The following is a 72089-nucleotide window of genomic DNA, read 5'->3' as shown; positions in this document are numbered from 1 at the left end:
CCTTTGTTGCTCCTCCCTCATTGCTCTTTGATCTTCTCTTATTTCTTGGAGAATGATGGAGTGCTCATGGTGTTCCACCCTTAATTGCTCCACATTGTGGCTTAAATCTTCTAAGGAGGTGTTGAGTTGCTCCCAATAGTTGTTTGGAGGAAAGTGCATCCCTTGAGGCATCTCAGGGATTTCTTGATGGTGAGCTTCCTCATGCACTTCTTGAGGGCCGTGAGAGGCTTCTCTTGCTTGCTCCATCCTTTTCTTGGTGATGGGCTTGTCTTCTTCAATAGAGACATCTCCTTCTATGATAACCCCAGCTGAGTAACATAGATGGCAGATAAGGTGAGGGAAGGCTAGCCGTGCCATGGGTGAAGGCTTGTCGGCTATTTTGTAGAGTTCATTGGAGATGACCTCATGAACTTCTACTTCCTCTCCAATCATGATGCTATGAATCATGATGGCCCGATCCACAGTAACTTCAGATCGGTTGCTTGTAGGGATGATGGATCTTTGGATGAACTCCAACCATCCTCTAGCCACAGGCTTGAGGTCCAGTCTTCTTAATTGGACTGGCTTGCCTTTGGAGTCTATTCTCCATTGGGCGCCTTCCACACAAATGTCCATAAGGACTTGGTCCAACCTTTGATCAAAGTTGACCCTTCTAGTGTAGGGGTGTTCATCACCTTGCATCATGGGCAAGTGAAACGCCAACCTTACATTCTCCGGGCTAAAATCCAAGTATTTCCCCCTAACCATTGTGAGATAATTCTTTGGACTTGGGTTCATACCTTGGTCATGGTTCCTAGTGATCCATGCATTGGCATAGAACTCTTGAACCATTAAGATTCCAACATGTTGCATGGGGTTGGCTAGGACTTCCCAGCCTCTTCTTTGAACTTCATGTCGGATCTCCGGATACTCATTTTTCTTGAGCTTGAAAGGGACCTCAGGGATCACTTTCTTCTTTGCCACAACATCATAGAAGTGGTCTTGATGGCTCTTGGAGATGAATCTTTCCATCTCCCATGACTCGGAGGTGGAAGCTTTTGCCTTCCCTTTTCCTTTTCTAGAGGATACTCCGGCCTTAGGTGCCATTGGTAATGGAAAAACAAAAAAAGCTTATGCTTTTACCACACCAAACTGAAAATATTGCTCGCCCTCGAGCAAGAAAAGAAAAGAATAGTAGAAGAAGAAGAAGAAAGTATGGTAGAGAGGGAGAGAGGTAGTTTCAGCTATAGGTGAAGAAGGAGGGGTTGTGTTGTGTGAAAATGAAGTAGAAGGGAAGGGTATTTATAGGGAGAGGGGAGGGTGGGTTTTCGGCCATTTTGGGTGGGAATGGGTGGGAAATTGAATTTGAATTTTATGAAGGTAGGTGGGATTTATGGGGAAGAGTGGGTTGATGTGAATGGTGAATGGGGTACTTGGGAAGAGGAATTGAGGTGATTGGTGATGGGTGTTGGGAAGTGTGACATGGGGAGTAGGAAGAATGAGATTTAGGATTAGGAGAGTGTGATTAGGATTAAAAGGTAAGGTGGGACTATGGTAGGTGGGGATCCTGTGGGGTCCACAGATCCTTAGGTGAAAACAAATACCATTTCTTCACCATATAGGCATGTAAAATGCCTTCATGCATCATTCTGGCGTTCAAACGCCCATTGGTGCATGTTCTGGGCGTTCAACGCCCATGTAATGCATGTTTCTGGCGTTGAACGCCAGTTTCATGCTTGTTCCTAGCGTTCAGCGCCAGTTTGTCCTCTCTGTGCACATTCCTAGCGTTTAACGCCAGGTTGTTGCTTGTTTCTGGCGTTCAGCGCCAGAATGGTGCTCTGTTCTGGCGTTGAACGCCAGCCAGATGCATCTTACTGGCGTTGAACGCCAGTCTGCGCTACCTCCAGGGTGAACAATTTTTTTCTTCTGTTTTTGACTCTGTTTTTAATTTTTTTTTTATTTTTTTCGTGACTCCTCATGATCATGTACCTAATAAAACACAAAAATAACAATGAAACAAAATAAAATAAAATTAGATAAATAAAATTGGGTTGCCTCCCAACAAGCGCTTCTTTAATGTCAATAGCTTGACAGTGGCTCTCATGGAGCCACAAGGTGATCAGGTCAATTTTTGTGTGGTCCCAACACCAAACTTAGAGTTTGGTTGTGGCCTCACAACACCAAACTTAGAGTTTGACTGTGTGGGCTTTTCTTGACTCTGAACTGAGAGAAGTTCCTCATGCTTACTCTCTTTTGTCACAGAGGGATGGCCATGTGCCTTAAACACAAGGTAGTCCCCATTCAATTGAAGGACTAACTCACCTCTGTTGACATCTATCACAGCTCCTGCTGTGGCTAGGAAAGGTCTTCCTAGGATGATGCATTCATCATCTTCCTTCCTAGTGTCTAGGATTATGAAATCAGTAGGGATGTAAAGGCCTTCAACCTTTACTAGCACGTCCTCTACTATTCCATAAGCTTGTCTCATGGACTTATCTGCCAATTGTAATGAGAACAAGGCAGGTTGTATCTCAATGATCCCCAGCTTCTCCATTACAGAGAGTGGCATAAGATTTATCCCTGACCCCAGGTCACATAGAGCTTTTTCAAAGCTCATGGTGCCAATGGTACAAGGTATTGAGAACTTGCCAGGATCTTGCTTCTTTTGAGGTAGAGTTCTCTGAATCCAAGTATCTAGTTCACTAATGAGCAAGGGGGGTTCACTTTCCCAAGTCTCATTACCAAACAGCTTGGCATTCAGCTTCATGATGGCTCCTAAATATTGAGCAACTTGCTCTCCAGTCACATCTTCATCCTCTTCAGAGGAAGAATAGTCTTCAGAGCTCATGAATGGCAGAAGGAGATTAAATGGAATCTCTATGGTCTCTAGATGAGCCTCAGATTCCTCAGGATCCTTAATAGGAAACTTCTTCTTGCTTGAGGGACGTCCCAGGAGGTCTTCCTCACTAGGATTTTCGTCCTTCTCCTCCCTTGTGCATTCGGCCATATTGACTATGTCAATGGCCTTACACTCTCCTTTTGGGTTCTCTTCTGTATTGCTTGGGAGAATACTGGGAGGAGTTTCAATGACTTTCTTACTTAGCTGGCCTACTTGTGCCTCCAGATTTCTGATGGAAGATCTGGTTTCATTCATGAAACTGAAAGTGGCCTTTGACAGATCAGAGACTATATTGGCTAAATTAGAATTGTTTTGTTCAGAGTTCTCTGTCTGTTGCTGAGAAGATGATGGATATGGCTTGCTATTGCCCAGCCTATTGCGTCCACCATTGTTAAAACCTTGTTGAGGTTTTTGTTGATCCTTCCATGAGAAATTTGGATGATTTCTCCATGATGAGTTATAGGTGTTTCCATAAGGTTCACCCATGTAATTAACCTCTGCCATGGCAGGGTTCTCAGGATCATAAGCTTCTTCAGAAGCTGCCTCTCTAGTACTGTTGGATGCATGTTGCAATCCATTCAGATTTTGAGAGATCATGTTGACCTGTTAAGTCAACACTTTGTTCTGAGCCAATATGGCATTCAGAGTATCAATTTCAAGAACTCCTTTCTTTTGAGGTATCCCATTGTTCACGGAATTCCTCTCAGAAGTGTACATGAACTGGTTGTTTGCAACCATGTCAATGAGTTCTTGAGCCTCTTCAGGCGTTTTCTTCAGGTGAATAGATCCACCTACAGAATGGTCCAATGACATTTTCGAAAATCCAGAGAGACCATAATAGAATATATCTAATATGGTCCATTCTGAAAACATGTCAGATGGACATCTCTTGGTCAGCTGCTTGTATCTTTCCCAAGCTTCATAGAGGGATTCACCATCTTTTTGTTTGAAGGTTTGAACATCCACTCTCAGCTTGCTCAGCTTTTGAGGAGGAAAGAATTTATCTAAGAATGCAGTGACAAGCTTATCCCATGAGTCCAGGCTATCCTTGGGTTGTGAATCCAACCATACTCTAGCTCTGTCTCTTACAGCAAAAGGGAAAAGCATGAGTCTGTAGACTTCAGGATCAACTCCATTCGTCTTTACAGTCTCACAGATCTGCAAGAACTCAGTTAAAAACTGATAAGGATCTTCAGATGGAAGTCCATAAAACTTGCAGTTTTGTTGCATTAAAGCAACTAGCTGAGGTTTCAGCTCAAAGTTGTTAGCTCCAATGGCAGGAATGGAGATGCTTCTTCCATCAAACTTGGACGTTGGCTTTGTGAAGTCACCAAGCATTCTCCTTGCATTATTATTATTTTCGGCTGCCATCTCCTTCTCTTGTTCGAAAATTTCTGAAAGGTTGTTTCTGGATTGTTGTAATTTAGCTTCTCTTAATTTTCTCTTCAGAGTCCTTTCAGGTTCTGGATCAATTTCAACAAGAGTGCCTTTATCCTTGTTCCTGTTCATATGAAAGAGAAGAAAACAAGAAAAGAAGAGGAATCCTCTATGTCACAGTATAGAGATTCCTTTATGTTAGTAGAAAAAGAAAGGGGTAGAAGAATGAGGAGGGGAATTCGGATTTTGGATGAAGAGAGGTGAAGAGAAGAGTTAATAATTAAATAATTGAATAGAAGAAGAAAAGAGAAGAGAGAATTCGAAAATAAGTTTGAAAAGGAGTTAGTGATTTTCGAAAATTAGAGATAAATTGTAATTAAAATTAAAACATGAAATAATTAGTTAATTAAAAATAGTTTTTGAAAAAGAGAGAGATATTTTCGAAAATAGAAGAGGGAGAATTAGTTAGGTGGTTTTGAAAAAGATAAGAAACAAACAAAAGGTTAGTTAGTTGATTGAAAAAGATTTGAAATCAAAATTGAAAAAGATAAGAAGATAGTAAATTAGATAAGATATTTTTGAAATCAAATTTTGAAAAAGATAAAAATTTTCGAAAAAGATCAAATAAAAGATAAAAAGATTTAATTCAAAAATTTTTGAAATTATTTACTTTACTAACAAGAAACTACAAGATAAGATTCTAGAACTTAAAGATTGAACCTTTCTTAACAAGAAAGTAACAAACTTCAAATTTTTGAACCAATCACATTAATTATTAGTGAATTTTCGAAAATATGATGTAAAGATAAGGAAAAGATTTTGAAAATAATTTGAAAAATGTTTTTGAAATTTTCGAAAAATAGAAAAAAATGAAAAAGATATGATTTTTGAAAAAGATTTTGAAAAGATAAGATTTTTAAAATTGAAATTTTGACTTGACTTGTAAGAAACAACTAATTTTTGAAAATTTTTGACCAAGTCAACCCAAAATTTCGAAAATTTGGAGGGAAATAAGGAAAAGATATTTTTTTGCTTTTTGAATTTTTAATTATGAAAGAGAAAAACAACAAAAATACTTTATGCATGAAATTTTTGGATCAAAACAATGAATGCATGCAAGAATGCCATGAATGTCAAGATGAACACCAAGAACAAATTTTTGAAAAATTTTTGATGGAAGGAAAACATGCAAGACACCAAACTTAGAAATCTTTAATGCATGGAAAATATGAATGCAAAAATGCACATGAAAAACAACAAACAATACAAAACAAGAAATTATCAAGATCAAACAAGAAGACTTGTCAAGAACAACTTGAAGATCATGAAGAACACTATGAATGCATGAAATTTTCGAAAAATGCAAGAAAAATTTTTAAAACATGCAAGTGACACCAAACTTAAAAATTGACTCAAGACTCAAACAAGAAACACAAAATATTTTTAGTTTTTATGATTTTCTAATTTTTTTGTATTTTTATTAAATTTTTTCGAAAATAAAATTTATAAAAACGAAAAATAAAAGAAAAATTTTTGAAAAAGATTTTAAAAAGAAAATTACCTAATCTGAGCAACAAGATGAACCGTCAGTTGTCCATACTCGAACAATCCCCGGCAACGGCGCCAAAAACTTGGTGGACGAAATTGTGATCAACAATATTGGCTCTTTGGTATGTACACAAAAACTATTGTGAGATGAAGGTTTCATTATGGCACTGGTTGAATTCACAACTCCGTTCAACTAACCAGCAAGTGTACTGGGTCGTCCAAGTAATAAACCTTACGTGAGTAAGGGTCGATCCCACAGAGATTGTTGGTATAAAGCAAGCTATGGTCACCTTGTAAATCTCAGTCAGGCAGATAAAATTATGGGTTTCGAAAATTATATAAAAAGAAGAAATAATAAAAGGGATAGAATACTTATGCAGATTCATTGGTGGGAATTTCAGATAAGCGAATGGAGATACTGTATGCTCAAGGACGCCTGCTATTCTCCTGCTTCAACTCAATCCTTCTTAATCCTTTCCATGGCAAGCTGTGTATAGGGGTTCACCATCAGCGGTGGCTACTTTCAATCCTCTCGGGAAAATGGTCCTCTGCGGCTGTCACTCGCATGGCTAATCGTTTGGAGGCATCACCCATGGTTGATGGCTACATCCCATCCTCGCAGTGAAAACTACGCTCACGCACTCTGTCACAGCACGGCTAATCACTGGTTGGTTCCCGCTCCTGCTGGAATAGAATCCCTTGATTCTTTTGCGTCTGTCACTAACGCCCAGCACTTGCAAGTCTGAAGCACGTCACAGTCATTCATTACCGGAATCCTACTCGGAATACCACAGACAAGGTTAGACTTTCCGGATTCCCAGGATCCTACTCGGAATACCACAGACAAGGTGAGACTTTCCGGATCCTCATAAATGCCGCCATCTATCTAGCTTATACCACAAAGATTCTGTTGGGGAATCTAAGAGATACACATTCAAGCTCTGTTGCATGTAGAACGGAAGTGGTTGTCAATCACGTGCGTTCATAAGTGAGAATGATAATGAGGGTTATCTAATCATCACATTCATCATGTTCTTGGGTGCGAATGAATATCTTGGAATAAGAATAAGAGAGATTTGAATAAAAGAAAATAGAACTTCATTAATACTTGAGGTACAGCAGAGCTCCACACCCTTAATCTATGGTGTGCAGAAACTCCACCGTGAAAATACATAAGTAAAAGGTTCAGGCATGGCCGAATGGCCAGCCCCCTAAAACGTGATCAATAGCCTCTTAGGATGAAGAATAAAACAAAACTGAGACCAAAGATGTAACGTGGTCAAAAGACGTCTAATACAATAGTTAAATGTTCTATTTATAATAAACTAGCTCCTAGGGTTTACATGAGTAAGTAATTGATGCATAAATCCACTTCCGGGGCCCACTTGGTGTATGCTTGGGCTGAGCTTGATCAATCCACGAGCTGAGGCTTCTCTTGGAGTTGAACTCCGAGTTATGACGTGTTTTGGGCGTTCAACTCCGGATCATGACGTTTTTCTGGCGTTTAACTCCAGACAGCAGCATGAACTTGGCGTTCAACGCCAAGTTACGTCGTCAATTTCCGAATAAAGTATAGACTATTATATATTGCTGGAAAGCCCTGGATGTCTACTTTCCGACGCCGTTGAGAGCGCGCCAATTGGAGTTCTGTAGCTCCAGAAAATCCATTTCGAGAGCAGGGAGGTCAGATTCCAACAACATCAGCAGTCCTTTTGTCAGCCTTTTTCAGAGTTTTGCTCAAATCTCTCAATTTCAGTCAGAATTTACCTGAAATCACAGAAAAACACACAAACTCATAGTAAAATCCAGAAATGTGAATTTAACATAAAAACTAATGAAAACATCCCTAAAAGTATCTTGAACTTACTAAAAACTACCTAAAAACAATGCCAAAAAGCGTATAAATTATCTGCTCATCAATCGCTCCGGAGAGAAAATAAAAAATATCATAACTATACTCCTCTTAGGGTATCCTTGGTAGATATTTACAAAGAAGTCTGCCATACGGAGAAAATCCCTCCAGCTCGGCCACTTAAAGGCAAAAGAGGAGGAGGAAGTCGGAATGAATACTGTGAGTATCACCGACTTCGAGGGCATTTGGTGGACGAAATTGTGATCACATGTTATTTGTTTATAAAGGATGTTTACTCTTAGGGCACTATTTATTTTCTTCACAACTCCGTTCAACTAACCAGCAAGTGTACTGGGTCGTCCAAGTAATAACCTTACGTGAGTAAGGGTCGAATCCACAGAGATTGTTGGTATGAAGCAAGCTATGGTCACCTTGCAAATCTCAGTTAGGCAGATAAAAAAGGGTAATAGTGATAATTGGATTGTTAAATAAAAAGGAATAATAAAAGGGATAGAAATACTTATGCAGATTCATTGGTGGGAATTTCAGATAAGCGGAATGGAGATGCTGTAGAGCTCTCGGACGCCTGCCTTCCTACTGCTTCCACTCAATCCTTTTTACTCCTTTCCATGGCAAGCTTTGTATAGGGCATCACCGTTGTCAGTGGCTACATCCCATCCTCGCAGTGAAAGCTAATGCTCACGCACTCTGTCACAGTACGGCCAATCACCGGTCGGTTCCCTCCCCTACTGGAATAGAATCCCTCTTTTGCGTCTGTCACTAACGCCCAGCAGGTTACAGGTTTGAAGCTCGTCACAGTCATTCAATCCTAGAATCCTACTCGGAATACCATAGACAAGGTTTAGACTTTCCGGATCCTCATGAATGCCGCCATCTATCTAACTTATACCACGAAGATTCTGTTGGGGAATCTAAGAGATACACATTCAAGCTTTGTTGCATGTAGAACGGAAGTGGTTGTCAATCACGTGTGTTCATAGGTGAGAATAATAATGAGGGTTATCTAACTCATCATCATTCATAATGTTCTTGAGTACGAATGAATATCTTGGAATAAGAATAAGATAGAGAATTGAATAAGAGAAAATAGAACTTCATTAATCCTTGAGGTACAGCAGAGCTCCACACCCTTAATCTATGGTGTGCAGAAACTCCACCGTTGAAAATACATAAGTGAAAGAGGTCCAGGCATGGCCGAATGGCCAGCCCCCTAAAACGTGATCAATAGCCTCTTAGGATGAAGAATAAAACAAAACTGAGACCAAAGATGTCTAATACAATAGATAAATGTCCTATATATACTAGACTAGCTACTAGGGTTTACATGAGTAAGTAATTGATGCATAAATCCACTTTCGGGGCCCACTTGGTGTGTGCTTGGGCTAAGCTTGATCTATCCACGAGCTGAGGCTTCTCTTGGAGTTGAATTCGAGTTATGATGTCTTTGGGCGTTCAACTCCGATCATGACGTTTTTCTGGCGTTTAACTCCAGAAAGGAGCGTGTACTTGGCGTTCAACGCCAAGTTGCGTCGTCATTCTTCGAATAAAGTGTGGACTATTATATATTGCTGGAAAGCCCTGGATGTCTACTTTCCAATGCCGTTGAGAGCGCGCCAATTGGAGTTCTGTAGCTCCAGAAAATCCATTTCGAGTGCAGAGAGGTCAGAATCCAACAGCATCAGCAGTCCTTTTGTCAGCCTTTTTCAGAGTTTTGCTCAAATCCCTCAATTTCAGTCAGAATTTACCTGAAATCACAGAAAAACACACAAACTCATAGTAAAGTCCAGAAATGTGAATTTAACATAAAAACTAATGAAAACATCCCTAAAAGTAGCTTACTCATCCTAAAAACTATCTAAAAATAATGCCAAAAAGCGTATAAATTATCCGCTCATCACAACACCAAACTTAAATTGTTGCTTGTCCCCAAGCAACTGAAAATTAAATAGGATAAAAAGAAGAGAATATACTATAAATTCAGAAATATCAATGAATATTAATTTAATTACATGAGCGGGACTTGTAGCTTTTTGCTTCTGAACAGTTTTGGCATCTCACTTTTTCCTTTGTAGTTTAGAGGGATTGGCGTCTCTGGAGAACTTAGAATTTGGGATAGTGTTATTGATTCTCCTAGTTAAGTATGTTGATTCTTGAACACAGCTACTTATGAGTCTTGGCTGTGGCCCTAAGCACTTTGTTTTCCAGTATTACCACCGGATACATAAATGCCACAGACACATAACTGGGTGAACCTTTTCAGATTGTGACTCAGCTTTGCTAGAGTCCCCAGTTAGTGGTGTCCAGAGCTCTTAAGCACACTCTTTGCTTGGATCACGACTTAACCATTCAGTCTCAAGCTTTTCACTTGGACCTTCATGACACAAGCATATGGTTAGGGACAGCTTGATTTAGCCGCTTAGGCCTGGATTTACTTTCCTTGGGCCCTCCTATCCATTAATGCTCAAAGCCTTGGATCTTTTTTTTACCCTTGCCTTTTGGTTTTAAGGGCTATTGGCTTTTTCTATTGCTCCTTCTTTTTCTATATACTCTTTTTAGATCTTTTTTTTTCACTGCTTTTCTTGCTTCAAGAATCAATTACATGATTTTTCAGATCATCAATAACATTTCTCTTTGTTTCATCATTCTTTCAGAGCCAACAATTTTAACACTCATAAACAACAATATCCAAAGACATTTCAGAGCCAACAATTTTAACACTCTAAAAACAATATCCAAAGACATATGCACTGTTCAATCATTCATTCAGAAAACAAAAAGTATTGTCACCACATCAATATAATTAAATTAATTCACTAATAAATTCGAAATTCATGTACTTCTTGTTCTTTGAATTAAAACATTTTTCTTTAAGAGAGGTGAAGGATTAATGGATTTTATTCATAGCTTTAAAGCATGGTTACATACTAATGATCATGAAATAAAGACACAAAACATAGATAAACACAATAATTAAAAACCGAAAAATAGAAAGAAATAAGAACAAGGAATGAATCCACCTGAGTGAAGGTGGCGCCTTCTTGAAGGTCCAATGGTGCTTTTTGAGCTCCTTTATGTCTTCCTGCCTTGTTGCTCCTCCCTCATTGCTCTTTGATCTTCTCTCATTTCTTGGAGAATGATGGAGTGCTCATGATGTTCCACCCTTAGTTGCTTCCAATATTTGTGTGGAGGACAACTTATCCCCTGAGATATCTCAGGGATCTCTTGATTTGCAGCCACATGTTCTACCCAACTGAGCTATGACGGCTTATATTTTTAGTCTTTCCATCTCCCATGACTCAGAAGTGGAAGCTTTTGTCTTCCCTTTGGGGTTTCTCTGGCCTTAGGTGCCATTAATGGTAATGGAAAAGCAAAAAAGCTATGCTTTTACCACACCAAACTTAAAATTTTGCTCGCCCTCGAGCAAAGAAGAAAAGAAGAGTAGAAGAAGAAGAAGAGAATATGGTAGAGAGGGAGAGTGGAAGTTCGGCCATTTTGGGTGGGAATGGGTGGGAAAGAGAAGTTGAATTGTAAAGGTAGGTGGGGTGTATGGGGAAGAGTGGGGTGATGTGAATGGTGATTAGGGGACTTAGGAAGAGGAATTGAGGTGATTGGTGATGGGTGTTGGTTAAGTGTGACATGGGGAGTAGGAAGAATGAGATTTAGATTAGGAGAGTGTGATTAGGATTAAAAGAAAAGGTAGGTGGGGATCCTGTGGGGTCCACAGATCCTGAGGGTGGGGATCCTGTGGGGCGTTGAACCAGTTTCATGCTTGTTTCTGGCGTCAGCGCCAGTTTTGTCCTCTGTGTGCGCCTATCCTGGCGTTTAACGCCAGGTTGTTGCTTGTTTTGGGCGTTCAGCGCCAGAATGGTGCTCTGTTCTGGCGTTGAACGCCAGATAGATGCACCTTACTGGCGTTGAACGCCAGTCTGCGCTGCCTCCAGGGTAAAAAAATTTTTTCTTCTTTTTTTGACTCTGTTTTAATTTTTTTGTTTTTTTTCGTGACTCCTCATGATCATGTACCTAAAAAACATAAAAATAACAAAGAAACAAAAATAAAATTAGATAAATAAAATTGGGTTGCCTCCCAACAAGCGCTTCTTTAATGTCAATAGTTTGACAGTGGCTCTCATGGAGCCGCATGGTGATCAGGTCAATTTAAGTGTGGTATTTCCAACACCAAACTTAGAGTTTGGATATGGGGTTTGAACACCAAACTTAGAGTTTGGTTGTGGCCTCACAACACCAAACTTAGAGTTTGACTGTGTGGGCTCTTCTTGACTCTGAACTGAGAGAAGCTCTTCATACTTACTCTCTCTTGTCACAGAGGAATGGCCATGTGCCTTAAACACAAGGTAGTCCCCATTCAATTGAAGGACTAACTCACCTCTGTTGACATCTATTACAGCTCCTGCTGTGGCTAGGAAAGGTCTTCCTAGGATGCTGCATTCATCATCTTCCTTCCTAGTGTCTAGGATTATGAAATCAGTAGGGATGTAAAGGCCTTCAACCCTTACTAGCACGTCCTCTACTATTCCATAAGCTTGTCTCACTGACTTGTCTGCCAGTTGTAATGAGAACAAGGCAGGTTGTACCTCAATGATCCCCAGCTTCTCCATTACAGAGAGTGGCATAAGGTTTATCCCTGACCCCAGATCACATAGAGCTGTTTCAAAGCTCATGGTGCCTATGGTACAAGGGTATTAGAAACTTGCCAGGATCTTGTCTCTTTTGAGGTAGAGTTCTCTGAATCCAAGTATCTAGTTCACTAATGAGCAAGGGAGGTTCACTTTCCCAAGTCTCATTACCAAACAGCTTGGCATTCAGCTTCATGATAGCTCCTAAATATAGAGCAGCTTGCTCTCCAGTCACATCTTCATCCTCTTCAGAGGAAGAATAGTCTTCAGAGCACATGAACGGCAGAAGGAGATTTAATGGAATCTCTATGGTCTCTAGATGAGCCTCAGATTCCTCAGGATCCTTAATAGGAAACTCCTTCTTGCTTGAAGGACGTCCCAGGAGGTCTTTCTCCTTAGGATTTTCGTCCTCCTCCTCCCTTGTGCATTCGGCCACTTTGATTAAATCAATGGCCTTGCACTCTCCTTTTGGATTCTCTTCTGTATTGCTTGGGAGAATACTGGGAGGAGTTTCAATAACTTTCTTACTCAGCTGGCCTACTTGTGCCTCCAAATTTCTAATGGAGGATCTTGTTTCATTCATGAAACTGAAAGTGGCCTTTGACAGATCAGAGACTATGTTGGCTAAATTAGAATTATTTTGTTCAGAGTTCTCTGTCTGTTGCTGAGAAGATGATGGATATGGCTTACTATTATTCAGCCTATTGCGTCCACCATTACTAAAACCTTGTTGAGGTTTTTGTTGATCCTTCCAGGAAAAATTTGGATGATTTCTCCATGATGAGTTATAGGTGTTTCCATAAGGTTCACCTAAGTAATTAACCTCTGCCATGGCAGGGTTCTCAGGATCATAAGCTTCTTCAGAAGCTGCCTCTCTAGTACTGTTGGATGCATGTTGCAATCCATTCAGATTTTGAAAGATTATGTTGACCTGTTGAGTCAACATCTTGTTCTGAGCCAATATGGCATTCAGAGCATCAATTTCAAGAACTCCTTTCTTCTGAGGTACCCCATTATTCACGGAATTCCTCTCAGAGGTGTACATGAACTGGTTGTTTGCAACCATGTCAATGAGTTCTTGAGCCTCTTCAGGCGTTTTCTTCCGGTGAATAGATCCACCTGCAGAATGGTCCAATGACATTTTCGAAAATTCAGAGAGACCATAGTAGAATATATCTAATATGGTCCATTCTGAAAACATGTCAGATGGACATCTCTTGGTCAGCTGCTTGTATCTTTCCCAAGCTTCATAGAGGATTCACCATCTTTTGTTTGAAGGTTTGAACATCCACTCTCAGCTTGCTCAGCTTTTGAGGAGGAAAGAATTTATCTAAGAATGCAGTGACAAGCTTATCCCATGAGTCCAGGCTATCCTTGGGTTGTGAATCCAACCATACTCTAGCTCTGTCTCTTACAGCAAAAGGGAAAAGCATGAGTCTGTAGACTTCAGGATCAACCCCATTTGTCTTTACAGTCTCACAGATCTGCAAGAACTCAGTTAAAAACTGGTAAGGATCTTCAGATGGAAGTCCATAAAACTTGCAGTTTTGTTGCATTAAAGCAACTAGTTGAGGCTTAAGCTCAAAGTTATTGGCTCCAATGGCAGGAATGGAGATGCTTCTTCCATCAAACTTGGATGTTGGTTTTGTGAAGTCACCAAGCATTCTCCTTGCATTATTATTATTATTTTCGGCCATCTCCTTCTCTTGTTCGAAAATTTCTGAAAGGTTGCTTCTGGATTGTTGTAATTTAGCTTCTCTTAATTTTCTCTTCAGAGTCCTTTCAGGTTCTGGATCAATTTCAACAAGAGTGCCTTTGTCCTTGTTCCTGCTCATATGAAAGAGAAGAAAACAAGAAAAGAAGAGGAATCCTCTATGTCACAGTATAGAGATTCCTTTATGTTAGTAGAAAAAGAAAGGGGTAGAAGAATGAAGAGGGGGATTCGGATTCTTGGTTGAAGAGAGGTGAAGAGAAGTGTTAGTAATTATATAATTAAATAGAAGAAGAAAAGAGGAGGGAGATTTCGAAAATAATTTTGAAAAGGGGTTAGTGATTTTCGAAAATTAGAGATAAAATGTAATTAAAATTAAAACATGAAACAATTAATTAATTAGAAAGAACTTTTGAAAAAGAGAGAGATATTTTCGAAAAATTAGAGAGGGAAAAGTAGTTAGGTGGTTTTGAAAAGGATAAGAAACAAACAAAAAGTTAGTTAGTTGATTGAAAAAGATTTGAAATCAAAATTGAAAAAGACAAGAAGATAGCAAATTAGATAAGATATTTTGAAATCAAATTTTGAAAAATATAAATTTTTGAAAAAGATAAAATAAAAGATAAAAAGATTTAATTCAAAACTTTTGAAATTATTTACTTCACACTACAAGAAACTACAAGATAAGATTCTAGAATTTAAAGATTGAACCTTTCTAACAAGAATAACAAACTTCAAATTTTTGAACCAATCACATTAACTATTAGTGAATTTTCGAAAATTACATATAAAGATAAGAAAAAGATTTTGAAAATAATTTGAAAAAGATTTTTGAATTTTCGAAAAATAGAAAAATTTGAAAAAGATATGATTTTTGAAAAAGATTTTGAAAAGATAAGATTTTTAAAATTGAAATTTTGACTTGACTTGTAAGAAATAACTAATTTTGAAATTTTTGACCAAGTCAACCCAAAATTTCGAAATTTGGAGGGAAATAAGGAAAAGATATATATATATATTTTTTGATTTTTGAATTTTAATTATGAGAGAGAAAACAACAAAAACACTTTATGCATGAAATTTTTAGATCAAACCCTGAATGCATCAAGATGAACCCAAGAACACTTTGAAGATCATGATGACATCAAGAACATATTTTTGAAAAAATTTTTAATGCAAGAAAACATGCAAGACACCAAACTTAAAAATCTTTAATGCATGGAAAATATGATGCAAAAATGCACATGAAAAACAACAAACAACACTAACAAGAAATCATCAAGATCAAACAAGAAGACTTATCAAGAACACTTGAAGATCATGAAGAAACACTATGAATGCATGATTTTTGAAAAAAATGCAAGAAAAATTTTAAAAAGCCTGCAATTGACACCAAACTTAAAAATTGACTCAAGATTCAAACAAGAAACACAAATATTTTTGGTTTTTATGATTTTCTAATTTTTTGTATTTTTATTAATTATTTTCAAAATTAAGTTTTGAAAAACGAAAATAAAAAGAAAAATTTTGAAAAAGATTTTTGAAAAGAAAATTACCTAATCTGAGCAACAGATGAACCGTCAGTTGTCCATACTCAACAATCCCCGGCAACGGCGCCAAAAACTTGGTGGACGAAATTGTGATCACATGTTATTGTTTATAAAGGATGTTTACTCTTAGGGCACTGTTTTATTTTCTTCACAACTCCGTTCAACTAACCACAAGTGTACTGGGTCGTCCAAGTAATAACCTTACGTGAGTAAGGGTCGAATTCACAAAGATTGTTGGTATGAAGCAAGCTATGGTCCCTTGCAAATCTCAGTTAGGCAGATAAAAAGGGTAATAGTGATAATTGGATTGTTAAATAAAAGGAATAAAAAAGGATGAAATACTTATGCAGATTCATTGGTGGGAAATTTCAGATAAGCGGAATGGAGATGCTGTAGAGCTCTCGGACGCCTGCCTTCCTACTGCTTCCACTCAATCCTTCTTACTCCTTTCCATGGCAAGCTTTGTATAGGGCATCACCGTTGTCAGTGGCTACTCCCATCCTCGCAGTGAAAGCTAATGCTCACGCACTCTTCACAGTACGGCCAATCACCGGTCGGTTCCCTCCCCTACTGGAATAGAATCCCTCTTTTGCGTCTGTCACTAACGCCCAGCAGGTTACAGGTTTTGAAGCTCGTCACAGTCATTCATCCTAGAATCCTACTCGGAATACCATAGACAAGGTTTAGACTTTCCGGATCCTCATGATGCCGCCATCTATCTAACTTATACCACGAAGATTCTGTTGGGGAATCTAAGAGATACACATTCAGCCTTGTTGCATGTAGAACGGAAGTGGTTGTCAATCACGTGTGTTCATAGGTGAGAAAATGAGGTTATCTAACTCATCATCATTCATGTTCTTGAGTACGAATGAATCTTGGAATAAGAAGAAGATAGAGAATTGAATAAGAGAAAATAGAACTTCATTAATCCTTGAGGTACAAGAGCTCCCACACCCTTAATCTATGGTGCAGAAACTCCACCGTTGAAAATACATAAGTGAAAGAGGTCCAGGCATGGCCGAATAGCCAGCCCCCTAAAACGTGATCAATAGCCTCTTAGGATGAAGAATAAACAAAACTGAGACCAAAGATGTCTAATACAATAGATAAATGTCCTATATATACTAGACTAGCTACTAGGTTTACATGAGTAAGTAATTGATGCATAAATCCACTTCCGGGGCCCACTTGGTGTGTGCTTGGGCTAAGCTTGATCTATCCACGAGCTGAGGCTTCTCTTGGAGTTGAATTTCGAGTTATGATGTGCTTTGGGCGTTCAACTCCGGATCATGACGTTTTTCTGGCGTTTAACTCCAGAAAGGAGCGTGTACTTGGCGTTCAACGCCAAGTTGCGTCGTCATTCTTCGAATAAGTGTGGACTATTATATGCTGGAAAGCCCTGGATGTCACTTTCCAATGCCGTTGAGAGCGCGCCAATTGGAGTTCTGTAGCTCCAGAAAATCCATTTCGAGTGCAGGGAGGTCAGAATCCAACAGCATCAGCAGTCCTTTTGTCAGCCTTTTTCAGAGTTTTGCTCAAATCCCTCAATTTCAGTCAGAATTTACCTGAAATCACAGAAAAACACACAAACTCATAGTAAAGTTCAGAAATGTGAATTTAACATAAAAACTAATGAAAACATCCCTAAAAGTAGCTTACTCATCCTAAAAACTATCTAAAAACAATGCCAAAAAGCGTATAAATTATCCGCTCATCAGCATTCCACCAACGAATGCTTCGACTTGAAAAATGTCATAGAAAAACTAGTAAGAGAAGGAAAGCTAGATCGATTTTTGGCCAATCGGGATGACGAACCAAGAAAAAGAAGAAGGAATGAGGATGTTGGACGATCTTAACGATCACCTCGCACACCGGAAAGACACGTTCACGTAATACACGGCGGATTTGCCGGAGGAGGAATCTCCAAATCATCCCGAAAGTGACACCTCAAAGAAGTATACCACGTCGAAGGAAAAAAGAAAGTTCCAGACATCCCAGCAATCACATTTACCAAGGAAGTCGCATCCGGAATCATCTCGGGACACGATGACCCCATGGTCATCACGATCATACTGGCAAACGCCAACCTTCACCGTACATTAATTGACCAGGGAAGCTCTGCAGACATCTTATTCAAAACTGCCTTTGACAAACTCGGTCTAGACGAAAAAGAGCTAAGAGCATACCCGAACAGCCTGTTCGGACTAGGAGATGCCCCAGTTCAACCGCTGGGATACGTATCGCTGCATACAACCTTCGGAAAGGGGAACCAATCCCGAACACTCAAGATAGACTATATCGTGGTCGACGTAAGCTCAGCCTTCAATGCCTTAATAGGCCGGACAACGTTAAATCAACTCGGCGCAATAGTTTCAACCCCACATCTATGTATGAAATTCCCAACTGCGGAAGGGATAGCTACGATAAAGGCAGATCAAAAAATGGCACATCGCTGTTACAACGAAAGCCTAAACCTCCGAGGTGAAGGAAGAGAGTTCCACACAATCGAGCTCGGTGGAGTTCAGAGGCGAGAAGAATTTCGACCACAACCCGAAGGAGAAGTAGAAAGAATCCAGATCGGAGACACCTCGGATAAAACAACTAATATTGGCACGATCCTGAAAGGAGACGTAAAGGAATCACTAATACGGTTCCTATGAGATAATGTTGATCTCTTCGCATGGAAAGCTGCCGACATGCCAGGTATTGATCCCGAACTAATGAGCCACAAATTGGCAGTCTATCCGGGATCCCGGCCGGTACAACAAAGACGAAGAAAACTTGGACCAGAACGAGCTCAGGCTGTAGAAGAACAAGTACAAGCGCTACTTGAGGCTGGGTTCATAAGGGAAGTCAAATACCCACTATGGCTAGCAAATGTCATCTTAGTGAAAAAGTCAAATGGGAAGTGGCGAATGTGCACCGACTACACCGACCTCAACAAAGCCTGCCCAAAAGACCCCTACCCACTCCCAAGCATCGACGCTCTAGTGGATGCTTCATCAGGATATAAGTATCTCTCATTCATGGACGCATATTCAGGGTACAACCAAATCCCCATGTATCCACCAGATCAAGAAAAAACCTCGTTCCTAACACCGAAAGCAAACTACTGTTACATCGTGATGCCTTTTGGTCTCAAGAACGCAGGAGCTACTTATCAAAGGCTAATGAATAAAGTTTTCTCAGATCACATCGGAAAAATCATGGAAGTTTATGTAGACGATATGTTGATAAAGACACAAAGCAAAGATACATTGTTATCCGACCTGACTCAAGTGTTTTCTATTATCAGGAAACACAACATGCGGCTCAATCCCGCAAAATGCACATTCGCAGTAGAAGCCGGCAAATTCTTGGGCTTCATGCTCACACAAAGGGGGATTGAAACATATCCAGACAAGTGTCGAGCCATACTCAACATGAAGAGCCCAACCTGTATCAAAGAAGTACAACAATTCAACGGGAGGTTGGCCGCTCTATCCCGATTCTTAGCAGGAGCTGCGATAAGATCTCTTCCCTTCTATGCTACTTTAAGAAAGGGAAAAAAGTTCGAATGGACGACAGAATGTGAGCAAGCCTTCCTAGACTTCAAGGAGTTCTTAGGACGGCCACCTATCCTATCTCGACCACGAGAAGGAGAGCCATTCATATTATATCTCGCAGTAGGGAGCCGGGCAATAGCCTCAGCACTAGTCAGAGAAGACGAACATGGGCAAAAACCCGTCTACTTCATTAGCAAAGCACTACAGGGATCCGAGCTGAACTACCAGAAAATAGAAAAGTTTGCCTACGCTCTGATCCTCACATCCCGGCAGCTTCGCCCATATTCCCAAGCGCATACCATTAAAGTTCGAACCAACCAACCCATAAAAGGGATATTGCAGAAAATAGATCTAGCAGGAAGAATCCTACAATGGGCAATCGAGTTGTTCGAATTCGACCTCCAATACGAGGCGCGTACAGCAATCAAATCGCAACACCTGGCCGACTTCATCACAGAATTTACAGACATCCCGGAAATCCCAATAAGAATGGAACATATACATAGACGGATCCTCGAATAAAATAGGAAGCGGTGCGGGTGTGATAATTGAGAGCAACCAAGGAACTCAACTTGAGCTCTCCCTTAAATTCGGATTCCCGGCCTCAAACAAACAGGCAGAATACGAAGCACTATTAGCTGGTCTGAAGCTGGCTAGGGAGGTTGGAGCTCGGAAACTCAACATCTACAGTAACTCACAAGTCATCACCTCACAAATAACAGGAAGCTACCAAGCCAAAGATCCGACCATGAAAAAATATTTGGATAAAACCAAAGAACAGCTCGGACAACTCGGGGAATATAGGATCCACCACATACCTCGTGAGCAAAATGCCCGAGCTGACGCCCTTTCAAAATTAGCCAGCACCAAACCAGGGGGCAACAACAGAAGCCTCATCCAGGAGGTATTACAGAACCCGTCAATAGCGGAAGAAGAAATAATCCTAGCCATAATAGGTCGGGATCAAGGATGGATGACCCCCATAATAAATTACCTCAAAATAGAAGAACTCCCTACAGATGAAAAGGAGGCAAAGAGGCTGAAAAGGGAGGCACAGTACTACACTATCATAAACAACACGCTGTACAAAAGAGGGATATCAACACCTTTACTAAAATGCGTACTGATGAGCGGATAATTTGTACGCTTTTTGGCATTGTTTTTAGTATGTTTCTAGTAGGATTTAGTTAGTTTTTAGTATATTTTTATTAGTTTTTAATTAAAATTCACTTTTCTGGACTTTACTATGAGTTTGTGTGTTTTTCTGTGATTTCAGGTATTTTCTGGCTGAAATTGAGGGACTTGAGCAAAAATCTGATTCAGAGACTGAAAAGGACTGCAGATGCTGTTGGATTCTGACCTCCCTGCACTCGAAGTGGATTTTGTGGAGCTACAGAAGCCCAATTGACGCGCTCTCAATGGCGTTGGAAAGTAGACATTCTGGGCTTTCCAGCAATATATGATAGTCCATACTTTGCCCAAGATTTGATGGCCCAAACCGGCGTTCAAAGTCACCTTCAGAATTCCCAGCGTTAAACGCCAGAACTGGCACCAAAGTGGGAGTTAAACGCCCAAACTAGCACAAAAGCTGGCGTTTAACTCCAAGAGAAGTCTCTACACGAAAATGCTTCATTGCTCAGCCCAAGCACACACCAAGTGGGCCCGGAAGTGGATTTTTATGTCATTTACTCATCTTTGTAATTCTTAAGCTACTAGTTCCCTATAAATAGGACCTTTTACTATTGTATTTTCATCTTTTGATCACTTTAGATCTCTAGATCATCTTTGGACATCTAGTTCTTAGATCAGATCTTGGTTTTTCTGGTTCCCTCTCTGGGACCGAAGCCAATGATCACTTTTGTTCTTATGTATTTTCAACGGTGGAGTTTCTACACACCATAGATTAAGGTGTGGAGCTCTGCTGTACCTCGAGTATTAATGCAATTACTATTGTTCTTCTATTCAATTCCGCTTGTTCTTGTTCCAAGATATCACTTGTTCTTCAACTTGATGAATGTGATGATCCGTGACACTCATCATCATTCTCACCTATGAACGTGTGACTGACAACCACCTCCGTTCTACCTTAGATTGGGTGAATATCTCTTGGATTCCTGATACACGATGCATGGTTGATCGCCTGACAACTGAGCGCTCGCCTGACAACCGAGCCAGCCATTCCGTGAGATCAAAGTCTTCGTGGTATAGGCCAGAACTGATGGCGGCATTCAAGAGAATCCGGAAGGTCTAACCTTGTCTGTGGTATTCTGAGTAGGATTCAATGATTGAATGACTGTGACGTGCTTCAAACTCGCGATTGTGGGGGCGTTAGTGACAGACGCAAAAGAATCACTGGATTCTATTCCGACATGATCGAGAACCGACAGCTGGATAGCCGTGCCGTGATAGGGTGCGTTGAACATTTCCACTGAGAGGATGGGAGGTAGCCACTGACAACGGTGAAACCCTTGCATAAGCTTGCCATGGAAAGGAATAAGAAGGATTGGATGAAGACAGTAGGAAAGCAGAGAGACGGAAGGGACAAAGCATCTCCATTCGCTTATCTGAAGTTCTTACCAATGAATTGCATAAGTATCTCTATCTTTATCTTTATTCATATTTCATCTATAACCATCTGAGTCTGCCTGACTAAGATTTACAAGGTGACCATAGCTTGCTTCATACCAACAATCTCCGTGGGATCGACCCTTACTCGCGTAAGGTTTATTACTTGGACGACCCAGTGCACTTGCTGGTTAGTTGTGCGGAGTTGTGATAAAGAGTTGAGATTGCAATGAGCATACCATGTTGATGGCGCCATTGATGATCACAATTTCGTGCACCAAGTTTTTGGCGCCGTTGCCGGGGATTGTTTCGAGTATGGACAACTGACGGTTCATTTTGTTGCTTAGATTAGGTATTTTTCAGAGTTCTTAAGAATGAATTCTAGTGTTTCAAGGTGATGTTCTTATCATCACCAAAGCTGATTGATTCTCATCAATTTAGCTCTTGAATGCAATGTACTGCTGAAACTTGGCTATCCATGTCTAATTCCTTTAGACTGAAGCTTTAGACTAACATTGCATGATTCCTGGAATTCTCATTAAGAATTTTAATACCTTTATTTTCTTTTTCACTTAATTTTCGAAAAAAAAAGCCAAAAAAAATTACAAAAAAACCAAAAATATTTTATGTTTCTTGTTTGAGTCTAGTGTCTTATTTTAAGTTTGGTGTCTTGCATGCATTGTTTATTTGATCTTGGTTCTATTTTCAAGTCAATAATATAGAGAACTGAAGATTCAGTACATGCAACAGAGGAATTATACAGAAAAAGTTGGGCGTTCAAAACGCCCAGTGAAGAAGGCAGACTGGCGTTTAAACGCCAGCCAGGGTGCCTGGTTGGGCGTTTAACGCCCAAAAAGGTAGTGCATTGGGCGTTAAACGCCAGAATGTGCACCATTCTGGGCGTTTAACGCCAGGATGGCACAAGAGGGAAGATTCTGTTTTTAATGCAAATTTTTTTCAAGTTTTCAAAGTTTTTCAAAATCAAATCTTTTTCAAATCATATCTTTTCAATCAAATGTTTTCAAAATCAATTTCTTTCCTTTTTCAAAGATACTTGCTATCAATTAATGATTTGATTCAACATTTCAAGTATGTTGCCTTTTCTGTTGAGAAAGGTTTAATGTTTGAATCATATCTTTTCTTGTTAGCCAAGTCATTAATTTTTAAAATCAAATCTTTTTATTAAAATTGTTTTCAAATCATATCTTTTCAATCATATCTTTTTAAAACCATAACTTTTCAATCAAATCTTTTTAATCACATCTTTTTCAAAATAGTTTTCAATCATATCTTTTTAAATTCTAATTTCAAAATCTTTTTCAAAAATTACTTGATTTCTTTCCCACTTTTAGTTTTCGAAAATTATCAATCAATTTTTCAAAATGTTTTTAAAATCTTTTTAACTTAATTTTCGAAAAATCTCTTCCCCTCTTCTCACATCCTTCTATTTATGGAGTACCACTCCTCCTCAATGCACAAATTCTCTACTTCTTCCTTCTATTTTTCTTTTCCTCTGACACCTCAAGGAATCTCTATACTGTGACATAGAGAATTCCACATTTTCTTGTTCTCTTCTCTTTCATATGAGCAGGAACAAAGACAAAGGCATTCTTGTTGAAGCTGACCCTGAACCTGAAAGGACCTTGAAGCGAAAGCTAAGAGAAGCTAAGGCACAGCTCTCTGTAGAGGACCTAACAGAAATCTTCAAAGAAGAAGAACCCATGGCAGCCGAAAACAACAACAATGCTAACAACGCAAGGAAGGTGCTGGGTGACTTTACTGCACCTACTCCCGACTTCTATGGGAGAAGCATCTCTATCCCTGCCATTGGAGCAAACAACTTTGAGCTTAAGCCTCAATTAGTTTCTCTAATGCAACAGAATTGCAAGTTCCATGGACTTCCATTGGAAGATCCTCATCAGTTTTTAGCTGAATTCTTGCAAATCTGTGACACTGTCAAGACTAATGGGGTTGACCCTGAGGTCTTCAGACTTATGCTATTCCCTTTTGCTATAAGAGACAGAGCTAGAATATGGTTGGACTCACAACCTAAAGAAAGCCTGAATTCTTGGGAAAAGCTAGTCAATGCCTTCTTGGCAAAGTTCTTTCCACCTCAAAAATTGAGTAAGCTTAGAGTGGAAGTCCAAACCTTCAGACAGAAGGAAGGAGAATCCCTCTATGAAGCTTGGGAAAGATACAAACAATTGATCAGAAAGTATCCCTCTGACATGCTTTCTGAGTGGAGCATCATAGGTATCTTCTATGATGGTCTGTCTGAACTGTCCAAGATGTCTTTGGATAGCTCTGCTGGAGGATCTCTTCATTTGAAGAAGACGCCTACAGAAGCTCAAGAGCTAATTGAAATGGTTGTAAATAACCAATTCATGTACACTTCTGAAAGGAATCCTGTGAACAATGGGACAAATCAGAAGAAAGGAGTTCTTGAGATTGATACTCTGAATGCCATATTGGCTCAGAACAAAATATTGACTCAACAAGTCAATTTGATTTCTCAAAGTCTGTCTGGAATGCAAAATGCACCAGTCAGTACTAAGGATGCTTCATCTGAAGAAGAAGCTTATGATCCTGAGAACCCCTCAATGGAAGAGGTGAATTACATGGGAGAACCCTATGGAAACACCTATAATTCTTCATGGAGAAATCATCCAAATTTCTCATGGAAGGATCAACAGAGACCTCAACAAGGCTTCAACAACAATAATGGTGGAAGAAACAGGTTTAGCAATGGCAAGCCTTTTCCATCATCTTCTCAGCAACAGGCAGAGAGTTCTAAGCAGAGCCACTCTGACTTGGCAACCATGGTCTCTGATCTAATCAAAACTACTCAAAGTTTCATGACTGAAACAAGGTCCTCCATTAGAAACTTGGAGGCACAAGTGGGACAGCTGAGTAAGAAAGTTACTGAACTCCCTCCTAGTACTCTTCCAAGCAATACAGAAGAAAATCCAAAAGGAGAGTGCAAGGCCATCAACATGGCCGAATTTGGAGAGGAGGAAGAAGCAGTGAACGCCACTGAGGGAGACCTCAATGGACGTGCACTGACCTCCAATGAGTTCCCTAATGAGGAACCATGGGAATCTGAGGCTCAAAATGAGACCATAGAGATTCCATTGGACTTACTTCTGCCTTTTATGAGCTCTGATGAGTATTCCTCCTCTGAAGAGGATGAGTATGTCACTGAAGAGCAAGTTGCTAAATACCTTGGAGCAATCATGAAGCTAAATGACAAGTTATTTGGAAATGAGACTTGGGAGAACAAACCTCCTTTGCTCACCAAAGAACTGGATGACTTGTCTAGGCAGAAATTACCTCAAAAGAGACAAGATCCTGGGAAGTTTTCAATACCTTGTACCATAGGCACCATGACCTTCAAGAAGGCTCTGTGTGACTTAGGGTCAAGTGTAAACCTCATGCCTCTCTCTGTAATGGAGAAGCTAGGGATCTTTGAGGTACAAGCTGCAAGAATCTCACTAGAGATGGCAGACAATTCAAAGAAACAAGCCTATGGACTTGTAGAGAATGTTCTGGTAAAAGTTGAAGACCATTACATCCCTACTGATTTCATAGTCCTAGAGACTGGGAAGTGCATGGATGAATCCATCATCCTTGGCAGACCCTTCCTAGCCACAGCAAAGGCTGTGATTGATGTTGACAGAGGAGAATTGATCATTCAAGTGAATGAAGAATCCTTTGTGTTTAAAGCTCAAGGATATCCCTCTGTCACCATGGAGAGGAAGCATGAAGAGCTTCTCTCAAAACAGAGTCAAACAGAGCCCCCACAGTCAAACTCTAAGTTTGGTGTTGGGAGGCCACAACCAAACTCTAAGTTTGGTGTTGAACCCCCACATTCAAACTCTAAGTTTGGTGTTGGGAGGTTCCAACATTGCTCTGAGCATTTGTGAGGCTCCATGAGAGCCCTCTGTCAAGCTATTGACATTAAAGAAGCGCTTGTTGGGAGGCAACCCAATGTTATATTTTATCTATTTTCCTTTGTTATTTTATATTTTCTGTAGGTTGATGATCATGAGAAGTCACAAAATCAATTGAAAAAGCAAAAACAGAATGAAAAACAGGAAGAAAAACCGCACACCCTGGAGGAAGAACCTACTGGCGTTTAAACGCCAGTAAGGCTAGCAGATGGGCGTTTAACGCCCAGTCTGGCACCATTCTGGGCGTTTAACGCCAGAAAGGGGCACCAGACTGGCGTTAAACGCCAGAAATGGGCAAGCACTTGGCGTTAAACGCCAGAAATGGGCACCAGCCCGGCGTTTAACGCCAGAATTGGCACAGAACGCAAATTTTCTTGCCATTTGGTGCAGGGATGACTTTTCCTTGACACCTCAGGATCTGTGGACCCCACAGGATCCCCACCAACCCCACCACCCTCTCTCTTCTTCACCCATTCACCAATCACCTCAACCACCCTTCCCCAAAAACCCTTCACCTATCAAATCCCACTATTCTCTTCACCACTCACATCCATCCTTCATAAAATCCCACCTACCTTACCATTCAAAATTTAAACCACTTTCCCTCCCAAACCCACCCATAAAGGCCGAACCCTACCCCTCTCTTCACCCCTATATAAACCCATCTTCACTCTTTCATTTTCACACACCCTAAACACTACTTCTTCCCCCTTTGGCCGAAACATAAGCCTCCTCCATCTCCTCCATTTTCTTCTTCTTCTACTCTATTCTTTCTTCTTTTGCTCGAGGACGAGCAAACCTTTTAAGTTTGGTGTGGTAAAAGCATTGCTTTTTATTTTTCCATAACCATTTATGGCATCCAAGGCCGGAGAAACCTCTAGAAAGAGGAAAGGGAAGGCAAAAGCCTCCTCCTCCGAGTCATGGGAGATGGAGAGATTCATCTCAAGGGTGCATCAAGACCACTTCTATGAAGTTGTGGCCTTGAAGAAGGTGATCCCCGAGGTCCCTTTCAAACTCAAAAAGGGTCAACTTTGATCAAAGGTTGGACCAAGTCCTCATAGACATTTGTGAAGAGGGCGCTCAATGGAAGAGAGATTCAAGAGGAAAGCCAGTTCAACTGAGAAGGCATGATTTGTGAGAGGGCGCTCAATGGAAGAGAGATTCAAGAGGAAAGCCAGTTCAACTGAGAAGGCATGACCTCAAGCCCATCACTAAGAAGAGGGTGGAGCACCAAGAACAGTCCATCCTCCTCCATGAAATTAGAGAAGATCAAAGAATCATGAGAGAGGAGCAACAAAGACAAGGAAGAGACATTGAGGAGCTCAAGCACTCCATAAGATCTTCAGAGGAAGAACAAGCCGCCATCACTGAGGTGGACCCGTTCTTTAATCTCCTTGTTCTTTTTTTCTTTGTTTTTCGAATTTTCATGCTTATGTTTATCCATGTTCGTGTCTTATGATCATTAGTGTCTTATTGTGAAGAGGGCGCTCAATGGAAGAGAGATTCAAGAGAAAGCCAGTTCACTGAGAAGGCATGACCTCAAGCCCATCACTAAGAAGAGGGTGGAGCACCAAGAACAGTCCATCCTCCTCCATGAAATTAGAGAAGATCAAAGAATCATGAGAGAGGAGCAACAAAGACAAGGAAGAGACATTGAGGAGCTCAAGCACTCCATAAGATCTTCAAGAGGAAGAACAAGCCGCCATCACTGAGGTGGACCCGTTCTTTAATCTCCTTGTTCTTTTTTTCTGTTTTTCGAATTTTCATGCTTATGTTTATCCATGTTCGTGTCTTATGATCATTAGTGTCTTAGTGTCTATGCCTTAAAGTTATGAATGTCCTATGAATCCATCACCTTTCTTAAATGAAAAATGTTTTAATCATAAAAGAACAAGAAGTACAGGATTTCGAATTCATCTTTAAAACTAGCTTAATTAGTTTGATGTGGTGACAATACTTTTTGTTTTCTGAATGTATGCTTGAACAGTGCATATGTCTTTTGAATTGTTGTTCGTGAATGTTAAAATTGTGGCTCTTGAAAGAATGATGAAAAAGGAGACATGTTACTGAGGATCTGAAAAATCATAAAAATGATTCTTGAAGCAAGAAAAAGCAGTGAATACAAAAAAAAAGAGAGACGAAAAAAAAAAGAAAGAGAAAAAGAAAGAAATAAAGTTGTGATCCAAGGCAAAAAGAGTGTGCTTGAGAACCCTGGACACCTGTAATTGGGGCCTCTAGCAAAGCTGAGTCACAATCTGAAAAGGTTCACCCAATTATGTGTCTGTGGCATGTATGTATCCGGTGGTAATACTGAAAAACAGAGTGCTTTGGGCCACGGCCAAGACTCAATAAGTAGCTGTGTTCAAGAATCATCATACTTAACTAGGAGAATCAATAACACTATCTGGATTCTGAGTTCCTAAAGAAGCCAATCATTCTGAATTTCAAAGGATAAAGTGAGATGCCAAAAACTGTTCGGAGGCAAAAGCTACTAGTCCCGCTCATCTAATTTGGAGCTAAGTTTCATGATAATTTGGAGTTTATAGTAATTCTCTTCTTTTATCTTATTTGATTTTCAGTTGCTTGGGGACAAGCAACAATTTAAGTTTGGTGTTGTGATGAGCAGATAATTTGTACGCTTTTTGGCATTGTTTTTAGTATGTTTCTAGTAGGATTTAGTTAGTTTTTATATATTTTTATTAGTTTTTAATTAAAATTCACTTTTCTGGACTTACTATGAGTTGTGTGTTTTTCTGTGATTTCAGGTATTTTCTGGCTGAAATTGAGGGACCTGAGCAAAAATCTGATTCAGAGACTGAAAAGGACTGCAGATGCTGTTGGATTCTGACCTCCCTGCACTCGAAGTGGATTTTCTGGAGCTATAGAAGCCCAATTGGCGCGCTCTCAACGGCGTTGGAAAGTAGACATCCTGGGCTTTCCAGAAATATATGATAGTACATACTTTGCCCAAGATTTGATGGCCCAAACCGGCGTTTAAAGTCACCTTCAGAATTCCCAGCGTTAAACACCGGAACTGGCACCAAAGTGGGAGTTAAACGCCCAAACTGGCACAAAAGCTGGCGTTTAACTCCAGGAGAAGTCTCTACACGAAAATGCTTCATTGCTCAGCTCAAGCACACACCAAGTGGGCCCGGAAGTGGATTTTTATGTCATTTACTCATCTTTGTAATTCTTAAGCTACTAGTTCCCTATAAATAGGACCTTTTACTATTGTATTTTCATCTTTTGATCACTTTAGATCTCTAGATCATCTTTGGACATCTAGTTCTTAGATCAGATCTTGGTTTTTCTGGTTCCCTCTCTGGGACCGAAGCCAATGATCACTTTTGTTCTTATGTATTTTCAACGGTGGAGTTCTACACACCATAGATTAAGGTGTGGAGCTCTGCTGTACTCGAGTATTAATGCAATATTGTTCTTCTATTCAATTCCGTGCGTTGAACATTTCCACTGAGAGGATGAGGTACACTGACAACTGAACCTTGAAGTTGCCTGAAAGGAGTAAGATTGGTGAAGACATAGGAAAGCAGAGAGACGAAGGGACAAAGCATCTCCATTCGCTTATCTGAAGTTCTTACCAATGAATTGCATAAGTATCTCTATCTTTATCTTTATTCATATTTCATCTATAACCATCTGAGTCTGCCTGACTAAGATTTACAAGGTGACCATAGCTTGCTTCATACCAACAATCTCCGTGGGATTGACCCTTACTCGCGTAAGGTTTATTACTTGGACGACCCAGTGCACTTGCTGGTTAGTTGTGCGGAGTTGTGATAAAGAGTTGAGATTGCAATGAGCGTACCATGTTGATGGCGCCATTGATGATCACAATTTCGTGCACCACGTACCAACTTCCGACACAAAGGAAGTCTTGGAGGAAGTACACAGCGGCATTTGTGGAAATCATCTCGGAGCGCAAGCCCTCACCAAAAAGATACTCCGGGCAGGATTCTATTGGCCAACTCTACAAAAGGAGGCTACAGAATTTGTAAAGACATGTCCACCATGCCAGAAGCATGCCAACTTTCACATTGCCTCACCAGAAAAGTTCATCAGCGTGACCTCACCCTGGCCATTTGCGAAATGGGGACTCGACCTTCTCGGACCCTTCCCACAGGGATCGGGACAAGTAAAATTCCTCATAGTAGGAGTAGACTATTTCACAAAATGGATCGAGGCAGAACCCCTGGCCAACGCCACCGCTCAAAGAAGTCAAAAATTCCTATATAGGAACATTATTACGAGGTTCGGGGTACCATACTCCATCACCACGGACAACGGTACCCAATTTACAGAGGCAGGCTTCAGAAAATTGGTGGCCAACTTGAACATAAAGCACCAGTTCCCCTCCGTCGAACATCCCCAAACCAATGGACAAGCCGAAGCGGCCAACAAAGTCATATTGGCCGGACTAAAGCGGAGGTTACAAGAAGCAAAGGGAGCCTGGGCCGAGGAACTTCCACAAGTCCTATGGGCATATCGAACAACCCCCCGTTCTACTACAAACGAATCACCATTCCGACTAGCATACGGAGCGGAGGCAATGATTCCAATAGAAATCGAAGAAGGATCTCCCCGAGTAGTCCACTACAATGAACGAGCAAACTCCCAACTTTAGAGAGAAGAGCTCGACTTGCTACCCGAAATCCAAGAAAGAGCTCGGATCAGGGAAGAAGCTCTAAAGCGACGAATGGCTTCCATATATAATCAAAAGGTAGTGCCGAGAAGTTTTGTAGAGAATGATCTCATCCTAATCAGAAATGACATTGGAACAACTCGACCCGGAGAAGAAAAGCTGGCAGCAAATTGGAAAGGACCCTACCGAGTCATTGAAGTACTGGGGAAGGGCTACTACAGATTGTCCGAGCTTGATGGACGAGAGCTTCCTCGATCATGGCACGCCTGCAACCTAAGAAGGTACTACAGCTAGAAAAGGTAAAGGATCTCACTAAATGGATGCGCTCCTTTTCCTGAAAAGGTTTTTTAATGAGGCACCATGTCGAGAGCTAGATCATACCCGACTTAAAGGAACAAGGAAATTCCCACATATATATATTTGCATTTTTTCTTTGAATAAAGTTTATTTAGATATTCTACAAGATTCCAAGACGCATTAATCTGAAGTATTCATCGTCCGATTATAAAGCAACAGGTCGGCAGAAAGTGAAAAATAAATTCACTGCGCAACCACGATAAAGACAATCGTCCGATAAAGGTGAAAACGCGATTCACCCAAAGGACGATCTAAAGACGCCAACCATTTTCTACAAATCGGCAAAGATGAACACAGAATAATGTAAGAAGTTATCGAAAGCAATCCAAAAAAAGAACCTGACGAGGTCTTACGGATAGCTAATATAATAACTTAAAGACTGACCGACGTTCAGAAGTCGGACCAAGTCAACCCAAGTTATAAATAAACCCTGGAAAGAGGTCTGGCCAACCCTATTAAAGAGGATTACTTTAACTTAGAAGGGCCTGACATAACAAAGTCAGCCCAAAACTAAAAAGTTATACAAGTAGTCCCTGAAGGAGATCTGACAAAGATCCAAGAAAGAGGACTACGAAAAATAACTTAAAGGAGACCGACATAACCAAGTCGGACTCCTATCACTAAAAAAGTTATACAAGTAGTCCCTGAAAGAGATCTGATAAAGATCCAAGAAAGAGGATTACGCTATAACTTAAAGGAGACCGACATAACGAAGTCGGACTCCTGCTACTGGACTCCTGCTACTGAAAAGTTACACAAGTAATCCCTGAAAGAGATCTGATAAAGATCCAAGAAAGAGGATTACGCTATAACTTAAAGGAGACCGACATAACGAAGTCGGACTCCTGCTACTGAAAAGATATACAAGTAACCCCTGAAAGAGATCTGATAAAGATCCGAGAAAGAGGATTACAGATATAACTCAGAAGAGACCGACCTAAATGAAGTCGGACTCCTACGAACAAAAGTAATCCCTGAAAGAGACCTAACGAAGGTCCAGGAAAGAGGATTACAGAAATAAAGGGAATCAACACAAAGAAATCAGTTGGAGAAACATCAAAAATACCTACAAAAACGAGAAAACAAGTCGGATCCACACAAATACAGAGGATCCAAGCTGCAAACGATAAGCACGAGGCAATCCAAAAAGGTTAAATTGCAAGGACCAACATTCTCAGAAAACAGAAGAAAATATCAAAAACCTTGATATGATCTACAAAGTTTTAAAGCCTCGGAGGCCATCAAAAAAGGATAACGAGCTACTTTTGTTTTTCAAAAGGTTGCCAGACAAAACAACCAGAAAATGTCAACAAATAAATAAAAAGTTTTAAGAGCCCACAAGCCGGGCCAACTAACATGAGAATCCAGAAAAAGATCAGCAAACATCAGGAGCATCATCAGGACAAGGAGAAGGAGGACGAGTCTGAATAGGCACGGCATCTACAGTTCCATCCTCCCGGTTCAGAACTTGGCAATCCGAATCAAGTGCAACCGGAGGAGCAGAGGTAGTCGACACTTTGGCAGAGGACACAGGAGGAGGATCAGCGTCATCATCACCCTCATCATCAGGGACAATCTTGCCATCTCTGACAACATTATCTAAACTGAAAAGGGTGAGATCGGCCTCGGGAGCAATGACCCGAACTTGCTCCTTCAAGTTCTCGTAAGCAGCAGTCACGCTGCAGACGAGATGACCTTGGAGCTCAGAATAATCCTCCCGAGCACTGTCCAACTCCTCCCTCAGACGCATCACCTCCCGATAAGTTGTAACATAACTATCTTTATGCATCAGAGCTGTGTCCTTGGCCAACCTCAAAGAAGCCGCCAATGAAAGGGAACTCGCCTTCTCATTCTCTAGATCCTTCTCTAACTTGGTCACCTTTAATTCGAGCTCCTCCTTCAGCCCCTTCATCCGGTCAAACTCTTGCTATGCGTCCTCCATAAATGCCTTGGTGGCATGAAGAGGGAGACTTTGAGCAGTCCGGTGTATAGCGGTCGCCATAAACGCCATTTGCACGTGATTCCAGGCCATAAATTCCAAATGATGGAGGATGGACACATCGTCCATCGAAAGGGTACCATAGGGCCCAATTTGTTGATCTATGAACTCGATGGCATTGAAGTCAGGGCATTAAGGTCGAAGGGCTCAATCGTCCTTTGTTTTTTACTTGGAGGGGCAGCAGATGGAACGGCAGAAGCAGGATGAGGATCCACCAAGCAGACCCGAGGTGTCGGAATCGCTTTCTTCACTATGGGGGAACTCGGCACTGATGGCTTCTCGCGCACTTGGGAGGACTGACAAACCCCAATTTGACGGTTTATCTTGTATTGATTTTAGGGGATTTTATAACCTTTTACCCACATTTATCCATTGAAATAGCATGGTTTTGTATATTCTCCTTTAATTGTGCTTAAGAGGGAAAACATGCTTTTTAGGTCTTAAAATGAATAAATTTAATTCACCTTGATTCCATTAGATGCCTTGATATGTTTGATTCCATTAGATGCCTTGATATGTTTGCTAAGTGGTTTAGGAGGCAAAGATTGGATCAAGGGAATGAAGAAAGAAGCATGAAAAGTTGGAGAACTCATGAAGAAATGAAAGAACCAGAAGCTGTCAAGCCGACCTCTTCGCACTTAAATGACCATAACTTGAGCTACAGAGGTCCGAATGATGCGGTTCCAGTTGGGTTAGAAAGCTAACATCCGGGGCTTTGAAACGATATAAGACTTGCCATAGTTGCTACACGTATGGTGGCGTGCACGCGCATTGTACACGCACGCGCCGTTGCTGCCACCTAGTCCACTTGAAGCAAAACGTGGCCAGCGATTTTAGAAGCCTTGTGGGCCCAATCCAACTCATTTCTGATGCTATTTAACCCAAGGAGTGAAGAGGGAAACACATGTTAGTTACCATTAGCTTAGTTTTAGAAGTTATAATTAGTTTCTAGAGAGAGAAGCTCTCACTTCTCTCTAGAATTAGGATTAGGATTAGGTTTAGTTCTTAGATCTAGATTTTAATCTTTGCTTTCTTCTACTTCTATCTCTCAATTCTTTGTTGCCACATTCTTCTTCTTTTACTCTTTTGTTGTAATTTCCTTTATGTTGTTCTTATATTTTATTGTAGATCTAGTATTGTTCCCTCTATTTCTCTTTCAATTCAATAAGAGGTAATTCATAATAATTGTTCTTCTTTGCTTTTCTATTGTTGATCTCTTGCCTTTGTAGTTAGATCTCTCTTTAATTCTTGCAATTTATGTTGTTTACTTTTATTGCCTTTTATGTGTTTGTTGAAATGCCTCTTCTAGATATAGTATAGATTTTGTTCCTCTTGGCCTAGGTAGAGTAATTAGTGACTCTTGAGTTATCTAATTCCTTTGTTGATTGATAATTGGAGAGATTGCTAATTGGTTTGGAGTGCACTAAAGCTAGTCTTTCCTTGGGAGTTGGCTAGGACTTGCGGCTCAAGTCAATTCATCCACTTGACTTTCCTTTATTTAGTAAGGGTTAACTAAGTGGTAGCAATGAACAATTCTCATCACAATTGAGGAGGATAACTAGGATAGGACTTCTAATTTTCATACCTTGCCAAGAGCCTTTTATAGTTGTTAGTTTACTTTCTTGTCATTTATCTTTCATGCTTCTTATCAAAACCCCAAAATAACTCACAACCAATAACAAGACACTTTATTGTAATTCCTAGGGAGAACGACCCGAGGTTTGAATACTTCGGTTTATAAATTTTAGGGGTTTGTACTAGTGACAAACAACTTTTTGTATGAAAGGATTATTGATTGGTTTAGAAACTATACTTGCAACGAGAATTCATTTGTGAAATTCTAAACCGTCAAAAATCTAATCATCAAAATGGCGCCGTTGCCGGGGAATTGCAATGGTGTGATGTTATTGGTTATTGTATATATGTGAATATTGTGAATAGCTTGCTTTTTAGATTGCTTGTTAGTTTTTTGCTAGTCTTAGTATTTTGTTTCATTATTTCTTATTAGTTTTTTTGTTTCTTATTTTCTCTTACTATCATGAATTCTCATTTTGGCTATGAGTGTGATTACAATTATGTTGTAGGTAATGAGGACTATAACGAAAATGTGTATCAAGGATGGGACACTCAAAGGTGGGAGGAGCCATATGCTTATGATCAATCCTCATGGCAACAACCTCCACCAATGCACTATGAAGAAGAGCCATTCTATGATGCATATCAATCCAATGGCTATGGTGAATCACCTTGTGACTTTCAAGAACCACCACCATATGCCTATGAACCATATCCTCAACATAACTCTCAACCATACTCACAAGCCTCTTTTCACCAACCACCTTCATATGACCCTAATCCATATCCATCCTACCAACAACCATATGAGCCATATGAACCACACATAGAGCCACCACCATTCCAACATCAACACTTTCAAGAACCACCTCCAATATATGAAAATTTTCAACCACAAGATGAATACTACTTTCCACCACAACCTCCCTGGAAGAATATTCATATCCATTAATCCAAGAACCACATGATCCTAATCATATTATCCAAGAGGAACAAGAGTCAAGGGATCATCTCAAGAAAGCATTGGATCAATTTCAAGCAACCATGGAGTGTGTTGTGCAACAAGTGGAAAGAATGAAAAACATTGAACCACCACAATTCTACCAAGAAGAACCACCTTCCTATTATGAACCCTTTCCCCAAAATGATGAACCCTTCCAACCACCCCAATCTCTAATGGATGAAACCCTTGGTGTTCTTGTTCAAGGGCAAGAAGAGATGAAAAGGGATGTGCAAAATTTCATGACCGCCTTGGATGCGGTAACAAATCAATTAGCCTCCCAATGCTAGAATACTCAAGGAACTCCCGTGGCTACATGTGGAGAATCAAATGAAGAACATAGCATGAAGGAGAGATTGGAAACTCCGGTGGGAAATGAGGGAAGTTGCTTTGTATTGGAACAATTGGAGGAAGCTTTAATTGTTGAAAACAAGGAAGAAGTGGTAGAAGACTTAGGAGATGCGGAGCCTCCATGGGAACATAGAGTTGAAGAAAACTCCTCCAAGATGATTGAAATTGATGCTAGGGAGGAAAGTGCACACCTTCCAAGGCATACTCCATATGAAGACTTGGATGGGATAGAGCAAGGATTGAGTTCCCTTGGTGATGAAGATCAAGCATCAAGTCTTAGTGGTGAAGAATCCTTTGAGCATGAAGAACCTTCTCCGGTTGGATTTGAAAGCGTTGAGGAGGTAAATTTTTCTCACCCTCCCTATTATGATTTGAGTAAAGGAAAAGGTTTAGATAAAATTGTTGAACAAAGGACTGAGATTAAGAGATCTTGTGAAGAGGTGGAAGTCCCTAGAAATAGAATAACGAGGGTTGGTTATGCTTTGTCAAGATCTTTGGAAGCATCTTTGCCTAGGTTGCCATCTACACCTTCATTTGAGTGGGTGAAATTCATTTCTATTAGTTTTATTATCCCACTTGAATATGGTTTGCTTGAAACGGATGGCCAACTTAGGGAAGTTTGTGGGATGAAGCGTAAGCGGAAAAGGTTTTGTGGTGCGCGTTGCAAATCGAGGCTCATTATGGTTGATGCATCAAACATGAGATATAAAGGTTGGAGTAGTGCTCAAATAGATGGGTCTAGAAGGATTTTTGGGCACTTCATAGAGAATTCATCTTACTCACCACCCGGTTGGACTAATAATGATGATCAACCTCAAGACGGGTGTGAAAACAAAGTGTGGGACCCAGATCACAAGAAGAGGATCAACTTTGGGAGCCCCAAGCTTGTGAAGAACTCCATCAACACTTGGCTCAATCCATGAAAAATCTTGGGGCAAAATGGAGAACCAAGCATTGGTGGGAGTTCCAAGATGAATACAAGCACAAGCCACCTTGATAAGAAGCTCCCCATAAGTCCAACTTAAGGACAATAAATAAAAGTGCTTGGTGGGAGACACCCCACCATGGTAAACTCTTTCCATACTCTTTTAGTTTGTTAATAAGTGAATTGAGTTGCCATTATAGGTAGATTCTCATTTTCATTTTTTCTCTTTTGTAAATATTGGTAGAATTCGTTTAATTTCTTGTTTTTATTGTTTTATCAAGTTTAGTTAGTAGTATAGTATGTTGAATAAGGTTCTAAGGTGTTTTGGTAGCTGTTTGGAGGATTGAAAGGCTTGGATTGGTGTAAGAACTTAGAAAAATATTTTTTTGAAAAATAGAACACCATCCACGCGTGCGCGCACCTAACGCGTACGCGCACCTGAGCATTTTTCGACCATCCACGCGGACGCGCACTGTACGCGTACGCGTGGATGCAAAATTTCACCTCCGGCCAAAAAACCCGAGAGTTAGGCCTGCACTGTGCGAACATTGGGCCTAAGGCACAAGGCTATGCACGCGTGCGCGCACCTGGCGCGTACGCACAAATGATCTTAAATTCGCAATGCGCGCGCACGCACACTGTGCGCGCACGCGTCGATTGCACAATTTGCAACCCCGGTACTTTTACCCGAGAGTTGTGCCAGACTTGGGCCGACATTATGCCTCCGGCCTAACTCGATGCACGCGTGCGCGCACCTGGCGCGTACGCGTCCTTCTACCAATATGCACATCGACGCGTAAGCACGCATGACGCGCACGCGTCGGTAAAAAAAAAGAGTTTTTTTTCTCATCTTCCATTTTCTTTTGTTCACTGCATTCACATACTTCTACTCTTTCCATTTTCATTTTGTTTCTATAGCATGTTTTCGGTTTTTTTCTAAGTGTCATTTCAATAATGGTGTTGGATTCTTACACTCAATTGTTGAGAAATTCTTGCATTATTTTGGTGCCTCTTGACTTGATTGATATTGTTGGGTAATGAAACTTTTAAATCAATGCTTCATCTTGTATGACTCTTGTGTCTTTGTGCATTGATATGACCTCATATTGTCTTTCATGACCCACTTCTTCTCATTTGAACTTGATGCTCAATACACTCTTCATGCTTTCACTTTACTCTTGCATCGAGCTTAATGATATGCCTTAGCTTACATTGTTTTCTCACTCACATGCTTAGCTAACATGTAGTAGGGAATCATACTCTTATTTGGCATTAGCCCCCGCCTATGTTCTAATTGCCTTGATATATTTGTTATAGGCTTAATTTTCTTTCTTTCTTTCCTTTTGGGTTGGCCACCAATACGGACGGAAAGGAAAGTTTCTAAATGGGGCAACAAACAAGTCATCCGCACAACCTTTTGAAGGAGCTCATCAATTGTAGCAACCCGCCCACCTTGCTCTCCTTTGTATGCACCGAGGACGGTGCAAACTTTTAAGTGTGGGGAGGTCGTCTGACCGATCGGCGATTTTGGGTGACAAGTTTCTAATTCCAACACTTTTGCATTTCATTCTAGGATTTTAGGATTTTTACTTGCATTCTCTTAATTTTTGCATATGTATACACAATAAGCTTAGTCAAAATAATGAATTTTTCAAGATTTCTATCTATAGGGCACCTCAATTGATTTGAGTAAAAACTTTTCATAGAACTTGCTTGAATTATATATATTGTGGATCATGTTTTTGAGCTAAGAACACAAGCAAGTGAGATTTGAGCCTAATGGCGTGGTTACATCTTATAACCACTTATTTTCCTTCTTGTGTGCATTATTCTCTTTTTATGATTGTAATCTTTGATTTGTTTGATTCTTTATGTCCATTATCTTGTGTATTCATGCATTTATATGATTGAGGCCATCATTTCATTTAACCCACTTACCCAATAGCCTTACCTTTTACTCTCCTTTGTTAGCCAATTTGAGCCTACGCTTAACCCACTTGTTCTTATTTTTAGCACATTACAAGCCTTAAAGCGAAAAACAATAAATGTCCTTAATTTGGATCTTTGATTAGCTTAGGCTAGTGTCTGTGAGTATCATTCAAGAGTGGGAAAACTTGGGACATTGGGGGAATAAAAGGGTAGTTTTGTATTATTATTGGAAATATTGGGAATCGGGTATATGCTCATGTATTGATTAAATGTAAAACCTTATGCATTGATGTTCTTGTATATAGAAAGAAAAAAAAAGAGAGAGAAAAACAAAAGAAAAAAAAGAAAAAGAAAAAAAAAAGAAAAGCAATATGGAAAAGAAAAAAATAGAAAAAGAAAGAAAAAGAAAGGAATAAAAAGGGGACAAAATGCCCCAAATCAAAGTATAGTCCAATAAAATCAATGCATAGGTGTTGTGAAATTAAAAAGGAATACATGAGTATGTGAAAGAGTGAAAAATGGGTAGTTAGATTAGTACTTAATTGTATAGGATGTCATAGGTTAGGTGGGAAGTTTAAGCTTATCAAAGATTCAAATTTCAAACTCACTTAACCAAATATGCATCCTACCTTGACCCTAGCCCCATTACAACCTAAGGAAAAGACCTCATGATAGATGTATGCATGCATGAAATATTTGTTGATTGTGAGAAGAAAAACAAATCTTTAGAAAGCATGATTAGGAGAGAATTGAGTGAATCAACCCTAAACACTTGAGCGAATAGAGTGCAAATACATCCGGTGAGGGTTTGATGCTCAATTACATGTTTCCACCAATGATCATCTCCTTTCATGCAAGTTTGTAAAAGTATTTAATAGCTCAATTCAATTGTGGTTTGGCATGGTTGTTAATACCTTTTGCCCTTGTGCTTATATATGCTTCTTGGGAATTAATTTATTTTGACCAAGCAATTGCATTCATGTAGATAGTTGCATATAGGTAGATTGCATTTAGTTAGTTTTCATTGAATAAATGTTGATCCCTTTGCTTTCTCTTGGTTTAAGCATGAGGACATGCTTGGTTTAAGTGTGGGGAGGTTGACAAACCCCATCTTGACTGTTTATCTTGTATTGATTTTAGGGGATTTTATAACCTTTTACCCACATTTATCCATTGAAATAGCATGGTTTTGTATATTCTCCTTTAATTGTGCTTAAGAGGGAAAACATGCTTTTTAGGTCTTAAAATGAATAAATTTAATTCACCTTGATTCCATTAGATGTCTTGATATGTTTGCTAAGTGATTTAAGGTTTAGGAGGCAAAGATTGGATCAAGGGAATGAAGAAAGAAGCATGAAAAGTTGGAGAACTCATGAAGAAATGAAAGAACCAGAAGCTGTCAAGCCGACCTCTTCGCACTTAAATGACCATAACATGAGCTACAGAGGTCCGAATGATGCGGTTCCAGTTGGGTTAGAAAGATAACATCCGGGGCTTCGAAACGATATAAGATTTGCCATAGTTGCTACACGTATGGTGGCGCGCACGTGCATAGTACGCGCACGCGCCGTTGCTGCCACCTAGTCCACTTGAAGCAAAACGTGGCCAGCGATTTTAGAAGCCTTGTGGGCCCAATCCAACTCATTTCTGATGCTATTTAACCCAAGGAGTGAAGAGGGAAACACATGTTAGTTACCATTAGCTTAGTTTTAGAAGTTATAATTAGTTTCTAGAGAGAGAAGCTCTCACTTCTCTCTAGAATTAGGATTAGGATTACGTTTAGTTCTTAGATCTAGATTTTAATCTTTGCTTTCTTCTACTTCTATCTCTCAATTCTTTGTTGCCACATTCTTCTTCTTTTACTCTTTTGTTGTAATTTTCTTTATGTTGTTCTTATATTTTGTTGTAGATCTAGTATTGTTCCCTCTATTTCTCTTTCAATTCAATAAGAGGTAATTCATAATAATTGTTCTTCTTTGCTTTTCTATTGTTGATCTCTTGCCTTTGTAGTTAGATATCTCTTTAATTCTTGCAATTTATGTTGTTTACTTTTATTGCCTTTTATGTGTTTGTTGAAATGCCTCTTCTAGATATAGTATAGATTTTGTTCCTCTTGGCCTAGGTAGAGTAATTAGTGACTCTTGAGTTATCTAATTCCTTTGTTGATTGATAATTGGAGAGATTGCTAATTGGTTTGGAGTGCACTAAAGCTAGTCTTTCCTTGGGAGTTGGCTAGGACTTGCAGCTCAAGTCAATTCATCCACTTGACTTTCCTTTATTTAGTAAGGGTTAACTAAGTGGTAGCAATGAACAATTCTCATCACAATTGAGGAGGATAACTAGGATAGGACTTCTAATTTTCATACCTTGCCAAGAGCCTTTTATAGTTGTTAGTTTACTTTCTTGTCATTTATCTTTCATGCTTCTTATCAAAACCCCAAAATAACTCACAACCAATAACAAGACACTTTATTGTAATTCCTAGGGAGAACGACCCGAGGTTTGAATACTTCGGTTTATAAATTTTAGGAGTTTGTACTAGTGACAAACAAATTTTTGTATGAAAGGATTATTGATTGGTTTAGAAACTATACTTGCAACGAGAATTCATTTGTGAAATTCTAAACCGTCAAAAATCTAATCATCAAGGACCCCTCCCCAGCCGCCTTGGCGGCAATATTCCTGGCAGCAGTCGCCTTCTGTGCCCTCTTAAAAGCCTTCATGGATTCGTTATTCTTCATTGCCTCTGCAAAATAAAACAGAAGTCAAGCTACAAATCGAACAAGTCGGAAATACAGCTACAAGTAAACATAAACAGATAGCAAAGAAAACACAAAGATACCCAGTTCAGTTTGAAGAAGAGAAGGATTGGTTAGAAATTTCTTTGTATCAAGATGGGGAGGCTGACCCCAGCGCTCTTCCAAAACAGTCACAAAGGCCCACTCAGCCTCATCCAACATGTCCCAAGAGTACCTGGAGACCCTCACATCCTTTTGCCATTCCAGGGGAAAGGCAGGCTCATCATTTTCGTCCAGAAAAAAGGGCCGAGCTCCTTCAACAGCTCGGACCTTGAAAAAGTAGTTTTTAAAATCACGGAATGACTCGTCAAACATGGAAAAGACCTTCTTTCCTTGGGTAGAGCGAAAGGAGACCCAAGCTGCCTTCTTTTTTACCACTCCGGGCTTAGTCAAAACAAACAGATAGAAAAAGAGAGATTGGGAAGCAGGGATACCAAAACCATTGCACAACAATTGAAAAATCTTTATAAAACCCCAGGAATTAGGGTGAAGTTGAGAGGGGGGCAATATTACAAGACCATAACAGGTCGGTTTCAAATTGAGTAAAAGGAAGAGTAATACCCAGCGGACCAAAGAAAAAGTCATAAACATAAAAGAAGGGGCGACCATCAACAACTCGAGTTGAAAAATAGACTCTCTTGTCAGAAGAAGGAGGGACAAGTTCATAGTTCTTCTCATCACCAGAATTGCTACAGACACTATGAAACTGCCTAAGCTGAGCACAAAACTCAGAATCAGCCAGCGAGACACACAGGAGAACCATGGAGTCCACCCAATCGGCCATACCCGCAGGAACCTGGGAAGGCATCTCTACAACGTTATTTCGGGAAGACATGAGGCCAACTAAATCCTACAAAAAGAAAAGAAGAGTGGATTACTTAAAAACATCTCGGACACGGGTCAAAACATCTCAAACGGATGGATTAACCAAAAAGGGAAAAACCCCAAGACTCAAGAGAAGAAGTCTTGGAGCATCCCTTGGAGGCAGTAAACAAGAAAGGTCCTCAAAATCATTTCTACAATCTACATCTCGGCACTCATCAGAATAAAGTCCAGAAAAGAAAGCAAAGGAAGCAAAAACGCAGAAAATCCACCCTTCTACAGTTTTATCAGGAAAAGCATTGCTCCTACAGTTTACCAACACTACTGCTACAGTTCATCAGAACACCAAAAAGACCAAAGGAAAAACAGCAAAGGCACAAGCTTTTCAAAATCAAAGCAAAAATCATCATCCAAGGCACAATCAGAAATAGCGGCAACATGCAAAAGAAAAAGATTCAAGCAAAACAAAAAGATTCGCACCGAAAAAGAGAAAAAACCATAGCATGCAACAAGTCAAGCACGATAAAAACAGAAAGATCCAAACTTTCTCCAAAAGGAAGATCAAAAGGAAAACTCCATCGCAAAATCAGAAATAAACGAGGAAACACGAAATGGGACTAACCTGGAGAATAGAAGAAAACCTCGAAGAAAGCTGAAGAACAGAAGCAACAAAGCCACCCCCTCGAAGTGGAAGAATGCAAAGACAGAAGAAGAAAATGTGGAATCAGCCCTCTTCCAAAAAACGCAGTAGCAGAACAGACGTCACAAAAAAGAAACTACAAACTCTGGGCAAGAAACAGAAAATGAGAAAGTAAAGGGAGGAGTTACAGAGAAGAAGTGAAAGAAGAGAAACCGTTTTTTGATTGAGAGATTCAAAATAAAAGCCAGGAGAAAACGGGGCAATTAATACCAATTAATGAAGGTACTAAACCCTTTCACGTTCCCAAAGCAAAGCGCTGATATAAAAACGCGCGCCTTTAGAGGAAAACGTTCTACATTCAAAAGATTCTACAAAAAGAAGAAATCGACAAAATGCTTGAGTTCGGCTTCATCATGAAAGGACCGAAGTCAAAAAATTCGACCTCAACAGAAAAACCGAGCTCAAGCAGGGGCACTGTTCATACCCTGGGTCGAGCTGTCCGACCCGGGATGTTCTACAGACAAAGCGACCGACCTCTTCAAGTCAGGACAACCCGACCTCTTCTCAAAGAGCTCGGACAAATCACAGAAAAGCCCAAACAAAGGGCCCAAATAGAGGAACACGTCCCAAATCCTAAGGCGGCCCAAGCCTACAGAAAGAAGGGCGGTTCCCTTAGAGATAAAGATGACCTCACTTAAAGATAAAGATAAGATAAGATAACTAACTTATCTTATCCACAGAAGGCCACATCTCACCAATATAAATACACTGGAGCACCCAGGTATAACTCATACTCTGATTCTACTCAATACCTGCGTAATACCTTTGCTAACTTAAGCATCGGAGTCTCTTGCAGGTACCCCCCACCCTCCGGGGACGAAGGATCAGCACCACCACCAAGTCCAACAAGTCGGACACACCAGCTCCGGCCGATATCCACCTGCCGGACACGTCGGTTCCGACCAACACAGACGATCTCATCCAAGATCGACCTACAGTTTCAGGTAACCCTCGGAACAAGATTCAAGTCGAATTAGATTATGCAAGATTTGTAAAATGAAAATTAGTTAGGCTAAGGATAAAATATTTTCTCCAAAACCTTGAAAGACATTTTACATAATAAAATAAGAATTTACATAAAAATAAATACGAGGTTGGTAGGAATTCAAGTTGTAATTCTAGGAAGGAATTTGAATCTAAGAATTTCGAAAGGAACAATTAAAAGGAAGAACGGTGCACTCTTGAATCGAATCTAAGCTGGGTTAAAAAGAATACTAAAAATCAATGATAGCGTCCACAAAGAACGGATAAACTCAAAGAGGAATGAATTCACTTTTTAAAAGAAATATAAAAGGTATTGCATCATACAACTCAAATTAAAATTAAATAAGCAAAATTTATAAAATAGAACTTAATCAAGTTCTGAGCAGAAATATATATATATATATATATATATATATATATATATATATATATTTCAAAAATCTTAAAAAATACTTAGATGCAAAATCTCATGAGAATATGTATAAAAATTGTAATAAAATTGGAAGTAAATCAAATTCTAGTCAATAAAAAAAATCCAAAATAGAAATTATTTTTACATGTTTATAAAAAGAGATGGAGTATTGCAGATGAACAAATTTAAACTATATAAAGAAATTCTTTAATCCATGTAGGAAAGTATATGCTAAATTAAGAGTGAGCTCATAAAAAAAATTTGAAGGGTGGTTGTAAAACAAAATTAAATAGGGAAAGAGTCAATTCAAAACTTTTTCAATCTAACACAAGAACCCTAGAAATAGACTGTAAAGGATGATGCATCTCACCAACACAAGCTCAGTTTACGTCAAGGAGATACACAGATTACGAAGAAGAAATCAAGGTTAGAAGCTATGATATCGGAAATCTAAAAGATAATCAAGAATATGATCAAATCAAATTAAACATTAAATATGACGCAAAAGAATCAAGTTACATAATTAGCTTAATTCGAACCTTAACTTCCAATGTTCAAAATGCTCAAGACTTAGGAATCATACATTACGCCAAAACAAGTTTAAGATCAGATCAATGAGAACAGGTTTTCATAAAGAAGAACATAATCAATAATAAGGATAAATATGTTTTGAAAGTCTCAAGCAAATTCTCAGGAATACAGTCAAACAAGATTATGGATAAATAATAAAATATGGTTGGAGAATGGTCAAATCATGGTTCAAGAAAGGAATTCGAGTAAAAATCATGGTTCAAGAAAGGAATTCAAGTAAAGGAATTTCAATGAGGATAAGGAATTGCAATAAGGATAGTAAAAAAAAAACGATTCGCCAACCTAAGCGACGTAAACAAGAATCATAAATCGAAGCCAAGCACGAAAAGCGGACTCTAACATCTGCAAACCATGTGACTCGCATTACGCATTACTTATCAATTCTTCTTCGCCTACAATAACCTGTTAACTTTCCCGTTCACATAAGCCACCAATATTAAGTTGGCCAAACTTAATATCAGCAAATATGCAACGATAAGCTAATAGCGTTAATCATTAGGCAATCATGTGCATAAAACTCTAATTCTCGCTATCTGGACGAGACCTATTACATGACAGACGCTCAGAGTATGCAATTGAAGCATAGTCGGTCTATTCCTCAGGCTCTACAAGAAAGACCGCTCTGATACCACAATGTAACACCCTCACTATCAAAAGTCACACTTCCGACTGCGCTACTCTGATAGCAAGAAGTATTACGACTACTTTACATACTAAATACTAAAATAGGAGCCTGTGACTCGACACTGTATCGCTGATTTCTTCAAAAACCGGAAATTAATACCTAATCTTAAGAAAAATACAAGCAAGCATAGATTTATATACAAGACTCTTTACATACTAACTCATAATAGTATATACAAATAAAACATACAATTTCTATCCATCTTACAAATTTGTAATAACAAAGACGGGGGAAGAAAATAAACTAATTGATACAACAATATATAAACCAAACGCAGTATAATTCTTCTTAATACTTCTTCATCCGGTTCCTGAAAAGGTAAAGCTGTAGGGGGGTGAGAACCTAACCTCACGGTCTCATCACGGAGTTTCAAAGTTGTCATAAAAAGATATTTAATAAGCAAACTATTTTCAAGCTCAGTGATTATCATTACCTTATGAATCTTTTAAAAACCAATAGAAAATCGTTCAAACCTTTTCGAAGAAACCATATTTAGTCTTTCAGAAATCTGAAACCATTCCTTTCTTATAAGAAAAATCTCAATCAGAAATCAACCACGCAATCAAACAACACAATCATTAATTCAGCACCAAAGTTCATTCTCAAATGTAGCACGCCAGGACAAACACAGGCAAGATAGACAAAGAAAGCACAAGTAGGTAGCAATTACAGCAAATAGTTCAAATAACAGTTAAGAACAGTTTAGCAATTAGGCAAACCAAAACAAGTTCAAACCCAAGCAAAGCATACAAATGCATATGATGCATGCCTGTCTTATGGCTGATGAGGCTCATCTGTCGGTTTTCTAGCCAACCCGACAAGTCTGAATCGTCCTTAGACTGTCCCTCGACGTGCATCCCCAAGAGTCTATGCATAGTTTTTTCTCAAATAATCAATATTGCTCAATGGGGGTAACATTCCCGGGAGTTTATATAGTGCCCGATCACACTTACGTCGTAGGGTCAACAGAGTATCGAGTTTTCAACCTGGTACACGTGGTGGCAAGCCACGGCACTTAATCCAGGGAAACTCGTGTCTCAGATAATTCAATTTCATAAGCCATATGAATAATTCATTCAACATTCATCCATGTCTAAGTCAATCTCAACATCATCATCGTTCATCAATCCATATTTCATTTCCAATTTCCAATTTCATTCAAAATCATATTTCCCAGAAAATCCTCATCATCCTTCTTTCCATTCCGTTCACTAACAATTCCCAATCCAAAATATAACTCTTCCTTTAATAAATAAAGTAAACTCTTCCTTTAATAAATAAAGTAATCTTAAACCATATAATGCTTAAAATTAAACCTTTTTAAAATAACTATTTCAAATAAAACTTCTAATTTTATAAAATTTCGACAACATCTCCTCTAAACCTTGGACACTGCCACCCTTTTTGGGTCCCATCCAATCATTCCTCAAATCAACCAATTCCAAGTCTCAATCACTTTCCAAAAATTCAACTAGTTCTAATATCAAATTAATTTCAAATCCATCCATTTCCAATAATAAATTTTAGTCAAAATTAAACCGGCTCAAATATTAAATCATTTATATAATCAAACTAATTCAAAATTAAACCGCTTCCAGAATCAATTTATCTTCATATTTCAAATCATTTTCAAAGCCGATTCATTTACATTATCAAAATAACTCCAAAACCAAGAAAAATCACTTTTCATAATAATCAACTAAATAACTTTTCAAACTAATTTCTTTTCAACAATCACAAACTACTCAAGCAATCAAGCAATCAGTCATTTAGTCCAGCAAACAACCACATCTATAAGACAATCATAATCACAGACATATGTTTCTCATATTAATATCTATTTATAACAATTCTGTAAGATAAAATAAATTTTAAGAAAACCCCTACCTCGATTAACCGAGTTCGCACAAATTTATCGTGATAATTCCCTCTCCTTTTAGTTCATGGCAGCAGATGCGCCTCTCACGCAATTAGAACGGCAATGGCAGCAACCGAAACAGCGGTAGCGGTAATGTTAATCTTCACCGCAGTGACCATGGTTGCAGCAAAATAAAAGATTCAGATTGGATAGGAATTAGTAGCAATTACAACCCTGGAGATTCAAGACAAAGTAAGGACTATAATTAAAATCAGAACATGAAAACCACAGCAGTGATAAAACAGAACATACAGATGGACCAAACCTAAGGAAAAGATCAGACCAGTACCAGGATAACAAAATCAGAACTAGTAACAGCTTCAACAGTCCCGCGACAACACTAGCATCAATATTCAACCTAATTGTAGCAGAAAATAGAGTAAAAGTAGAGAAGTAGAACGAGTTTAAGGAAGCGAAGGACCTAAAGCAAAGTATAGGCAGCATGGATACCTCTATCAGTGACTAACGCCAGCGTAGAGTTCAGTGGTGGTCACGGCGGCGTCTGACGGCGACGCACCACAGAGAAACTCGCGGTGACAAGCATACCTAGGCTTCAGTGGCGGTTTCTGGGCGGCAGCGGCGTTCTCCGGCGGCAAAGGCGCGGCCAGAAGCTTTGGAGGTGGCAGATCTGATGAGGATGGCGCCGGCGACACCAGCGGCGACTGTGCGCGGCGGCTGGACTGTTCGCGGTCCTCCCTCCTCACGGATCTCTCCCCTCTGCCTGTGGCTCTGCTTGACAGCGACGGACTCAGAGGCAGCGGCGGCGGACACAAAGACAGGGCTTCTCCTTCCTCTGTACGCACTCTGCTTTCTGACGATAGCACAGCGACCCAACAGCAGTGGCGGCACGACGGCTCCTCCCTGCACCGGTGATAATGGCGATTCGGGATGAGGGCGACGGCGATAGTAAGATGCAAGGCAGCTCCTCTCTCCTCTTTCAATCGCGGCCTTTCTCTCTTTCTCAATGACTCGACGGCGACGGCGGCTCCCAGCCCCGCTGACGCCGCCCCCTTCCTTTCCTCCTCATCCTCTCAGCTCTCCCTTCTCCCTCTTCTTTCTTTTTTTTCTTTTCTTTTTTTTTTCTGTTGGGGTATGTGGGTTCTGTTGTGTGTGGGTGTTGTTGGGGAAAGGAGGGTGTGGCGGTGGGTAAGGAGGTGGCTAGGTTAGGTTAGGGTTAGTGGGTTCAATTTGGGAATTTTTGGATAGTTTAGGTAATTTTAATAAAATTATGGGTATAATGTATAAATTTAAAATATAATTTAATTTTTTAAAATTATTTTTAAAAAAATATTATTTTAATTATTAATTTGTTAATTGGCATTTAATTAGGTATTTTGATTTAAAATTAGAAATAATATAATTAATTTTCTTTGTTTATAAAATTAAAATATTAAATTCTAAAATCTCAATTATTTAAAACTAAATCAAATAAAATTTTTATTCTTTTATAACTGTTAAATTTTATAATTTAAGTATAGAAAATTATTCATTAATAGTGAAATTGAGTAAAATTTATATTTTTATTATCAAAACCTGATTTAATTATTTTTAATAAAATAATATCTGAAAATAAAATCTCTAATAAATAAATAAATTTAAAATTGGCTCATAATAAAATTTTTTAAAATTTTTGGGTCTTACATATAATACTCTTTTGCTCATTTTTAATAGTTCATTAATATTTTTTAATAAAATTTTTAAATTAATTTATTTAAATTATACTACAAAAATATTTTATTCTATGCAAAACAATTTAAAAATAAAATAGCTTACAAAATATTAGGAGTACTATAAAAATTTGTAATGTTCTAATGACTTAAATAAATACATGCATGTACTCAAATTTTAAATAAAATACTCTACATAATCAATAATAATTTAGAAATTAAAGAAAATATTTTATTCCATATAAAATAATTAAAAAATATATTTTATTCCATACAAAATAATTTTAAAAAAATAGCTTAAAAGATGTTATGAGAACTATAAAAGTTTGTAATATTATAGTAATTTAGGTAAATACATGATAAAAATATATTTTCTTTAATTTCTAAATTATTATTGACTATGTAGAGTATTTTTTTAATGTCCTAAGTCATTAGGACATTACAAATTTTATAGTACTCCTAGCATCTTTTAAGCCATTTTTTTAAATTATTTAGTATAGAATAAAATATTTTTTTGTGGTATAATTTAAATAAATTTATTAAAAAATATTCATAAACTATTAAAAATGGGCAAAAGAGTATTGTATGAAATTTGAATTGATAGTTCATTAATATTTTAAAGAAGCCTCGTAATTAAATATTTTTGTTAGTTTTTTTATGCATGAAATAAAATATATATTTTTTAATTTTTAAATTATTAATTTTTTAATAAATTATTAATTTTTTAATAAAAAATGGGCAAAATTAAATCTTGACTAATTCAAATCTAGTCAATTCGAATTAATATATAAAACGTGTCTGTAATTCAAATCACCTGATTCGAATTAGTGTGCGTGTAGTGTAATTTTACATGGAAATATCCTCTTGGTTGAACCTGTAATAATTATTGATTTGATTCAACGTATATTTTTTCCCAACTTAATTTATATGGATGATTTGCACTTGTAAATAAATTAAAAAAATAAAATTTTTTCACATAAATATAAAACACGTTAATTAAAAATAATTATAAAAATCACCAAATAACTTCCATTAACTAAAATATTTAGCCGCACATCGCAGCTGAGTTTAATTCTACTTAATTAATTCATTTGTGTTTAACATTTTTTTCTCTCTTATTTTAGTAATTTGTAAATATCTTATATTTTTTATTATGAGAATAAAATAATGAATAAATTTTTAAAAATTTATATTTCGAATAGGTGGGGGATATCTTTTCCTTCCGAGACAAAAGTGACAAGTCCGACTTGTGGGGGTTGCCACGAAATACGGACACACTCCACAGATACTCTCTCTCTCTCTGCGCTTCAGTTTCAGTTTGAGAAGAGAAGAGAAAGCACAATGAACACTCTACTTTCGCCTTCAGCATCTGCCACAACCCGTGCTTCCTTTCCTCCCTTTTCTTCCAACTTAGATGTTCTTTCTCGCTGTTCCAAGCTCAGAGGCATTGGATTTCACTGCAAAAGGGATTCTGTTATCACTGCACTTCGCTGCAATAGTAGCATCTGGCCCGGTGGCCCTGCCTCTGGTCTCACTTCCTTCTTTTACTTTTTTCCCCTCCCTATTTTTCACATTTTTTGGGTTATTTTAATGTTGGTTTTTTCAAATGGAGGTTCCGCCATCAAGTTTAGAATCAATCTATTTGGGCACTTTATGTTGAATATGTTCACCGTTGCTGCTGTTTCTGCTACTGCATATTTTTGTTTTATTTTTTTTATTTTTTTTTTTTTGGCGCCGGGGGTTGGTCGAATAGGACTAGGTTATTGGATTGTAAAGTATCAATTTAGTTTCCAAAGTTGAAAGATGCATTTTGTTTGACAAAATATTCCAGCTTATGTAAACTTTAGTGCTTATGTTGATTTGGGGTAATTTGTCAAATGAATTACATAGTATTTATTTAGTTCTATTGGGACTAATTGTGAGCATGTTAATCCTTTGGGGCTGAAATATTGGCATTTCAATGTTCACGGAACCTAATTGGTTGTAGCACGCTTTTACAACTTGAAAATGTTATGTGTACAAATAAGAAGTGGGATACCTTGCGATGTGAGTCGGTATAGTGTTTCATAATCTATATGTACACATAAAACAACTCTTAGGTTGCGAATTATATGAATGTGAATTGGGATTGCTGAACCAAGCAGTTTGTTCTTTTCAAAAGATGTGAACACTTTACTCATAATCCATGTTTTCTAGTGTATTTTGTCAAATGTTTGGAAGTTCAAATATGTGGTTGTATAACCACCGGTTGAGTTGTCTCCGTGTGACTTCAAAGGTCACGGATTCAAGCCGTGAAATTAACCACTGATGTAATTATCAGCGTACGCTGCCTACATTACACTCTGAGTGTGGCCTTTTAATAGACCTACATTAACACGGGATGTTTATGCACCTTGCTGCCCTTTTTATAACCATAGGAAAAAGGCAGTTTACATGGACGAAATTGATCCGAAGTTTGGATATTTGTTGAATGGGCTGGTTTAAAGTAGTTTTTGTGTTAGCTTTTCGTGTATTGTTGTCTATCAAGTAAATATGTAACTGAATTATGCAGGCGATGGTGATAGCAGCAGCAGCAGCAGGAGTATTCTGGATGCATTTTTCTTGGGAAAAGCTGTAGCTGAAGCCGTGAACGAGCGAGTTGAATCTGCAGTTGGCGAGTTTCTGAGTACGGTTGGTAGGTTGCAAGCTGAACAACAAAAACAAGTACAGGAGTTTCAGGTAAAGCATCATTTTAACCCAAGCTAGTGTTACTTTGTTTCAGTTCTAGATCAGTTGCCCATTATTCTAAATCTCCTGCTTGTGTTTGAAATACTAGGATCTGGTGGTCAAATGTTTTATCTAGTATGATTTTATCTGATAGAAATTGATGAACAATAGGAGATTCTATTGGTATTGTTCAGCATTTTTGTTCCAATTGGGAAATTTTGAGCTAGTGCAGAATGCTTCATTCATAATTTCTTATGAGTTTTTAATGCCATATGCTAGTTTGCATAAACTTTTCATTTAATAAAACATCAAACCTTTTGTTCTATCCACCGGAACCATCAAGCGATCACAGAAATTGATAAATGTGTTCCATGCCATTGCTTTCTTGTTTCTACACTTTTATTTGTGTGGTTTAAACAGATTGAGATGCTTGTATTTGTACCTGTTTTGAAACAAAATGCTTGTGTAGGAAGAAGTGTTGGAAAGAGCAAAAAAGGCCAAGGAGAAAGCAGCACGTGAGGCACAAGGACTCGTTCCCAACTATACTGCTGAGACAGACGTTGCGGATTCAGCTACTTCGAGAACTTCAGACTCCTCGACGGATTCAGTTGTTGCCGTCAAGTCAATTGATGAATCTGAAACGTACACCGGAGCTGCCAAAGACGAGGATCCCCCGATAGATTCATCGAAGACGGGTGATCAATGAGTGTATAACATGCTTAGACTCTACTGGTTTATCTGAATGTGATGAGTGCCATATGTTTCTTGAAACTAAATAAGTTAATTAAAATAAGAATCATATCCTTTTTTGGAGTACCATCCTTGTTTTGGTGGAACATTTTAATCAAGAGATCAATGCATTCAAATACTGATATGCTGGAGTGTTTTTCTTCTCCCCGATGTCTTAAGAACATTAACTCTAGTAAATGATGAATAAACGAAATTTTGATAATATTAAATATAGGGTGATATTCTAAATTAGTACCTAACAAATTTTGTATCGGATAAATTAGTCTCTAACAAATAATATTAACAAATTTATCCATGATATTCCTATTAACAGTTAAGTTCGATTTTGATCTCTATGATTTTGACCGAAAATCAAAATGGATTCTAAAATTCTTTTTAGTTGAAAATCATCTTTAATGTTGAATTTTGTTTTAAAATCATTTTTCTAATTTTCAGACAAAAATACCCTTCCCCAATTTACACACACTGACTCTCCTTTTTTTTCCCTCTCCTTTTCTTTTTCTTCCACCTTCCTCTGTTTCTCATATTCCTCTATACTTCCTCTGTTTTTTCTTTTCTTTTTTTTTTTTTCGTGTTGGTGAGTGTAAAAAAGAGTGTGTCTAATTTTAGAGATTTAGAGTTAGGGTTGGATAAAAATGAGTTAAGGTTATTTGGGATGTAGTGGTAATGAAATAGGAATGGTGAACTAGATGCAATGGTCATTGGTCAAGTGTGGATTGAGTTTGAAAATGCATAGAATTTGAACGTTGAAATGGTGAGTAAGAGGAAGAAGAAAAAAGATATTCTAGTTTCAAGGATAATTTTAAAACAAAATCTAACGTTAAAAATGATTTTGAAAAAAAAAACTTTGAAACGATTTTAATTTTCGATCAAAATTATAAGAACCAAAACCGCACTTAATAATCATTTAGTTCTTATACGAAACAATAGTTAATAAATTAAGGTATTAGGTATTAACTTTACTTTGTGAAGGATAATTTATTATAGCTTGAGAGAGGTTGCATTCTTTTCTATTAATTTTGCTTTATGGTGTGTATATACATAAAATCACATTCCAATATTTATTTTAAAATAAAAATTTACATGTAGTTTTTATGGGCTAATTTTTTTTATATTGGTTAAATATAGGTGTAATACATTGTTATGGGAAAATTAGGTGTTTTTTTTTATATGGTGTTTTATTCAAATCGGACGGTCCGATTTGTTTGATAAAAAAAATAAACTACAAATCGGAGGGTCCGATTTGCTTGAAGAATAAAATAAACACGAAATCGGAGGGTCCGATTTGTATTTTTTATTTTTTTTAATTTGTTGAAATGAAAATCGGACGGTCCGATTTCAACGTTAAAATTTTTTTTTATTTTTGAAATTACAAATCGGACCGTCCGTATTGTAATTTTAACTTTTTTTATTTTTTTTTCAAACTGAAAACGGAGGGTCCGTTTTTTGCTAACACCATATATATGTAAAATATCTCTCTTCTCCACATTGTTGTTGTTACGGTGGGTAACCGGAGATTGATGGGCTGGATGGAGTTGGTTGGCCCAAATGTGTGAAGGAGGAGGATTCCGAATGGATCTGCAACTCGGGAGGCTCCGTCCGACTTGTTTGTGCGAGGAGATGGGGGTGGTACCTGCAAAGACACTCCGATGCCTAAGTTAGCAAGAGTGTGAGCAGGTCTAGAGAGTATTGGACTTAGAGATACCTGAGGGGTGTCAGTGTATTTATAGTGGTGAACCAATAACCACCGTTGGAGTAGTGCCATATTTTTAGGGTGTTAACCGTCCCATTATCTTAGGGAGGTTAAGATATGGCTCGTGGAAGTGGTTAGAGAGATTCTAGGGGCAGTTACTCATTTGAATGAGTGTTTATCCGCCAGCTAATCTCGTGTCCGACTTCTTCAGAACAGGTCGTGGTGAGTACCGACTTCATAGGATGAAGATTGGTACTGGTGAGGCCCAACCCTTTGGATTAGGTCTTTTGCTTGATCCTGGGCCTTTATTATTGGGCCAGGGTATGAACAGTGCCCCTACTCGAGCCCAATTTTTTCAAGATTTGGGTTCGAGTATTCTGCTCGGGGTCGTAGCCGACTTGTCGGCGGACCGATGTGATGGTTTGAAACCGACGTGACTTTCCGTTTCCTTTTGGTTCTGACAGTTACGTCTAATCAAGCGTCGTGTCCGTTAGGGATGTGCGTAGGTCTTGATAACGGTGCATTCTCATTAATGACTGCCCCGCTTTTACCATTATGCCCCTTAGCATGTTTATAAATACTTTCCCTCTCTTTCATTTTTTCGTTTCTGCGATTTTTCAAATTTTCTCTTCCTTCGTTCGTGCTGCGCTCTTGTGTTTCGAAGACTTCTGCTTCTTCCAACCTTCATTTTTGGATAAAGGTTAGCTTTTCTTCTTTCGTAACATGCCTTATATTTGCATGCTTTTATTTGTAGATAGATAGGTTGGTTTGTGGACTTTAGTTCCGTATTCCCTCCCTTTAGAGACCGTGTTTTTGATTTTTCTTTTCTTTTCCTTTGTAGGTTTTTGTCACCCTTTTTAAGAAAAGAAATGGCTTCCGTAGATGTTCTTTCTCTGTGGGTTGATGTCACGGTCCTAGGGGAGGAACCTTTGGTCGATACCGAGTTTATCACTCATCTTCGTACTCGCCACAGAATTTGTACCTCTGAGGAAGACGAGCCGAAGTATGAGTTGGTGGTCCCGGGTCCAGAAGACTGGGTTTGTTTTGGGAGGGGCGACGAGGCGGCCCTTCATTTTTTCTTTATGTATGAGTGTATGATCACCCGTTTGGGTGTTTTTCTTCCTTTTTCAGATTTCGAGATGTCTGTTTTGCATCACTGTCGAGTTGTCCCTACTCAGCTTCACCCCAACTCTTGGGGTTTTTTGAAAATTTATCAATTTATTAGCCATGCTTTGGAGTTCCCGACCTCTTTGAAGATTTTTTTCTATCTTTTTCATATGACCAAACCCTTTAGTGGGCTAAACAATAAGCAACAGTGGGTGTCTTTCCGAGCCATACAAGGTCGGAGAGTTTTCACCCTTTTTGATGAATCTTTCCATGACTTCAAAAATTATTTCTTCAAAGTGCAAGCTGTAGAGGGTCACCACCCCTTTTTCCTGAATGATAATTCTTCTCCCCGTTTTCCTTTATACTGGCTGGAGGCCTCCCCCTGCGAGAAATATGGTCTGGACGACCTGTATGAGGTAGAAGCAGCCATTGTGGGGTTCCTCCGAGAAGCGTGGGGGAGGGCCCCATATTTGGACACTAAAAAGTTTCTCCAGGGGTCTCCGACCTTTGTTCAGGCACAGCTAGGTAGTTTTCATTTGTTTGTTTAGGGTTCTGACTTGTCTGACTGACTTTTCCAACTTGGCTTAATCTATCATCTATTGTTTTTTTAGAGATGGCGAAGACAAATGCTCAGGAGTCTTATCAGAGAGTCCAGGAGGCTAGAGCAAGGTCTCGCGCTAGGACTGGTGGTGCTAAGGCGGTTATCTCTCCTCCTCCTCCTCCTCGAAACGTTGGGACTCCTTCCCAGCCCATTGTGATTTCTTCTTCGGTTTCCTCTCAGCCGCCCCCCTCCGCCCGACCTTCCCCTGAGCCAGAGAAGAAGAAGCGCAAGACTTTAGAGTCTGGCACTTCCGAGGTTAAGGCAGATGCTCTTGCATTCGTCCGAAAGAACATCTACCCCCATGTTCGCATAAGCATGGATGATGTTTCTGTTCGGAGCCACCTTACCACTCTGGTTGAGGAGAGCCTTAAGGCGGCGGGTGTTTGCGGTAAACTCTTAGACATTTTTGAGAAGGTTCCCCTCAGCTCTTTGGGAATGACCTCGAAGGTCGAAGAGCTGGAAGGGAGGCTTCTTATGTTTCAAGAGCATGAGAGGGAGTTGAAGGAGAAAGTTGCCAAGTTGAAGGGGGAGAGAGATAACCTCCGGGAAAAGGAGAGGAAGTTGCAAGCTCGATGCAACATGGAGATGGACTTGAGAAAGACAGCGCAGGCTAGCTATCAAAGTTTATTTGAAGATCTTGTGTCTGTGAAGAATGATCTGCTGAATTCTCGGAAGGCATATACCGAGTTGGAGGACTCTATTGCTGATGGTGCCGAGGAGGCTTGGAGGATCTTTAAGGAGCAAGTCGGAGTCATTGCTCCCGACTTGGATCTTTCTCCTTTGGATCCTGACAAAGTCGTCATCGATGGTGAAATTGTGGATCCTCCTGCCCCCGTGATCGTTTCCGAATCAGAATTGAAGACCCAGGGGCAGAGGATCATTGAGTCCCCTCCTCGTTCTAAGGATGCTCCGAGCTCTTCTGTTGTTCCTCCGACTTCCTCTTCATCTCCTATGGACGTCTCTCTTCCCGGTCCTGGTGGCGCTCCTCCTGACTCTGGTGGTGGTGATCCGTCTACTCCTCCGCAGAAATAACTTTATGCAGCTATATGGGGGCTCGGCCTGTGGGTCCCCCTCTTTTTTAAACTCTTTATATTTGTTTGTTGGTGGTGTTTGTTGAACAATTTCTTTTGGCCTTTTAAGGCCATAAACAAAATATTTAAAAATACCCTTTTTTAATAAGGGTTTTAAATTAACAAAATAAATACCCTTTTTTGGATAAGGGTTTAAGTTACCTTATGCGTGCATGCTTTTCTGATTTTGATTTTTCGAAGTCTCCTTGATCTTTTTCTGAAAACCTTTCCCTTTGGCTTGTCTGTTTTTCTGAGCCTTTTTGTTTAAGGACTTTAGGACAGCCTTTAAGCTTTTTCCTAGGTTTTTTCGATCTCTTTTTTGTTATTCCTTATACTCAACTTTGTTTTATTGAGTTCTTTATGACTTAGGTTATTTTTGCGATTCGTTTTCTTTTCTACTCGGTTTTTCCTTTCGACTTATGAGTCGGGATGTCTCCGAGTTTTTTACGATCAACTTTTATAACCTCATTACACTGACTTGTACCTCGTCGTTTTATCCTGACGACCATCTAGGTCGGTTCATGGGATTTTCACGTTTTGTCGAGCTTAAGTCGGCGCGTTTCGTAGAAAGACTTAGAAAATAGAAAGGAGTTTATAAGAGATATTGTAAATGAAAAAAGATCTTTATTGATTGGGGAGGTACCTTCTTGCTACTAAGGGTTTTTAATAGCCTTTTTTCCCTTAGCCTCTACTATGATGCCTCGTTAAAAACCCTTCTCCAGAAAGAACCCTTTGATTTTGGGAAAAAATCATGAAGTTGGGAAAATAGTACATCAGGGAGTAGAGTTCGCTTTTTAACTGTAGTACCTTTTCATATTACAAGCATGCCACGACCTTGGAAACTCAGTGCCGTTCAGGTCGGTCACTTTGTAATAACCTTTTCCTAAGACTTCCTTGACTTTGTAAGGTCCCTTCCAATTAGCAGCGAGTTTTCCTTCCCCTGATTTGCTGACTCCAATGTCGTTTCTGATTAAGACCAAGTCATTCGGGGCAAATGTTCTTCGAATGACTTTTTTGTTGTATCTTGTAGTCAACCTTTGCTTCAATGCTGCTTCTGTTATCTGGGCATCTTCTCGGACTTCGGGGAGCAAGTCGAGCTCCTCTTTGTGCCCTTGTATATTTCCGATCTCATCATGGAGAATTACCCTTGGGCTTTGTTCATTGATTTCTATTGGTATCATTGCTTCTACGCCATAGACTAGTCGGAAGGGCGTTTCTCCAGTGGCGGATTGGGGCGTTGTCCTGTAAGCCCATAGCACTTGAGGGAGCTCTTCAGCCCAGGCTCCTTTTGCTTCTTGTAATCTTTTCTTTAGCCCTGCCAGTATGACTTTGTTGGCTGCCTCGGCTTGCCCATTGGCTTGCGGGTGCTCCACCGAGGTGAACTGGTGTTTGATTTTCATACTGGCTACTAAGCTTCTGAAGGTAGAATCGGTGAATTGGGTTCCATTATCTGTAGTAATGGAATAAGGTATCCCATATCTTGTGATGATATTTTTGTAGAGGAACCTCCGACTTCTTTGAGCGGTGATGGTGGCCAATGGTTCTGCTTCTATCCACTTTGTGAAGTAATCTATTCCCACGATCAGGTATTTGACTTGTCCTGGTGCTTGGGAAAAATGACCTAACAAATCCATTCCCCATTTTGCAAAGGGCCATGGAGAAGTGATACTGATGAGCTCTTCTGGTGGAGTCACGTGGAAATTTGCATGCATCTGACATGGTTGACATTTTTTCACAAATTCTGTGGCATCTTTCTGCAAGGTCGGCCAGTAGAATCCAGCTCGGATTACTTTCCTGGCTAGTGACCTTGCTCCGAGATGGTTTCCGCAGATCCCACTATGTACTTCCTCTAATACCTCGGCAGTTCTTGAGGTTGGTACACACTTTAATAATGGTGTTGATATCCCCCTTCTGTAGAGAATATTTCTCACCAAGGTGTAGTGTTGTGCTTCCCTTCGGATCTTTTTAGCCTCTTTTTCCTCTTTAGGGAGGATGTCGAATTTCATGTATTCGACCAAGGGGTTCATCCATCCGAGGTTTAAACCGACTACCTCAAGTACTTCTTGTTTGTCTTCTATTTTTACTACTGAGGGTTCCTGGAGGGTTTCTTGGATCAGGCTTCTGTTGTTCCCTCCCGGTTTGGTACTTGCTGGTGCACGAAATTGTGATCACTACAACTTCGCACAACTAACCAGCAAGTGCACTGGGTCGTCCAAGTAATACCTTACGTGAGTAAGGGTCGATCCCACGGAGATTGGTGGTATGAAGCAAGCTATGGTCATCTTGTAAATCTTAGTCAGGCAGACTCAAATGGGTATAGTGATGAACGAAAATAACATAAAGATAAAGATAGAGATACTTATGTATATCATTGGTGAGAGCTTCAGATAAGCGAATGAAGATGCCTTCCCTTCCGTCTCTCTGCTTTCCTACTGTCTTCATCCAATCCTTCTTACTCCTTTCCATGGCAAGCTCGTGTAGGGTTTCACCGTTGTCAGTGGCTACCTCCCATCCTCGCAGTGAAAGCTAATGCTCAGCACTCTGTCACAGTACGGCCAATCACCGGTTTGGTTCCCTCCCCTACTGGAATAGAATCCCTCTTTTGCGTCTGTCACTAACGCCCAGTAGGTTACAGGTTTGAAGCACGTCACAGTCATTCAGTCATTGAATCCTACTCAGAATACCACAAACAAGGTTTAGACCTTCCGGATTCTCTTGAATGCCGCCATCAGGTCCTGCCTATACCACGAAGATTCCGATTAAAGAATCCAAGAGATATTCACTAAGCCTCGGATGCTTGTAGAACAAGAATGGTTGTCAGTCACCTTGTTCATAAGTGAGAATGATGATGAGTGTCACGGATCATCACATTCATCAAATTGAAGAACAAGTGATATCTTGGAACAAGAACAAGCGGAATTGAATAGAAGAACAATAGTAATTGCATTAATACTCGAGGTACAGCAGAGCTCCACACCTTAATCTATGGTGTGTAGAAACTCCACCGTTGAAAATACATAAGAACAAGGTCTAGGCATGGCCGAATGGCCAGCCTCCCAAATGATCTAAGAACTAGATGTCCAAAGATGAAAATACAATAGTAAAAGGTCCTATATATAGAGAACTAGTAGCCTAGGGTGTACAGAGATGAGTAAATGACATAAAAATCCACTTCCGGGCCCACTTGGTGTGTGCTTGGGCTGAGCAATGAAGCATTTTCGTGTAGAGACGTTTTCTGGAGTTAAACGCCAGCTTTCATGCCAGTTTGGGCGTTTAACTCCAAGTTTTATGCCAGTTCCGGCGTTTAACGCTGGAATTTCTGTAGGTGACTTTGAACGCCGGTTTGGGCCATCAAATCTTGGGCAAAGTATGGACTATCATATATTGCTTGAAAGCCCAGGATGTCGACTTTCCAACACCGTTGAGAGCGCGCCAATTGGGCTTCTGTAGCTCCAGAAAATCCACTTCGAGTGCAGGGAGGTCAGAATCCAACAGCATCTGCAGTCCTTTTGAGTCTCTGGATCAGATTTTTGCTCAGATCCCTCAATTTCAGCCAGAAAATACCTGAAATCACAGAAAAACACACAAACTCATAGTAAAGTCCAGAAAAGTGAATTTTAATTAAAAACTAATAAAAATATAATAAAAACTAACTAAAAGATACTAAAAACATACTAAAAACAATGCCAAAAAGCGTACAATTTATCCGCTCATCACAACACCAAACTTAAATTGTTGCTTGTCCCCAAGCAACTGAAAATCAAATAAGATAAAAAGAAGAGAATATACTATAGACTCCAAATTATCAATGAAACTTAGCTCCAAATTAGATGAGCGGGACTAGTAACTTTTTGCCTCCGAACAGTTTTGGCATCTCACTCTATCCTTTGAAATTCAGAATGATTGGCTTCTTTAGGAACTCAGAATCCAGATAGTGTTATTGATTCTCCTAGTTAAGTATGATGATTCTTGAACACAGCTACTTATTGAGTCTTGGCTGTGGCCCAAAGCACTCTGTCTTCCAGTATTACCACCGGATACATACATGCCACAGACACATAATTGGGTGAACCTTTTCAGATTGTGACTCAGCTTTGCTAGAGTTCCCAATTAGAGGTGTCCAGGGTTCTTAAGCACACTCTTTTTGCCTTGGATCACAACTTTATTTCTTTCTTTTTCTTTTTCTCCCCCCTTTTTTTCGTTTTTCTCCTTTCTCTTCTTTTTTTTTTTTTGATTCACTGCTTTTTCTTGCTTCAAGAATCATTTTTATGATTTTTCAGATCCTCAGTAACATGTCTCCTTTTTCATCATTCTTTCAAGAGCCAACAATTTTAACATTCATGAACAACAAATTCAAAAGACATATGCACTGTTTAAGCATACATTCAGAAAACAAAAGTATTGCCACCACATCAAACTAATTAAGCTAGTTTTAAAGATGAATTTAAAATCCTGTACTTCTTATTCTTTTGTAATAAAAACAGTTTTCATTTAAGAAAGGTGATGGATTCATATTCATAGCTTTAAGGCATAGACACTAAGACACTAATGATCATAAGACACAAACATGGATAAACATAAGCATGAAAATTTCGAAAAACAGAAAAGTAAAGAACAAGGAGATTAAAGAACGGGTCCACCTTAGTGATGGCGGCTTGTTCTTCCTCTTGAAGGCCTTTATGGAGTGCTTGAACTCCTCAATGTCTCTTCCTTGTCTTTGTTGCTCCTCTCTCATGATTCTTTGATCTTCTCTAATTTCATGAAGGAGGATGGAGTGTTCTTGGTGTTCCACCCTTAGTTGTCCCATGTTGGAACTCAATTCTCCTAGGGAGGTGTTGATTTGCTCCCAATAGTCTTGTGGAGGAAAGTGCATCCCTTGAGGTATCTCAGGGATCTCTTGATGAGAGGGGTCTCTTGTTTGCTCCATCCTTCTCTTAGTGATGGGTTTGAGGTCATGCCTTCTCAGTTGAACCGGCTTTGGATGCCATAAATGGTTATGGAAAAACAAAAAGCAATGCTTTTACCACACCAAACTTAAAAGGTTTGCTCGTCCGCGAGCAAAAGAAGAAAGAAGAGAGTAGAAGAAGAAGAAATGGAGGAGAGGGAGATGGTAGTGTGTTCGGCTAAGGAGGGGGAGAAGTGGTGTTTAGGGTGTGTGAAAATGAAGGAGTGAAGAAAAGAGAGAGTGTGGTGGGGTTGGTAGGGATCCTGTGGGGTCCACAGATCCTGTGGTGTCAAGGAAAAGTCATCCCTGCACCAAATGGCATCAAAATTCACGTTTTGAGCCATTTCTGGCGTTAAACGCCGGGCTGGGGCCCATTCCTGGCGTTTAACGCCAGGTTCTTGCCCTTTTCTGGCGTTTAACGCCAGTCTGGTGCCCCTTTCTGGCGTTAAACGCCCAGAATGGTGCCAGACTGGGCGTTAAACGCCCAACTGCTAGCTTCACTGGCGTTTAAACGCCAGTGAGTTCTTCCTCTAGGGTGTGCTATTTTTCTTCCTGTTTTTCATTCTGTTTTTGCTTTTTCAATTGATTTTGTGTCTTCTTATGATCATCAACCTACAAAAAACATAAAATAACAAAGAGAAATATATAAAATATAATCATTGGGTTGCCTCCCAACAAGCGCTTCTTTAATGTCAGTAGCTTGACAGAAGGCTCTCATGGAGCCTCACAGATACTCAGAGCAATGTTGGAACCTCCCAACACCAAACTTAGAGTTTGAATGTGAGGGTTCAACACCAAACTTAGAGTTTGGTTGTGGCCTCCCAACACCAAACTTAGAGTTTGACTGTGGGGGCTCTTCTTGACTCTGATTTGAGAGAAGCTCTTCATGCTTCATCTCTATGGTGACAGAGGGATATCCTTGAGCCTTAAACACAAAGGATTCTCCATTCACTTGAATGATCAGTTCACCTCTATCAACATCAATCACAGCCTTTGCTGTGGCTAGGAAAGGTCTGCCAAGGATGATGGTTTCATCCATGCATTTCCCAGTCTCTAGGACTATGAAATCAGTAGGGATGTAATGGTCTTCAATCTTAACCAAAACATTCTCTACAAGTCCATAAGCTTGTTTTCTTGAGTTGTCTGCCATCTCTAGTGAGATTTTGGCAGCTTGTACCTCAAAGATTCTTAGCTTCTCCATTACTGAGAGAGGCATGAGGTTTACACTTGACCCTAAGTCACACAGAGCCTTCTTGAAGGTCATGGTGCCTATGGTACAAGGTATGGAAAACTTCCCAGGGTCTTGTCTCTTTTGAGGTAATTTCTGCCTAGACAAGTCATCCAGTTCTTTGGTGAGCAAAGGAGGTTCATCCTCCCAAGTCTCATTTCCAAATAACTTGTCATTTAGCTTCATGATTGCTCCAAGGTATTTAGCAACTTGCTCTTCAGTGACATACTCATCCTCTTCAGAGGAAGAATACTCATCAGAGCTCATGAAAGGCAGAAGTAAGTCCAATGGAATCTCTATGGTCTCATTTTGAGCCTCAGATTCCCATGGTTCCTCATTAGGGAACTCATTGGAGGCTAGTGCACGCCCATTGAGGCCTTCCTCAGTGGCGTCCACTTCCTCTCTTTCCTCTCTAGATTCGGCCATGGTTATGGCTTTGCACTCTCCTTTTGGATTTTCTTCTGTATTACTTGGGAGAGTATTAGGAGGGAGTTCAGTAACTTTCTTGCTCAGCTGTCCCACTTTTGCCTCCAAATTCTTAATGGAGGACCTTGTTTCAGTCATGAAACTTTGAGTGGTTTTGATTAGATCAGAGACCATGGTTGCTAAGTCAGATTGGTTCTGCTTAGAATTCTCTGTCTGTTGCTGAGAAGATGATGGAAAAGGCTTGCCATTGCTAAACCTGTTTCTTCCACCTTTATTGTTGAAACCTTGTTGGGGTCTCTCTTGATTCTTCCATGAGAAATTTGGGTGATTTCTCCATGAAGAATTATAGGTGTTTCCATAGGGTTCTCCTAGGTAATTCACCTCTTTCATTGAAGGGTTCTCAGGATCATAAGCTTCTTCTTTAGATGAAGCATCCTTAGTACTACTTGGTGCATTTTGCATTCCAGACAGACTTTGAGAAATCAAATTGACTTGTTGAGTCAATATCTTGTTCTGAGCCATTATGGCATTCAGAGTATCAATCTCAAGAACTCCTTTCTTCTGATTAGTCCCATTGTTCACAGGATTCCTTTCAGAAGTGTACATGAATTGGTTATTTGCAACCATTTCAATTAGCTCTTGAGCTTCTGTAGGCGTCTTCTTCAGATGAAGAGATCCTCCAGCAGAGCTATCCAAAGACATCTTGGATAGTTCAGAGAGACCATCATAGACAATACCTATGATGCTCCATTCAGAAAGCATGTCAGTTGGACATTTTCTGATCAATTGTTTGTATCTTTCCCAAGCTTCATAGAGGGATTCTCCTTCCTTCTGTCTGAAGGTTTGGACTTCCACTCTAAGCTTACTCAATTTTTGAGGTGGAAAGAACTTTGCCAAGAAGGCATTGACTAGCTTTTCCCAAGAGTCCAGGCTTTCCTTAGGTTGAGAGTCCAACCATATTCTAGCTCTGTCTCTTACAGCAAAAGGGAATAGCATAAGCCTGTAGACTTCAGGGTCAACCCCATTAGTCTTGACAGTGTCACAGATTTGCAAAAATTCAGCTAAGAACTGATGAGGATCTTCCAATGGAAGTCCATGGAACTCGCAATTCTGTTGCATTAGAGAAACTAATTGAGGCTTAAGCTCAAAGTTGTTTGCTCCAATGGCAGGGATAGAGATGCTTCTCCCATAGAAGTTGGGAGTAGGTGCAGTAAAGTCACCCAGCACCTTCCTTGCATTGTTGGCATTGTTGTTGTTTTCGGCTGCCATGTCTTCTTCTTTGAAGAATTTGGTCAGGTCCTCTACAGAGAGTTGTGCCTTAGCTTCTCTTAGCTTTCGCTTCAAGGTCCTCTCAGGTTCCGGGTCAGCTTCAACAAGAGTGCCTTTGTCTTTTGTTCCTGCTCATATGAAAGAGAAGAGAACAAGAAAATGTGGAATCCTCTATGTCACAGTATAGAGATTCCTTGAGGTGTCAGAAGAAAAGAAAAGTAGAAGACAGAAGTAGAAAATTCGAACTTATCAAAGAAGATGGAGTTCGAATTTTGCATTAAGGGATAGTGTTAGTCCATAAATAGAAGGATGTGAGAAGAAGGGAAGTAATTTTCGAAAATTAAGTAAAAGATTTTGAAAACATTTTGAAAAACACTAATTGATTTTCGAAAACAAAAGTGGGAAAGAAGTAAAGTGATTTTTGAAAAAGATTTTGAAATTAGAAATTAAAAAGATTTGATTGAAAACTATTTTGAAAAAGATGTGGTTGAGAAGATATGATTGGTTTTTAAAAGGTGTGATTAAAAAGATATGATTGAAAAGTTATGGTTTTAAAAAGATGTGATTGAGAAGATATGATTTGAAAACAATTTTAAAAAGATTTGATTTTAAAAATTAATGACTTGCCTAACAAGAAAAGATATGATTCAAACATTAAACCTTTCTCAACAGAAAAGGCAACAAATTTGAGATGTTCAATCAAATCTTTAATTGTTAGTAAGTATCTTTGAAAAAGGAAAGAAATTGATTTTGAAAACATTTGATTGAAAAGATATGATTTGAAAAAGATTTGATTTTGAAAAACTTTGAAAACTTAAAAAAAATTGATTTGAAAAACAAAATCTTCCCCCTAGCACCATCCTGGCGTTAAACGCCCAGAATGGTATACATTCTGGCGTTTAACGCCCAAAATGCTACCTCTTTGGGCGTTAAACGCCCAGCCAGGCACCCTGGCTGGCGTTTAAACGCCAGTCTGTCTTCTTCACTGGGCATTTTTGAATGCCCAGCTTTTTCTGTGTGATTCCTCTGCAGTATGTTCTGAATCTTCAATTCTCTGTATTATTGACTTGAAAAGACACAAATTAAAAATATTTTTGGATTTTTAATAATGAGGAATAATCAAAATGTAACTAAAATCAAATAACAATGCATGCAAGACACCAAACTTAGCAGTTTGTATACTATTGACACTAACAAAATGAAAATGCACATGAGAAACAACAAAACACTCAAGTCAATAGAATTCAAAGATCAAAACAAGGAAATCATCAAGAACAACTTGAAGATTAATGAAGACACATGCATGAATGCAATAAGAACAGAAACATGCAATTGACACCAAACTTAAAATGAGACTCTATACTCAAACAAGAAATATTTTTGGTTTTTATGATTTTGTAATTTTTTTTTGTGCTTTTTCGAAAATTAAGTGAAAAGAAAGATAAAGGTATCAAAATTCTTAATGAGAATTCCAGGAGTCATGCAATGTTAGTCTAAAGCTTTAGTCTAAAGGAATTAGACATGGCCGGCCAAGCTTCAGCAGGACATTGCATTCAAGAGCTAAATTGATGAGAATCAATCAGCTTTGGTGATGATAAGAACATCACCTTTGAAACACTAGAATTCATTCTTAAGAACTCTGAAGAAAAATACCTAATCTAAGCAACAAGATGAACCGTCAGTTGTCCATACACAAGAACAATCCCCGGCAACGGCGCCAAAAACTTGGTGCACGAAATTGTGATCACTACAACTTCGCACAACTAACCAGCAAGTGCACTGGGTCGTCCAAGTAATACCTTACGTGAGTAAGGGTCGATCCCACGGAGATTGGTGGTATGAAGCAAGCTATGGTCATCTTGTAAATCTTAGTCAGGCAGACTCAAATGGGTATAGTGATGAACGAAAATAACATAAAGATAAAGATAGAGATACTTATGTATATCATTGGTGAGAGCTTCAGATAAGCGAATGAAGATGCCTTCCCTTCCGTCTCTCTGCTTTCCTACTGTCTTCATCCAATCCTTCTTACTCCTTTCCATGGCAAGCTCGTGTAGGGTTTCACCGTTGTCAGTGGCTACCTCACATCCTCGCAGTGAAAGCTAATGCTCAGCACTCTGTCACAGTACGGCCAATCACCGGTTTGGTTCCCTCCCCTACTGGAATAGAATCCCTCTTTTGCGTCTGTCACTAACGCCCAGTAGGTTACAGGTTTGAAGCACGTCACAGTCATTCAGTCATTGAATCCTACTCAGAATACCACAGACAAGGTTTAGACCTTCCGGATTCTCTTGAATGCCGTCATCAGGTCCTGCCTATACCACGAAGATTCCGATTAAAGAATCCAAGAGATATTCACTAAGCCTCGGATGCTTGTAGAACAAGAATGGTTGTCAGTCACCTTGTTCATAAGTGAGAATGATGATGAGTGTCACGGATCATCACATTCATCAAATTGAAGAACAAGTGATATCTTGGAACAAGAACAAGCGGAATTGAATAGAAGAACAATAGTAATTGCATTAATACTCGAGGTACAGCAGAGCTCCACACCTTAATCTATGGTGTGTAGAAACTCCACCGTTGAAAATACATAAGAACAAGGTCTAGGCATGGCCGAATGGCCAGCCTCCCAAATGATCTAAGAACTAGATGTCCAAAGATGAAAATACAATAGTAAAAGGTCCTATATATAGAGAACTAGTAGCCTAGGGTGTACAGAGATGAGTAAATGACATAAAAATCCACTTCCGGGCCCACTTGGTGTGTGCTTGGGCTGAGCAATGAAGCATTTTCGTGTAGAGACGTTTTCTGGAGTTAAACGCCAGCTTTCATGCCAGTTTGGGCGTTTAACTCCAAGTTTTATGCCAGTTCCGGCGTTTAACGCTGGAATTTCTGTAGGTAACTTTGAACGCCGGTTTGGGCCATCAAATCTTGGGCAAAGTATGGACTATCATCTATTGCTGGAAAGCCCAGGATGTCTACTTTCCAACGCCGTTGAGAGCGCGCCAATTGGGCTTCTGTAGCTCCAGAAAATCCACTTCGAGTGCAGGGAGGTCAGAATCCAACAGCATCTGCAGTCCTTTTGAGTCTCTGGATCAGATTTTTGCTCAGATCCCTCAATTTCAGCCAGAAAATACCTGAAATCACAGAAAAACACACAAACTCATAGTAAAGTCCAGAAAAGTGAATTTTAATTAAAAACTAATAAAAATATAATAAAAACTAACTAAAAGATACTAAAAACATACTAAAAATAATGCCAAAAAGCGTACAATTTATCCGCTCATCACTTGCTAACTTGGATAGGGCGTCCGCTCTGCTGTTTAGATCCCGAGTTATGTGTTTAACCTCGGTTTCTGCAAAGCGCCCAAGGTGCTCCAGAGTTTTCTCCAAGTACCTCTTCATATTTGGGTCCTTTGCCTGATACTCTCTGCTTATCTGGGACGTCACCACTTGTGAGTCGCTGTATATCATCACCTTTGTAGCACCGACTTCTTCTGCCAGCTTTAATCCAGCAATCAAGGCTTCATACTCTGCCTGATTATTTGAAGCTGGAAATTCAAATTTTAGGGAAACCTCTATCTGGGTTCCTCTTTCATCTACCAATATTATGCCTGCGCCGCTTCCTGTTTTGTTGGAGGATCCGTCTACATAGAGTTCCCATGTAGTTGGTTTTTCTTCCTGATCCCCTGCGTATTCTGCAACGAAGTCGGCGAGGCATTGAGCTTTGATCGCCGTCCGAGTTTCATATCTTAAGTCGAACTCGGAGAGCTCTATTGCCCATTGAACCATTCTCCCTGCAACATCCGTCTTTTGGAGGATTTGCTTCATGGGTTGGTTCGTACGGACTCTTATTGTGTGAGCTTGAAAGTAAGGTCGTAGCCTTCGTGAGGCTATTACTAAGGAGTAGGCAAACTTCTCTAGTTTGTGGTATCTTAGCTCAGGGCCTTGTAGAACTTTACTGATGAAATAAACTGGATGTTGTCCGACCTCATCTTCTCTTATCAGGGCTGATGAGACAGCCTTGTCCGCTACAGATAAGTACAGGACGAGGTCTTTTCCAGATACTGGTCGGGTCAGAATAGGAGGTTGGCTTAAAAACTTTTTGAACTCCTGGAACGCCTCCTCGCATTCAGGAGTCCATTCAAACTGACATCTGATGAGCGGATATTTTATACGCTTTTTGGGGGTAATTTCTTGTAGATTTTAGCATGTTTTAATTAGTTTCTAGTTAAATATTATTAGTTTTTAAGCAAAAATCATATTTCTGGACTTTACTATGAGTGTGTGTATTTTTCTGTGATTTCAGGTATTTTCTGGCTGAAATTGAGGAAGCTGAGCAAAAATCTGACTTAGGCTGAAAAAAGGACTGCTGATGCTGTTGGATCCTGACCTCCCTGCACTCGAAATGGATTTTCTGGAGCTATAGAAGTCCAATTGGCGCGCTCTCAACGGCGTTGGAAAGTAGACATCCAGGGCTTTCCAGCAATATATAATAGTTCATACTTTGCGCAAGGATAGACGACGTAACTTGGCGTTAAACGCCAAGTTCACGCTGCTGTCTGGAGTTAAACGCCAGAAAAACGTCATGATCCGGAGTTGAACGCCCAAAACACGTCATAACCTGGAGTTTAATGCCAAGAAAGGCCTCTACTCGTGGATAGCTTTATTCTCAGCCCCAGCACACACCAAGTGGGCCCCAGAAGTGGATTTCTGCACCAATTATCTTAGTTTATTCATTTTCTGTAAACCTAGGTTACTAGTTTACTATTTAAACAACTTTTACAGACATTCCTTGTACCTCATGACATTTTCAGATCTGAATTACATACTTTGTGACGGCATGAGTCTCTAAACTCCATTGTTGGGGGTGAGGAGCTCTGCAGCGTCTCGATGATTTAATACAATTCCTTTGTTTTCCATTCAAACACGCTTGTTCTTATCTAAGATGTTTATTCGCGCTTAATTGTGAAGAAGGTGATGATCCGTGACACTCATCACCTTCCTCAATCCATGAACGTGTGCTTGACAACCACCTCCGTTCTACATCAGATTGAATGAATGTCTCTTAGATTCCCCAATCAGAATCTTCGTGGTATAAGCCGGATTGATGGCGGCATTCATGAGAATCCGGAAAGTCTAAACCTTGTCTGTGGTATTTCGAGTAGGATTCTGGGATTGAATGACTGTGACGTGCTTCAAACTCCTGAGGGCTGGGCGTTAGTGACAGACGCAAAAGAATCAATGGATTCTATTCCAACCTGATTGAGAACCGACAGATGATTAGCCGTGCTGTGACAGAGCATAGGAACATTTTCACTGAGAGGATGGGAAGTAGCCATTGACAACGGTGACACCCTACATAGAGCTTGCCATGGAAGGACCTTGCGTGTGGGAAGAGGATCTCAAGGAAAAGTAGAAATTCAAAGGACAAAGCATCTCCAAAACTCCAACATGTTTCTCACTACTGCACAACAAGTAACGCTATTATTCCCCAGTACTGCATCCTTTATAAACAAATAACTCTATTGTTCAAGTAATCCAAACAATTTTGTTGACATCCTGACTAAGACAAATAAAATAAACATTGATTGCTTCAAGCCAATAATCTCCGTAGGATCGACCCTTACTCACGTAAGGTATTACTTGGACGACCCAGTGCACTTGCTGGTTAGTTGAACGAAGTTGATCTTGGACCAGACTCTATTATCATATTCTATAAAGAGATACAATTTCGTCCACCAAGTTTTTGGCGCCGTTGCCGGGGATTATTGAGTTTGGACAATTGAAGGCTTATTTTATTTCTTAGATTAGGAATATTTTAATTTTATATTTTTTTATTGTTATAGAGTCATTAAATCTGAGTCCTTTATTCCCTTTTCAAAAAAAAAAATATTTTTCAAAAATATTATTTTTCTTTATTAATTGTTAATTCTTCGTGAGTCTAGTGTCTTGTTCTAAGTTTGGTGTCAATTGCATCTTTTATATTTTTCTTTGAAATTTTCGTGTGAGTGTCCTTTGTTTTTTCTTAATCTTCAAGTTGTTCTTGTCTATTTTTCTTGTTTGATCTTTAATTTTTCTTGTTCTGAGTCTTTTCTTGTTTTTCTTGTGCTTTTTCAAAACAATTGTTATATTTGCTGCCCATTTGGCTAGAATAGAAGGGTCATATTCTTGATAAGGGAGCACCAATACTTTTGAAAATCTTTTTCAAAAATAATTTTTCTTGATTTAATCTTGTGCCAAACTCTAAGTTTGGTGTGATTTGTTAATCTCTTTATAATTTTCGAAAATTTTCTTAAAGTTTTCTAAAAATTTTAAGTTTGGTGTTCTTTCTTTTGTTCTTGGTGTTCTTGTGAATCTTCAAGGTGTTCTTGAATTTTTCTTGTGTCTTGATCTTAAAATTTTTAAGTTTGGTGTTCCTTAGTGTTTTCCCTCCAAAAATTTTCGTAAATAAGGAGCACTAAATCTAAAAATTTTAAATCTTGTGTCTTTTGTGTGTTTTTCTCTTTCATCATAAAATTCAAAATTCAAAAAATTTTTTATTTTCTAACCAATTTTAAAACTACTTTTTCGAATTTTTTTTTATATAAAATTCAATTTTCAATTTCAATTTTTTCGAAAAAAAAAAAATAATTTCCTTTCACAAAATATCTTCAAAATATTTTTATATCTATATCCCATTTTTTGTTATTCCATTACTATAAAATAAATAATTCTCAACATATAAATTCTCAACTTGTATTCCATTATGGAAGTAAGTATGAATGGACAGTCCAAGAGGACTCTGGGGTCATATGCTAACCCCACTACTACTTCATATGGGAGTAGTATTTGTATACCCTCCATTGGAGTTAGTAGCTTTGAGCTGAATCCTCAGCTCATTATCATGGTGCAGCAAAACTGCCAGTATTCTGGTCTTCCACATGAAGAACCTACAGAGTTTCTGGCACAATTTCTGCAAATTGCTGATACAGTACATGATAAGGAAGTAGATCAGGATGTCTACAGATTATTACTGTTTCCATTTGCTGTAAAAGATCAAGCTAAGAGGTGGTTAAATAACCAGCCTAAGAGCAGCATAAAAACATGGAAACAGTTGTCAGAAAAATTCCTGAATCACTATTTCCCTCCCAAACGGATGACACAGCTAAGGCTAAGCATCCAAGGCTTCAAACAAGGAGATAATGAATCCCTTTATGATGCCTGGGAGAGATACAGAGAGATGCTAAGAAAATGCCCCTCTGAAATGTTTTCAGAATGGGTGCAATTAGACATCTTCTACTA

General features: G+C 39.3%; 2 protein-coding genes and 1 long non-coding RNA gene across 5 annotated transcripts; 1 reads left to right on the top strand and 2 right to left on the bottom strand.

Annotated features, from left to right (window-relative positions):
- Nucleotides 1-40903: 40903 nt before the first annotated feature.
- Nucleotides 40904-44044, bottom strand: LOC130960493 (uncharacterized). 3 transcript variants are annotated; one of them, XR_009079134.1, is made up of 3 exons: nucleotides 43514-44044; nucleotides 42673-42835; nucleotides 41609-42078 (listed from the first exon to the last, which is right to left on the bottom strand). XR_009079134.1 is itself a non-coding variant. In XM_057885909.1 (3 exons), exons 1-3 carry the CDS (start codon nucleotides 43529-43531, stop codon nucleotides 41710-41712), a joined length of 417 nt encoding a protein of 138 aa, XP_057741892.1. In that variant the 5' UTR covers nucleotides 43532-44044; the 3' UTR covers nucleotides 41609-41709. The 3 variants fall into 3 exon arrangements, 1 of the variants encoding a protein (XP_057741892.1); XM_057885909.1 differs by having other exon boundaries at nucleotides 42673-42702; XR_009079133.1 differs by lacking the exon at nucleotides 41609-42078 and adding an exon at nucleotides 40904-41176 and having other exon boundaries at nucleotides 42673-44044.
- Nucleotides 44045-44768: 724 nt separating this feature from the next.
- LOC130960495 (uncharacterized) lies at nucleotides 44769-48469 on the bottom strand. The gene is made up of 4 exons (XR_009079135.1): nucleotides 47791-48469; nucleotides 47630-47698; nucleotides 47310-47514; nucleotides 44769-45746 (listed from the first exon to the last, which is right to left on the bottom strand). It is a non-coding gene; the product is annotated as an uncharacterized LOC130960495 (long non-coding RNA).
- Nucleotides 48470-50222: 1753 nt separating this feature from the next.
- On the top strand, nucleotides 50223-52587 carry LOC130961537 (uncharacterized protein At4g13200, chloroplastic). Its single transcript, XM_057887473.1, has 3 exons — nucleotides 50223-50535; nucleotides 51559-51725; nucleotides 52183-52587. The coding sequence occupies exons 1-3, from the start codon at nucleotides 50349-50351 to the stop codon at nucleotides 52417-52419; spliced, it is 591 nt and encodes a 196-aa protein (XP_057743456.1). The 5' UTR covers nucleotides 50223-50348; the 3' UTR covers nucleotides 52420-52587.
- Nucleotides 52588-72089: the final 19502 nt, after the last annotated feature.

The sequence above is a fragment of the Arachis stenosperma genome, chromosome 2 (genome assembly GCF_014773155.1).
Source record: "Arachis stenosperma cultivar V10309 chromosome 2, arast.V10309.gnm1.PFL2, whole genome shotgun sequence".
NCBI lineage: Eukaryota > Viridiplantae > Streptophyta > Magnoliopsida > Fabales > Fabaceae > Arachis > Arachis stenosperma.
This window is presented reverse-complemented; position numbering and strand designations above follow the sequence as displayed.

Coding starts and splice junctions, on each gene's coding strand:
- LOC130961537 (XM_057887473.1), top strand. CDS start 50,349: ATGAACACTCTACTTTCGCCTTCAGCATCTGCCACAACCCGTGCTTCC. Junction 50,536..51,558: donor GCCCGGTGGCCCTGCCTCTG/GTCTCACTTCCT, acceptor TGAATTATGCAG/GCGATGGTGATAGCAGCAGC. Junction 51,726..52,182: donor AACAAGTACAGGAGTTTCAG/GTAAAGCATCAT, acceptor ATGCTTGTGTAG/GAAGAAGTGTTGGAAAGAGC.
- LOC130960493 (XM_057885909.1), bottom strand. Junction 42,079..42,672: donor GGTTTTCTTCTATTCTCCAG/GTTAGTCCCATT, acceptor TTCTTTTTGTAG/GATTTAGTTGGCCTCATGTC.